The 72,089-nt window shown below is 36.7% G+C and overlaps 3 protein-coding genes, 2 long non-coding RNA genes and 1 pseudogene across 5 annotated transcripts; 2 read left to right on the forward strand and 4 right to left on the reverse strand.

The window, feature by feature from the left end:
- Window positions 1-1,477: 1,477 nt before the first annotated feature.
- LOC113327709 lies at window positions 1,478-4,112 on the reverse strand. The gene is made up of 3 exons (XR_003349154.1): window positions 4,039-4,112; window positions 3,862-3,942; window positions 1,478-2,775 (listed from the first exon to the last, which is right to left on the reverse strand). It is a non-coding gene; the product is annotated as an uncharacterized LOC113327709 (long non-coding RNA).
- A 25,492-nt stretch (window positions 4,113-29,604) lies between these two features.
- On the forward strand, window positions 29,605-30,571 carry LOC113327972 (annotated as a pseudogene).
- A 6,266-nt stretch (window positions 30,572-36,837) lies between these two features.
- LOC113328414 (MDIS1-interacting receptor like kinase 2-like) lies at window positions 36,838-39,860 on the reverse strand. The gene is made up of 2 exons (XM_026575527.1): window positions 37,444-39,860; window positions 36,838-37,358 (listed from the first exon to the last, which is right to left on the reverse strand). Exons 1-2 carry the CDS (start codon window positions 39,725-39,727, stop codon window positions 36,973-36,975), a joined length of 2,670 nt encoding a protein of 889 aa, XP_026431312.1. The 5' UTR covers window positions 39,728-39,860; the 3' UTR covers window positions 36,838-36,972.
- A 1,019-nt stretch (window positions 39,861-40,879) lies between these two features.
- On the forward strand, window positions 40,880-43,254 carry LOC113328415. Its single transcript, XR_003349390.1, has 2 exons — window positions 40,880-41,232; window positions 42,467-43,254. It is a non-coding gene; the product is annotated as an uncharacterized LOC113328415 (long non-coding RNA).
- A 2,778-nt stretch (window positions 43,255-46,032) lies between these two features.
- On the reverse strand, window positions 46,033-48,342 carry LOC113327973 (MDIS1-interacting receptor like kinase 2-like). The gene has a single exon (XM_026575077.1). The coding sequence runs from the start codon at window positions 48,340-48,342 to the stop codon at window positions 46,033-46,035; it is 2,310 nt and encodes a 769-aa protein (XP_026430862.1).
- Window positions 48,343-49,755: 1,413 nt separating this feature from the next.
- On the reverse strand, window positions 49,756-55,818 carry LOC113327974 (probable leucine-rich repeat receptor-like protein kinase At1g35710). Its single transcript, XM_026575078.1, has 3 exons — window positions 54,469-55,818; window positions 53,618-54,355; window positions 49,756-49,899 (listed from the first exon to the last, which is right to left on the reverse strand). Exons 1-3 carry the CDS (start codon window positions 55,816-55,818, stop codon window positions 49,756-49,758), a joined length of 2,232 nt encoding a protein of 743 aa, XP_026430863.1.
- Window positions 55,819-72,089: the final 16,271 nt, after the last annotated feature.

Genomic DNA, 72,089 nt, shown 5'->3' on the forward strand with positions numbered 1-72,089 from the left:
TCTCGCCATAAGAAACTGCTTCAACGCTCTCCCCGGGACCTGCTTCAATGCTCCAGAAGCTTCTTCAACTCTTCATAGGAAGAAGCCTCTTCAACACTCGCCAGAAGAAGCCTCTTCAATGCTCTCTTCAGAGGAAGACGCTTCAACGCTTGACGCCTGTTGAACGTGACGTGTTCCAACACTAGTGGAAAACAGAAGTTACGCGACCGTCGGGACAAGTCATATATATGAGTTATACGACCATTATTAACCGTCTCTGTTGGGGTCTCTGATAAAGCGTAGCTGTTTTGCACGACCCTTAGCCGTGTGTCTCAAAACAACTACTGATTTTAAGGGTCACGAGGTGCAGACCCTTAGTCGTGGGTCTCAGATTTAATTTATAATATATATATATATATATATATTCAGATTTGCTGAAATGCCTAAATAATTAAATCTGAAATAATCCGACTGAACATCAAATGAAACTCAAATTTAATTCAAATTAAAGTCGAGTTCAATCCAAACTGAATTCAAATGAAACAATAACTTTAACTCAAACTCAAAATTCAACATTCATTCATTGTGTCCATTAGGTTTAAGATTACACAACAAAAGGATTGAATCCCGAGTTCAAAACAACATTTAAGTTCTAGCTAACTAGTAATATCTAAGATTGAACAACAAGATGATAAACTAATAGACATTTGATTAAACAACAAATTGGAGATCTCAAGCTTCTGTACAAAAAATTAGCCAGGTCACTTGTATACAGAGAAACACACTTGTAAAATAAGTTAATAACATCTAGCTATTCTTCATTATCATCAACAAACCATCTAGTGTAATTCTTGAAACCATCTCAAGTAGTTTCGCTTGTATGTAGTTTTAATGTGTACAATTGGTATTATTATTCCCATGTAATTGAGTAAGGTAATACGAAAATATGACCACCTTACCTCCCAACACATTAGTTCTTAGCTCTCTAAATTTTCCAATGATTGGGCATCCTGAAAGGAAAAATAAAATCATCCAACAGATTAGAAATGTGTTTTGATAGATACACACAGATATAGCCGAAAAGAATTAGAAGGTTGTATCAGCCATGAGTGAGATCCAAGACTGCAATTGGTATCCAAGAAAAACTTACATGATGCAGAATAAGCTAAAATATGTTGTTATCACTGTAATTTGTATTTTGAACTCTAAAGTAAAGAAAATTGTGCTGAAAGGTATGCTCCTTATTTTCCTTCCAAAATTAAAGGCTTAATGCAAAGTTCAAGTCTATGATCAAATCTGATGTTCTCCATAGCAAATTAAGTCAATATATATATATATATATATATATATATATATATATATATCAATTGTATCATGGCATTTTCTCCTGGACACCAAGCATCACCAAAGCAACTAAGCAGAAAAATATTCAGAAATTCATGTAGAAGAGCACTAAGTTTAAACTCATAAGGATATTAGGACTCTAAATTACCTGCTTCCCAAGAAACAGAAGACCATGTCTGAGTGGTAAAATCTATGTGAGAGGCTCCCCAAGCTCAGCTTCATTACGGTCCATCAAGGAAAGTATTATGGACAATGCAACATCCACGTGGCACGAACCCACGAAGACCAAGCCCTGACTGATTGCAGTAAATGCAATCTGTTCGAGTGGAACATTTGAATCTTCTACAATTGGAGATAATTGCTAATAAATCTGCAACACCATCTAACAATCAAATTCCATGTATATCTAAGATAAACTAGTTAGAAAGGGTTCACTATACTACGATAACTTGCTAGGTGATTGTGTTTCTTCTGTTTCTTTTGTATTGAGAGTATTGAGAAGTTGATTGTATTGCTTTCCATGTTCACACGTATCTAAGATAAACTTACCCTGGTGTCACTCTCTAGAGCGGCTTTAGCTGAACTCATGCCCCCACCGTACCAGTATCGAGAATCAGTAGAGACAAAGAGTCACTATACATAAACATTGGAAGATATTTTCATTTATGTGTGTCAAACTATGAATACACTCGTATAGAAAGCGGTATGTTAAACAGAAATACACGGTCCAACATAGTATGACCTGCTAAATTTCCTGCTACCAAATAATGTGAAAAGTTACTCAAAATTTGAAAGTTAGGTTGAAAGTATCTTAGATTTCCCTGTATGTTCTAGCTAAATCATCTTAAATCATGGGAAAAGGAGTGTTCTGTAAATTCTTCTATACTTGAATAACATCAAATGTCAGAAAGCTAATGCTTAGTTGGTGAAGAAAAGAAGAGTCTCATCTTGAAACAAACTGATACATGATGGACTCATTATTAATGAAGAGAAAATGAATACCATGAACTAAATAAACAATCATGGTTGAGTAACAAAAGAGTAAAGAATCCATAATCACCCATGTTATATTCAAAATACTGTTAACGTATTAGACTTACATTATTGACTAATAGAATTCATAAAAGAGTAATTAACACATACCTAAATCATATATGGAATTACATATCAGTGACAAACAAGACAAGGTGCATGCACAACTCAGGCATTGCATATCAGTGACAAACAACACAATATGCATGAACAAAATTTATCTTATTCAGATAAATATAGCCATAAACAGTTCATTTATAACTAAGGGACTAGATTTAAACCTGAAATTGTGGCTACTCTGTTGGAGCACCACCCCTATCTCCCCATCTTGGACCACCATGATACCCATCTCAGTGACCACCATGATACCCATCTCAGTGACCACTATATCTTGGTCAGTCACTACCTTCGTAATTGTGCCTGATTACACCACAAGAACAACAACAAAATCAACGTCACGATACTCTAAAAACAAAATTTCATCGTTTGTCAAAAAGGAATAATAGAAAGTTAAGAAAGTGATACTAACGCATTTTCATATATAACTATCATTAAGAAAGTGATACTAACACAATTTCATATCTAACTATCATCTGTCAAAATGAGATAAATATTTTCATTACCGGCCTTTATGGAAAGAGGGCAGTGTATGTGCAAGTGCGGTTCTACCAGAACGGATATATTTCAGTTTGTCCGAAGACAAAGAATTCAACTAAACTAAAACATGTAAAATGAGAACTTTTAACCAAGGTTAAAAAGTTACATGGAAAAAGCTGGAGCTAGTTATGATCCTAAGTAGTAGTTGTAAAGCTTTTCATGAATTCTATTACCAACTGTAAGTTTTTGGTACAAATCCCACACTTTCTCTTTATCTGATCAAAATGGGTAAAAGTTAAACTGACAAGGTCCATTATTTACTATTGATGCACTAAAGAGACAAATAATATAACATGATAAAATGAATTATGGCACCAACCAACCATAACACTCAATTCCTATCTGTAGGGACATGGGGAGGTATAATACTCCATTTCTGTTACTTTTTTTGCAGAGTTGCACATGTTTAACTGATGTGAAGTTCAGTTCATGGTCTAATCACCTACTACTTTGTATATGCACTAAAATATCTTTGCCAATACGTGTTGCATCTCTCTCTCTATCCTGTAGCAGCACACAAAATGGTCAGTCAGTATCTGACAAGCAACTTCCAGTACGTTAAAGTACATGAAAATGCTTATCCTACATACAGTTGTATTTGGTTCAGTTACAGATGTGCAGGGTAAGTCTATATCCTTGCTTCACAATTTAGGAAGCAAGAAACAAGAAATAACTATGTGTAACTCAAGTACTTATCATTGCTCAATCAACTCAACATCCACTAAACAATGAACTCATAGGAGAAAAAGCAAAGTTCAAAGAAAATCACATAGTTCAACTGCCACCAAGAGGCCAAAACATCATTAATGAAAAATAAACGATTTCCACCAAAAAAAACTCAAACGATACCTGTATTTGACCATTTCAGGAAAAACAAAGACATCCTCGTCAAAATACTCAGTTCCACCATAAGGTACTTCATAAATAGTCCTTCAAAATCAAAATAAAAACAAAAAATAGATCTAAGCATCACAAATAACAAAGTTTTGCATGCAGCCAAACCCAGAATTCTTGATAATCAGTTACCACTTTCAGTTTATTTCCCTGTTAAAGCTCATGTCATGGAACCTAAGAATGACCCAGCTGGAATCAACCAAAAGAGAAACTGAAACATCATCAACTCATGATGTCAAAATACCCCTAAAACCAAAATTGAATAATCAAAAAAAATTAACTCACCACACAAAACAGATAAGCAATGTAATGAGCAATCTTTATTAGAAAACTGAGTCATCATCTACTTCATCACCATCACAAGGAATCACAGTAGGAACCGTTCGAAGTAAATCGCATCCCTAATCAATAAAAAGAACACTTAATTGAAACTATTACCAGTAAAATCGAGAGGTTTGGAAAATACCCTAACCTTAATATCAGAAATTAAATCTCTGTAATTAAAGACGATGAAGAAAAGTGAGTCATAGATAATTACTCAATTAATTGCGAGAGGATTTTATAATTGAAAGCACAGAGTACCATTGGAATCTACTCCCTCCGTTCTTTTTTAATAGGCCAGTTTTGTTTTTAGCGAAATTTAAGGAAATTAAGAGAACTAATCATTGAAAGTGGTCCTCATGACACTTGTCAATAAAAGAAGTGAAGTGAAATGGTCCCCATGACACTTGTTAGCAAAAGAAGTAAAGTGAAGTGGTTCACATGACACTTGTCATCAAAAGAAGTTAAGAGAAAAGTGGTCCCAAAAAATTAAAATAACATTTGACTTTCCCAATTAGGAAACTGGCCTATTTTTTAAAAACTTTTATTTATAGAAACTGGCCTATTAAAAAAGAACGGAGGGAGTATTATTTCAGCATAAACTCAATTGCCACCTAAACTGAAATAACACAAACTCATGATATCAGAAAATCCCTTATACCCCAAATTGAAGAAAAAAAATTTAGAACTGATAAGAAGTGTAATTGACCAACTTATGCTTGATCACCACCATCACACCATCCATCAACATCAGGAATCATTATAGGAACCGGTTGAAGTAAACCGCAACCCTACTCAAGAAAAATAACATTTCAATCGAAATTATTACCAGGAAAATCAAGAGATTGAAAATTCACCCCAACCCTAATATTAAAAATTAAATTTCTGAAATTGAAGATGATGAAGAATTCATAGATAATTACCACAATGAATCGCAAAAAGTATTTCATCATCGACAACACAGACTATCGATGAAATCGATTATTAGCTTGAGGGTATTGACTTTTGTTTCACCTTCCGGATCTGGATTCTTTGAAGAAGGAGAAGGTGATGGAGGTCGATCGAGAGCAAATGTTTGAAGTTACAGAGGAACAAAAACAAAACAAGAGAAAGATGGATATAGAGATGAGTTCGCTGTGAGGCTGTGAGCTAGAGAGAGAATAAAGATACTGGAAGATATAAGATAAAGACGAGTACAGATATACATCGATAAAAACGAAGAGGGCTATCATCCAGCCGTTCATTTTACTAAGAAAATCGTGACCACATAGAGTCTGGGGCCCAGAATCGATTATCAAATCCACATCGCAGGTTGGGGGTCGTTGAACTAGTAGTTTTATAAGCGCAAAATGGTAACTAAATTTTGCAATTCAGAGACGGCTATATATCCTCTCAGAAGTTTTCCGGTTTTTTATTATATCAAAGACAGCTTTGAAGGGTCCACGGTCAAATAACTTTTATTGGGGGTCTCTATGTAGGTAGCTAAACACCCATTTTCCACTAGTGCAACGACAGGACGACCCATCTCTCTTGGTAACATCTAACTTTGTCTCATAAGTTTTATCTTTATTTGTCACCATCTAATGCCTACCCCACAATAATGCAACTATTACGCGCTAGGAAGGGGACTTAATGTTGATGGTGGATTTTAGTTCAGGGCTAAAATTGTAAAACCAAATTTAATGTGATGACATCCTTCAAAGGGTAAAGGCATTTAATGTGTTGACATCCTGCAAAGGGTACAGCCGTTTGATAAGCGATGAGTGCAGAAAACCTCCTCGCTTTATTTATTCGAAGCAATTCAATGAATACACAAAATTCTCCCAGAATGGTGCATGAAACAACAATCCCAAATATTCTGTGAATTTTAGTATATTATTAATTAAAGCATGATTTGCCTAGTATTTCCTGTGTTGTTCTCAGAACAAATCTCATTATTGGCATAGCATGACGACTGAGTGTTTACTCTCAGCAGAGTAACATGAATCTCCAAGTCTCAATATCGAGATGTGCAAGAAATATCCGTACATGCTACACCATTGTATAACAAAGAGAATCTCGTATCAGCGCTTTTGATTAGCCAGATCGAGCATATTTAATTTCCTTAAGGGAAATCTAGACTGTCCATGTCAGTCTCAGAAACGATCACGGCCATGCAAGTTGGACGCATGACCACAGGCGGGCCCACTTATGCCCCATCCGGTCGAACACAACGCCCCACTTCCCAGCGCGCCAAAACGCCTTCCCTAAAATAAGGTGGCCGCACTGCTTTGGAAGAAGCTCGAACGAGCAAGAATGTTTAAGGCAGTCTTAAACCATCACAACCGTCCAACTTCGCCAGCCTGGTTGGACGAATTAGATCATCCCGTGAATGATCAGGGAAGCGCTAATGCACACGTTGGCGGGCCCACTTCTCCATCACCCGATCGGTTTTCTCACGGCAAGGCCCTGGAGAAATGAAACGATTGCTCAAACCATGGCAGGTATAACAGGGATGCAAGTGGCACATAATGATTACGCGTTACAGAGTTGCAGGACAAGTCAGTGTGCAGCCAGGATGGCGCGACACTGTGTAGGCTGTCAAGTGCTTAGAATGGCACAACCCCGCAGGGCCAATGAATTGCAAGGGTAGCACTACATTGTAAATGCATTTAGATAAGTAATGAAGCTATTGGCTAACACAATGAAACTTCATTAAGTAGAAGGCAAGACAAATCCAAAGTTGCAAGATGCAACATGCAACATGCGAGTTGGCATGTTGGCATGTCCGTGGAATTGAGTTGGCCCAAACTCAAGGACGATGCAAGCATGTAGAATAGACTAAGGATTAGTCTATGCATTAGTTCAAGGCTGGTCAAATCTTGAACAATGCAAACAAGTTGGTAATGCAAGAGTTGCATTGCTGTTGTCAAGCTAATTAGCGGAGTGAAACATATATGACGCATGAGTAACTAGAGTGAGCTTAAGGAGATGGCCTCGATGTTGGAAGCATAAAAATTGTCCGTACATTAGCTTAGAGTGATAAGCATGCAGAGCCAAGAGGGCTGAGCGCTGGAGAGAGGCAGAATTCAGTAAAGCACAACAGTGGTGCAATACAGCTCAAGTGACGGTTACAAGTTGGTTACGGGATTTGCAAGCATTCCAAAGGTGTGAGAAAAAGGTGAACGGTTATAAAGTGAGTTTATTACCATATGAGAGTGTCCAAGACCGTTTGGGACAAGTGTGGCATGAGGTGGCATAAATTAGAAGATGCTAGTTAGTTATGTACACTTTATGCGGTTATGGAAGCTACTTGGACACTTGGCTGTCCAAGGATTGTGCAAGAGGTTGCACAGAAGTTTGGCCTGATCTTTACTTGCATAAATAGCTTAAAGATTAATAATGTTAGTGATGTTAATTTGAGAGAAGATCCACTAATGTAGAGAGTGTTTTCGGCATTCACCAAGAGGGTCAATGGCCTGTTTAGGTCCATGAGTTAGACGAGTTAGAGAGAAAGAAGAAAATACTTCCGTTGTGCAATGCCTTATGAGTGAAGGAAGATGCATACTTTGATGCAAGTGTGCAATGCTGGGTGATTGTGTGTGAAGATGATTCACTGAACCACAATCATTTCCGGTCATGTCCCATGAAAATTTTAGGCGATTAAATGGGCATGTGACAGCCGGTATCAGAGCTGTGTTAGGGGACACAATTTGCTCATTTTTCTCTCTTTTACTCAAGTTAATGTCATTTGTTTGTCAAATTCAGTGAATAATTGTTTGGGTTTCACTAGTATGGAGACTAGAAGAAGCTGGTCTTGTGTGGAAAGATCAATTGGAATGAACTTGAAGCTTGAAGTAGCAACATGCAATGAAAGTTTATGACAAAGGTGTAAAAATTCCATCCCAAAGTGTTAGAAGAACGTGCAAGAATCATTGGAAACCGAGGTTTCAAGTGATGGAATGATAAAACTATGGAGTATGCTGACTTCTATGGTGCAAGTCAGGCGTTTAAAGTCCATGTTTCTCACAAGTATGCAAAGATTACACATTTGGAATGCATATCTTTGTGGTGTTATCAGTAGCGAGTACATTACAAGAAGTAATGGGAATTTTAGGGGAAATTCCTGAACTCAAAGAAGTTGATTGCCTTTGCAGTGGCAAAGTAGATGAAGAACATGTCTATCGATAGATTGAAGGTGTTTTCATCGTAGCAAGTTGATGGAAGATTATAGTTATCTCTCTCGAATGCATGTACCTTGGTGGTAATGCAAAGTCTGGTTGCGAACCAGCATTTTTGTGGAAATGTGATGCTATAAAAGAATAATTGGATGGCCAATTCTTATCTAGCAGGAAGCTTATTGAAAGGCCGAAGAAATAAGCGCAAGTTAGAAGAAAACCGATACACCACAGTCTTGCGTTTGCAAAGAGTTATTCGTTAATGCTAGATGCGCACAAGGAGTGTGCTTGCACCTGGTTTTGAGTGGGATCAATGATAGACACATTTTTGTTTCTATTTTGTTCTCAATGTTCTGTACTGTTAGTGCTCGATTATGTATTAATTATGGTATTTTATGTCCTTGTAGGTATTTTTGGCCAATAAACACTTATGTGGAAAAAGTTGCTCGAAAAGTGGTTTTTGCACCCCGGAGGACACGTGTTATTCGAACCCTCATTTTGGATAAGGGCACCCCCGGGCTCACCAACTGTTAAAGGCGCCCATATTTTGGATAAGGGCTAACCATCTTCTACCTTTCAAAACTGATTTTTGGCGGGAAAAATGGCATCAACAAAGGCAGATTTTTGATCGGATTTTTGGGCGTGAAAGAGTGAGACTCGATGGCTCAGATTAATTGGGTTTGTTCCTATGAGTGAAATAGGCAAGGTATGGGTTTTGGATACAAATGAAATTGGCTGGATAATCCATTCGAAGCAAGACAGGGAGTGTGATATTCACGGGATATTTGGTCAGATTTTCAGCATTAAATTTCAATAAGCTTTGGCCGGATTCAATGGGATATGTGGATTGGATATACCCTATTTCGACTAAACAGAGCTGGTATATGAGTTGGAATCGAGAAAACTGGGATAGTTACGTGGATTGGAGAAAACAGAGCATGAGAGTTTCATGGGGTTCTGTTAAAAATATTACGTGAATATTCCATGCGTGCACGAGTTTTACTCCGTCTTGGAGTTGGATTTAGCGTGTAAGGAGTGTGCTGAGATAAAACAGACACATGAGAAGAAAAATCAAGGAAAAAAATATTCCCGAGAATATTTTTCTTCACTGCCGTATAATGGGAGATTTCGTGGAGTAATGATGAGTTATTCTTAGACCTGTTGAGTATAAATAAGGCTCTGGGGTAGCATAGAGGGGGATGGAGAGTTTGGGAGGAGTTTAGAGCATCACAGAGGCGTGAAATCAGAGTTGCAGAGACGAGTTTTTTGCTGGTGCTGTGAAGGACACGAAGAACAACGACCCACCAAAAACTGTCGTTCATGCTACAGTAACAACGACACTTTGTAGGAAGACTTATTTGCTACAATAAAAACGACAGTTCATCTTTATCGTTCTCTGTGACAGTGTAATTGCAACACTTATAACTGTTGCGAATCTCTGTATTAGCTCTTTTCACCTCTTTTTATACACTTTTGAGCTATGAACCAATATTTTGAGCGAGTGAATAATATGAGGATCTAAACCAAACCTTCGGGGCGATGTAGGAAGCCATTCTTCCAATAATTATGTGGTAAAACTTATTTAAAATTATTTACGCAACTCTTTTATGATTATTTGCACCGAATGAAAATTGAGTAAATGATTTTTATTAATTAGTTGTGTTTTCTCTTGATGAAGTATGCTTAGTTCAGGACTTTTGATACTTCATGCTTGCGATTAACAATTAATGTTTTGAAAATCTAGTTAAGGCAATGATTAGAATCACAAGTTCTTTTAAATTGGAGTAATATTGTCTAGAATTGCATGATAAAAATTAACATTGAATCACATGAATATTGGTGAATGGTGAAATCCTGAACCCCGGTTTCTCTAATTTAATCTTTACATCAACTTTTACTTGCTTTATTTTCTTTATTCTTAAAATTTACATCTAAAATCACAACCTTCACAAGTCTTAACGAACCACTTTCTTACCACTTCTACAACCACTGTAAAAATGCCATCAATTTTTGGCGCCGCCGACGCGGACTTGTCTTTAGGCTAGAGTTTTTAGATTTATTTTTTAGGTTTTTATTTTTATTAATTTTATTTGTTCTATTTTACGTTTTTGGCTTTTTGTCTTTTCATTACATATTTTGGAATTCGGAGAGAAAGAAGAAGTTGCCAAAGTTGTTGGTGATTACTTGAAGATTTGGAGTCAAAAGTCAAACCGAAAAGAATGAAGAAAAAAAAAGAGAGAGAGAATTTTATTTTATTAGATTGTATTAGGAATTTTTTATTTTGTATTTTTTTTCTTTTCTTTTTGCACTTTATTTTTGGACTCTCTTTTGGACTTTGGACACTTGGACTTTCTTTTATTTTTAAACCCTACGGAAGGGTAGTATTAAATATTAAACTTTTTGCAGAGAAGGACGGCGATTACGATATCGCCTCGGCCCCTCGGGTTCGTACATGACATAGGAGTCGTGGACCGAGTCGACTTCAGTGGTTCATCCCCCGTCTGGAACGGGAGGTAAGTTTGTCGAAACACTCGCGAATCCCCTGCTAGCGAGTTATTGTATTCCTTCGTTTGCATATTTGCTGAGGAATTGAAAACGGCTGCTTTATTTTCCTAGTAAAGGGCAAGGACTGGCCATACAAGATAAGGGTTCGGATTTCATCACCGTTCTCTTCTTTCCCGCCTTAGGAAAACGAAACCAAACGCGAACCTAATCTTTAAAATTTGGAATAGAACGAGACCTATAGGGTAACGAGCTTAGTAGGAAAGTCGTTCGAAAAATATTGGTTACTATTTTAAGCGTACTTCGAAATTCATGATGGTTTCTGTGAGTTGAATGCGTGACTGCGCCGCCTTGTAATAGAGGTAAGGCCTTGGGTATCAAAGATCCATTGAGCTTCCCTCGCTTCAATTCAACTTACTTTGACTCGGATTGATTCCATAGGGATTTGATTAAATTGTAACGAATTCCCTTTCGAAGGATTAGAAGCTGGTCTAGAAACAATCTAAGTGGATCCATCATGCTTTTTGTTTGCTAGAATTCAGTAGGTTTGTTGTGGTGGAGTCAGCCTTGTTTGTGTTTGCATAGAACTTCCCTTCCTTTTAGGGCTTTTTTTTTTTTTTTTTTTTTTTTTTTTTTTTTAATTTTGTTTTTCTAGTGTATGCTCGAGGTCATTAAATAACGGGCTTGGAAAAGAAATACTCTAGGTCGTTTGATTAGTAACAAACCTAGTAGTTCTTCTTGTGAAGGCGGGGAGCTCGAAGATTCTTCTTTTGAGAGCCCTGTCTTTGGAAATTTCAGCTTTGGAAACTTGACATTTAGTGAAGAAAGTACTCCTAGTCCTTTGGTAGTGCCAGAAATGGCAACTTTGAAAGCTTTATTAAACCCAACTAGGACCTCTCGTCCGTCTTGTAACAAGTTAGCCGAAACCGAGGCAAATTATGAACTCAAACCTAGGACTTTACAGATGCTCCCAATCTTTTTAGGAAAAGAGAATGAGAACCCCTATTTTCATGTTAGGGAATTTGAGGAAGTTTGTAGTACTCTGAAAATTAAAAACCTTAGTGATGATGAGTTGAAACTTAGGTTGTTCCTTTTTTACTTAAAAGATAAAGCCAAATCTTGGCTGTATAGTTTGGATTATGAGTCAATTGAAACCTATGACCAACTTACATCTTCCTTTATACATAAGTTTTTCCCAAGGAACAAAACATCGTCTATTAGGACACAAATCTGTACTTTTGCTCAACAAGAGAGAGAATCTATATATAGGTATCTGGAAAGGTTCAATGACTTGTTATCTGAATGTCCTCATCATGGTTTAGAGAAAGTTAGGCTAGTTCAGATCCTCTACGAGGGTTTAGATTATTCAACAACAACCATGGTTGAGTCCTTATGCACTGGTGGGTTTGAGAATAAAACTGTTGATGAGGCGATGAAATTTTTGAATGAAATCGCCGATAAGACCCAACAATGGGAAAATAGTATGGAACCCAAGAAAATAGTTCTTCTAAGTAGAGGAAATGTCAATAGGATAGAATGATATTATGAGTCAGATGCTAAAATAGTTTCCATAGCCAAAAGTTTAGAAGCCTTAGAATTAGGTCATTCTAGTGGTAGTAGTGGTAAAATGAAGCCTTTTTGGGAGGGCCAGATGGTTGAAGAGCAAGCCAATGCTCTTTATAATAACACTAGATTTGAAAAACGGCAGAAGTTTGACCCATATTAAGAAACCTATAACCCTGGTTGGAGAAACCACCCAAACCTTTCTTGGTCCAAGGCCCACAATCAAGGTCAGTCTAGTAACTCTCAGGTTCCCCCAGGTTTTGGCTATCATAAGAATCCTTCAGAACTAGCACAAACTCAGAACCCTTCAGATAAAAAGATCTCGAGTTTAGAAGAAACTCTCGCCTCGTTTATTAAAAGCTCTGAAAAGATCAACCATCTGGTTGCGCAAGGGATAGAAGAAACTAAAAACATAGGTTATGCTAACTCCCAGGCCATTTCCGAGTTAAAAAATCAGGTTAGCCAGATAAATGAGACTTAGAGAGAAAAAGGAAAGTTTCCTAGTCCACCACAACCTAATCCTAGGGGGGTCCATCAAATATCTTTAGTTGGTGAGGAATCATCAAACCATGTGAAATCGATAAAAACCCTTAGGAGCGGTAAAACAGTAGACAATAAGGTAGGCATGACTAGTGAACATACTGTAGCTCCACCTTCTACTTCCCAAGAGGAGGAACATGTAGCTGAGGAAACTGAAACAGTCTCTAAGGATTCCCAAGAAATTCCTGATAGGTCTACCTATGTGCCTAGAGCCTCATATCCACATTTGTTAGCCCCAACAAAGAAGGAGTCGACTTTCAACGAGATAATGGAAACATTTAAGCAGGTGAACATCAACATTCCGTTATTAGAAGCAATTAGGCAGATGCCAGCTTATGCCAAGTTCCATAAAGATCTTTGTACACGAAAGCGTAAGCTGAATGTCCATAAGAAAGCCTTTTTAGCTGGTCAAGTAAGTTCAATTCTTCTGAACCAAACACCCCCTAAGTATAAGGACCCTAGGTTCCCCACCATATCTTGTGAAATTGGTAATCACATGGTAGATAAGGCATTACTTGACTTAGGATCTAGTGTTAACTTACTCCCGTATCATGTATACACCCAGCTAGGTCTTGGTAAGTTGAAACCGACTAAAATGACACTACAGTTAGCTGATAGGTCTGTCAAAGTCCCTCGTGGTGTGATAGAGGATGTTCTGATTGAGGTTGATAAGTTTATTTATCCAGTGAATTTTGTTGTTTTAGACACCCAGCCAGTTCAGGACCCAAGTGCTCAAATCCCAGTGATTTTAGGTCGCCCATTTTTAGCCACCGCTAACGTTGTCATCCACTATAAGACCGGGCTTATGAACATATTATTTGGTAATGTGACCACTGAACTAAATGTCTTTAATGTTACTAGACAACCTTCTTAGAATGATGAATTAGAAGAAGTGAATATGATCAACACTTTAGTTCAGGATTTAGTTCAGGATAATTGGCATGATACTCTATTGGGAGATTCTTTAGATGAATTTGAGGAAACCATTCTCTTAGACCAGATATGTGATCAATCTTTAGAAGAAGCCCTTGAGTATTTTAAAGACTTTACGGACCCAGAAATTCAAGTAATAGTTAGAGGTTTGTCTGTGAGTAGTGAAAACCATAAGTTTGGGGGTAGTGATGGTTCTTGTGATCGTCAAGTTTCGCTAATTGGAGTCCCTAACTTGGGAATCGATCTTTGTGTGTATGAGATATTACTTGAGTCTATTCAGACTCCGCAACCCGATCCTCCTGATAATGTCCAGGAGGTGGCCCGGTTATTAAATATCAGTATTTCAGATGAATCTCTTTATCGAGACACACATATGAAGCTCTCTTATGTCTCCCGAATAAACCCATTTGTCTTAACAGAAACCTTATATGAGGATGTGCTCCTTCTATTCATTTTTCTAAACCAGTGCAGTTGTCTCATTTTTGTGTTAGCCCTATTTGGTCTTATGGACCAACAATTATTTCGACTATTGGTATACGACTTTGGAAGGTGAAAATTCATTTTGAGGTATTTGATGTCTAGCTAAAGACTTTAAATTTAGCATTTTCTGGGAGGCACCTGCGCTCATGCTTACGGTAGTATCCTTCTTTATTTATTTTCCCTCAAGTGGTAACAGTTTCTCCTTGTTCATGTTTTTAATTTCATCTTTAGAAAATTGAGGACAATGTTAGATTTAAGTTTGGGGGTAAGGGAGAAACATCTAGCGTCACATGGTATCCGGTTAGCTAAGTTTACATTCAGGTTCTCACTGAAATGATAGAAATTAGAATGCTAGGGATAACAACCCATTGAGACATTAGAGAAAAAGACATTGAGATCCTTGAAATTCTGGAGAGAACTTGTTCCTTTTAGAGGGTAACCGTGATGGACCTAACCATACATGATGGAAAGGCAAGTAGGTCAGGAAATGCCAAAAAGACAAAGCAACCTCACAATGTAGTCTTAGTTACTGGATTGCGACTCTCTCTCAGTAGAAACTTATCATCATCAACAAGCGGAGCGACATCAAAATCTATGAAGAAAGTTGTAGACGTTTTAGGTTTAGAAGCAACAATAGAAAAGAATAATTCAAAAATCAAAGTTGAAGTTATAAGAGCAAATGATATAAGTTGTTAGAATCCATGATACCAAGACATCACAAGTTGCGAAGATCCAAGTTTTGAAAGTCCTTCTCTCATGGCCATGTAAATTGTTTTCTTGTAATTTTTGTTTCCGAAAAAAAGAAAATGAAAATGAAAAAAAAAATGAAAAAAATAAAAAAAATAAAAAAAATAAAAAATAAAAAAAATCATCGTTACGTTTTGTTCAATAAGGCCAAAGGGAAGTAGAAATTTATAAGTCAAGCAAGAAATCGAAGAGAAGAGTTAATTGTCAAGGTTATATGAGGTTCAATAGTTTATCATCAACAGTTGAAGACCGAAGAAGACGTTGTTTCTACTGAGCACTATGAGAGAGTCGAAGAAAGATACATTTGGTTGCTTTGTTAGTCCGCTTTCAATATGGCACAAGATCTTTCTAGCACTGGTTTAACTCATCACACGTAATTAGTCCAGCTGTGCAACAGATGTCCCTCTCATCTTTATATCTCTCCTAATCTTATCCAGCTGTAAAGCAGCGGACGCATCTTACAACGTTTATCTAGCTGTGTAGCGGATATCTCTTTATCTAGCAGTGTTGCGGATGTGTCTCCCCTTTTCTTCAGTCAGCTTTAGAGTTGACACCTTTAATTTCCCTGGCATTCTAGTTACTTGGAGATAGGTTGAGAATATGTATGTCCTCTTAGCTCTTTGCACACTTGTGACCAATTAGAAGTCATGGTTTTTGTGGGTACACCTCTGATAAACCCACCCGAGATTAACTCGGTTTTATTTTTTAGTTTTGCTCGAGGACTAACAAATAATAAGTTTGGGGGTATTTGATAGACGCATTTTTATGTCTATTTTGTTCTCAATGTTCTGTACTGTTAGTGCTCGATTATGTATTAATTATGGTATTTTATGTCCTTGTAGGTATTTTTGGCCAATAAACACTTATGTGGAAAAAGTTGCTCGAAAAGTGGTTTTTGCACTCAGGAGGACACGTGTTATTCGAACCATCATTTTGGATAAGGGAACCCTCGGGCTCCCCAACTGTTAAAGGCGCCCATATTTTGGATAAGGGCTAACCATCTTCTACCTTTCAAAACTGATTTTTGGCGGGAAAAATGGCAGCAACAAAGGAAGATTTTTGATCGGATTTTTGGGGGTGAAAGAGTGAGACTCAATGGCTCAGATTAATTGGGTTTGTTCCTATGAGTGAAACAGGCATGGTATGGGCTTTGGATACAAATAAAATTGGCTGGATAATCCATTCGAAGCAAGACAGGGAGTGTGATATTCACGGGATATTTGGTCAGATTTTCAGCATTAAATTTCAATAAGCTTTGGACGGATTCAATGGGATATGTGGATTGGATATACCCTGTTTCGACTAGACAAGGCAGGTATATGAGTTGGATTTATCGAGAAAAGTGGGATGGTTACGTGGATTGGAGAAAACAGAGCATGAGAGTTTCATGGGGTTCTGTTAAAAAGATTACGTGAATATTCCATGCGTGCACGAGTTTCTCTCCGTCTTGGAGTTGTATTTAGCGTGTAAGGAGTGTGTTGAGATAAAACAGATGCATGAGAAGAAAAATCAGGGAAGAAAATATTCCCGAGAATATTTTTCTTCACTGTCGTATAATGGGAGATTTCGTGGAGTAATGAGGAGTTGTTCTTAGACCTGTTGAGTATAAATAAGGCTCTGGGGTAGCATAGAGGGGGATGAAGAGTTTGGGCGGAGTTTAGAGCAGCACAGAGGCGTGAAATCAGAGTTGCAGAGACGAGTTTTTTGCTGGTGCTGTGAAGAACACGAAGAACAACGACCCACCAAAAACTGTCGTTCATGCTACAGTAACATCGACACTTTGTAGGCAGACTTATTTGCTACAGTATAAACAACAGTTCATCTTTATTGTTCTCTTTAACAGTGTAATTGCAACACTTATAACTGTTGCGAATCTCTGTATTAGCTATTTTCACCTCTTTTTATACACTTTTGAGCTATGAACCAATATTTTGAGCGAGTGAATAATATGAGGAGCTAAACCCAACCTTCGGGGCGATGGAGGAAGCCATTCTTCCAATAATTATGTGGTAAAATTTATTTAAAATTATTTACGCAATTCTTTTATGATTATTTGCACCGAATGAAAATTGAGTAAATGATTTTTATTAATTAGTTGTGTTTTCTCTTGATGAAGTATGCTTAGTTTAGGACTTTTGATACTTCATGCTTGCGATTAACAATTAATGTTTTGAAAATCTAGTTAAGGCAATGATTAGAATCAAAAGTTCTTTTAAATTGGAGTAATATTGTCTAGAATTGCATGATAAAAATTAACATTGAATCACATGAATATTGGTGAATGGTGAAATCCTGAACCCCGGTTTCTCTAATTTAATCTTTACATCAACTTTTACTTGCTTTATTTTATTTATTCTTAAAATTTACATCTAAGATCACAACCTTCACAAGTCTTAATGAACCACTTTCTTACCACTTCTACAACCACTGTAAAAATACCATCAATCAATATGCTTGGACAAGGGTGTCCAAAGACCTGCATTTGATCATAACCACAAGCAGATATTCTTGTCAACTGCAAATCAACAATTGTTGCTACCGAAGTTTATTTTGGAGAAGGGGAAAGACAAGAGTAACATGATGTGCATGGGTAGTAAAATGAGTTCCAAGTTTGAAGAAGAATGTGGCATTCTTGCTTCATGGAACGTAGGCAGTGGCACCTCTTTTGCAAGGATTATGGCCATGTTTGTAACTGTCCAAAGTGTTTTTCCGCATAAGTCATTGAGTGATATGACTTTGCTGAGCTCTATAGTAATGCTCAGAATCACCAAGTTAAGTCTGTTCAAGTTGTGCAAAGGTGCACAAGTTCGTGTCAAGATTTGGGGGCTAATTGGCATATCATATGCAACAGTATCATGTGCCAAATGATATTTGGGCATGGCCAAGATGCATGATGCGGTTGGAGATGCAAGTTAGGCCAAATTGTGCGGGAAAGAAGGACAAAATAGTAGTGATGCATAAAGATGGCATGTGGCCATTGTAAAAGAAATCTTCATGAAAGCTAAAGAAAAATGATAGCATCCGTCTGAAAGGATTATTCAACTAAGTGTTAATTATATTGTGCTTCGTTATGGGAGTTGCATAAGAACGTTGATAGTTGAGAGAGTGCATGTGGAAACATGAATTGCTACATTGGGGACAATAGGTGCTATCTCGCTTTATTTGTTGCTTAGAAGCGAAGATGAAGTCAGTATTGCAAGGCTTGTGAGGTCTTACAAGTTGCAATCAGTTGGCGCGAGTATTTGCTCAAGTTTGAGTATACTTTCAGTTTGGATCGAGTGGACCTTGGTGTTGGAATGAAGTTTGTCTATGTAAGGTAGTAGTGAATGAGGGTATTTGAAGTGAAATATCTTGCCTTTTTCGTTCAAAGTAAAGCTAGTTCACGTGGAAGATGCTACATAGCATATTAAGCCAAAATATGCAATATAAGACGCTAAAAGTGAAAGAAGCAAATAGAGTTGGTGCCACAATCGAGTTTGCTGTTGAGAGTTATGTGGAAGTGCAATGGCATATGGCAGCGATAGCATGGAGTAACGCAACAAGATTGAAGATGTAAGTCCATCAAGTAAATGAGTTAAGAGTAACGCATTTTTTGGAAGAACATGATGTTGTTTTTCCGCCACATTAAAGCGTAGAAGTTTGAAAGAGCAAGTGATGCTTAAAGTGCTGGTTTCAAAGGCGCGTGAAGAGGATGCCTGGTCTAAAAAGATGGTTTGATGTCAGGGGTATCCTAAGTCATGACTATACCAAAGTCATGCATTTCAATCGTGATGTTGCCACAATGCAAGCAAAGAACAGCAAGGTGCAAGTTCTTTGGAATACAAATGATGCAAGTCCAAGAAGGTGAATTTTGCAACATGATTTGGAGGCCAAATTTATTAAAAGTTCTAATGTTGGCAAAGTGAAGCAAAGGCTATAGATTGTGGCGCATACCAAGAGTGGTATGAAATCATAGAGTGCATACCATAAGGCATGGCATGATTCGGCGTAGGCGCATATGATTGAAGAATGAGGCCAGGTTTTGTATAAGTCATGTCAAGTTGCGGTGCAACTAAAGTCGAAAAGTGAAGGCATAAGACTATGGTAATGATCAGTGTGATCAGTTGGGAGGAATCATTGCTTGCATGTACTTAGGCGCAAATAATTCAAGTGAAATTCAAGCCTAATTCAGGGAATTGGCAAGAAGAATTTCCAAGTTGCACTTGGGTGTTGATATATGATTTGAGATGGAGTTGAAAGTGGTCGCGACGCAACAACAAAGTTCAAGATCAGTAGGATCAATGGAAAGGCATTAAAGCTAAGTGATGGCATTTAGTACTAGGTAGAGAAGTTTTGGAAAAGTTGAAGGCCAAGCAAAGTTTACTGATTTCTGAGAAGGTCTTAGAAGCATACAAGGCCGGAGAACAAGTATATTGAGTATACTTGGTTGCGTTGAATGAGGACGTTTAACATATTGGGTGGGGAAGGTCTATAATAGGGATGCAAGTGACGCATAATGATTACGCGTTACAGAGTTGCAGGCCAAGTCATTGTGCAGCCAGGATGGCGCGACACTGCGTAGACTGTCAAGTGCTTAGAATGGCACAACCCTGCAGGGCCAATGAAGTGCAAGGGTGGCACTAAATTGTAAATGGATTTGGCTAAGTAATGAAGCTATTGGCCGACACAATGATGCTTCATTAAGTAGAAGGAAAGACAAAGCCAAAGTTGCAAGATGCAACATGCGAGTTGGCATGTTGGCATGTCCGTGGAATTGAGTTCGCCCAAACTCAAGGACGATGCAAGCATCTATGATAGACTAAGTATTAGTCTATGCGTTAGTTCAAGGCTGGCCAAAGCTTGAACAATGCAAACAAGTTGGTAATGCAAGAGTTGCATTGCTGCTGTCAAGCTAATTGGCGGAGTGAAGCATATATGACGCATGAGTAACTAGAGTGAGATTAAGGAGATGGCCTCTTAGCTTAGAGTTATAAGCATGCAGGGTCAAGAGGGCTGAGCGCTGGAGCGAGGCAGAATTCAGTAAAGCACAACAGTGGTGCAATACGGCTCAAGTGACGGTTACAAGTTGGTTACGGGATTTGCAAGCATGCCAAAGGTGTGAGACAAAGGTGAACGGTTATAAAGTGAGTTTATAACCATATGAGAGTGTACAAAACCGTTTTGGACAGGTGTGGCATGAGGTGGCATAAATCAGAAGATGCTAGTTAGTTAAGTACACTTTATGCGGTTATGGAAACTACTGGGACACTTGGCTGTCCAAGGCTTGTGCAAGCGGTTGCACAGAAGTTTGTCCTGATCTTTAGCTTGTATAAATAGCTTAGAGATTAATAATGTTAGTGTTGTTCATTCGAGAGAATAACCACTAATGTAGAGAGTGTTTTAGGCATTCACCAAGAGGGTGAATGGCCTGTTTTGGTCCATGAGTTGGACGAGTTTTGTAATCTTCCTTTAGTGTAATAAAATAGGTTTGTTGCAGTAATCTTTGTGTTCATTATGTTACTGATGTTGTGTGAGAATTGGTTAAGTACATGGCAGAACCTCTTATGCTTATGGGGGCATGACGAGTTAGAGAGAAAGAAGAAAAGACTTCCGTTGTGCAATGCCTTATGAGTGAAGGCAGATGCATACTTTGATGCAAGTGTGCAAGGCTGAGTGATTGTGGGTGAAGATGATTCACTGAACCACAATCATTGCCGGTCATGTACCATGAAAATTTTAGGCGATTAAATGGGCATGTGACAGCATGCATGATACTTCTAAGGGTCGCGAAAATTCCACTAATGTCTTAAATTGATCGCAACCGCATCCAACTTAACCAGCTTATTTGGATGGCTTGGATCACATTTAGAACCATCAAGAAGGTGCACGTACGTTCACGACTTTCCAAAACGTTTGGCCAAAGTCACGTGTGCGTGACTGTTTCAAAACCCTAATTAGGGTTTGCGACAATGCACATCTATCGTAGTTCAATCACGGCCATCCATCTTCGCCGACCTAAACAGACAGTGTAGATATAGACCCAAGAGGTCCCAAGGATATCAACATGATCACTGTGGGCCCACCTTGACGTGTGACCGGTCGACCTATGCATAATGGGGCCCGGTGTCTCGAAACACACGCCCCAAAGGTGATAGGTCACACAGCCTCAAACCATAACTTGTGCTTTGCGGAAACATATTTGTGTCGCAAATCGATCACGACCACTCATCTTTTCCGGTCAAATTGAGTGGTCTAGATCGAACCTTTATGGGGCCAAGAGGTGTAGACATGCACGTCAGCAGGCCGTCTCCAGCATGCCCAGTCGGTCCCACCAAAATAAACAATCATGCTTGAATTCGATCAAGCTAAAGAGGGGATGTTGCGCACCTCTAAAAAACCCTAAAATCCATCAACACCAGCAAATATGCGCCATAAATCATCTCGTCCGTCCAACTTTTCCAGCTTGGTCAGATGACTTGAATTAAGAGTTAGGCGATCAATGAAGCGTCTCAATGATCACCGCCCGCCAGTCTGTCATAGGGAGTGATGGACCAAAGGGTGGCCCGCCATGCGGCCTCCAAACGATCATTCGAAGATGGTTGGACGTGATGCCATTTTAAGACGCTTAATCCGCGACTTATTCAATCAAGCATTAAAACAACGATGCTTTATGCATATCGATTTTTTTGAGCTGCTTGCTTTAAAACTATGCATTACATGCATCGAGCATGCACGATATTTCACGAATATCAAATCCTTAAATAACTTAGTTATTTAACCTAATAGCACCGTATGCTATTTCTTGTGGCGGGTCCCACGACTCAACCCACTCATTCGAGACATCAAACATGTCACAAACCGGGAGACACTTACTGGGGTACTGGTCTGGAGGTTTACAGCGTGCACCGCGCAAAGGTGGATGGATAACAGTGATGAGGGAAGTGGACAAAGGTGTGATCGTGTGATAATCACCACTCCTACACGACCCCACTACTCCATCATTTCATCTCCTCCACTTCCTACGAGATGAGGTTTGCGCTCAATGACTTGTATAAATAGGTCCTTCAACTATTTCCAAACAACACACAGACACAGAAAAACCAAATGTTGTCTTCAGTATCCAGAAAACACCTAGAACTGATAGCTTACATTGTGCAAGCCAGTTCATCACTCTGATACGAGTCATAAACAGCCAACACCTTCACAATCTCAACACCTTCTTCGCTTCCCTTCCTAAGATCAACCCCATCTCCTTCACTTTGTGACCGAAGCAAGTCTGAAACGACCATTTCTTGGTTTAGGCCAGAATTGTATAGATTGATCTCTCGAATCAAAAGCACTCCCGTGCAGTGCATTTGTTTAGGGTTTAGATTCGTTTCTCATCCACACACACCCAAATTTACCAAAACCAGTAGGAACAATTTTCACCCATAAACATGTTTATATGGGCACATGTGTACGCCAATTCCTCGTGTTCCTCGTTGATGCAGGACGACATAAATGTGCCATCAATTTTTTTTTCTTTAGATTTTGAACTTTCATTTGCAACAATTAAGTTGACAATTAAAACTACTAATTCACAACTAATATGATTAACTAACACTAATTAATCAGAGAATAAAAATAGATGAATACGGGGTTTTTGATTTTACTTCAAAATAACATGAATTTATCTTTGAGTGGCGGGCCTAAAAAGATGGGGTATCCTTCAAACTATCTAGACTTAACATCAATAAGAAATTGTATTGCAACACTAACTACATTTCAGAGTATCATTTTACTTTACTTTTCGAAAAAAAAAACAACCTAATTTATAAAAAATAACTATATAATGATGTCGATTTTTTTCTTTTTTCTTTTTATCAAAATATCTTTTTGATTTTGACCGTCACCAATGAACAAGAAAATAGAAAAAAAAAACGTCCAGGAAAAAGAAAAGAAAAACGAAGATAAGTTAAGAGCATATGGGCAATTCTAGAGAAGGGTTGTAGGAGATATCCAATGAAGTATTGAGATCGCTAGTTCTTAAATTGAGAATTATACTTGTATCATTTACGAATTTGCTCATGTCGTCCGAACCCGTCCATATTTGGAATTCAGATTTAGTTTTGCGAATTTCCAGCCTAAAATGGATTATGCATATATATTAATTGGCAAGCTATACGACCCGCGTGTAATACTTTGCCACGTCAAAACCGAATCACCATTTACTATCACATTGTACTTTTAAAATCTTATGCATACACTAACGCCGAGTGTAGTGACGAGATTTTGTACAATGATAATGACAGAATTTCGTGGCTGAAACCCCAAAAAGTTTAAATCCCCTTTCTCTCTGCTCGAAAACTGGTAAGGTGGGAGGGGACTTACAAATAGGCGAGGAAAAGATCTTTGCCAGAAAAAAAATGAAAATGAGGAAATAATCCTCGCTTGGTCTTTTGTTATAATAAAAAGCTAATAAAATATATGAATACTAGATTTTGGGCCACCTTTAGTGTTTTATATGAATAAAACACTCTTGGGCAAGGATTCACTACTAGACTAAGATTACACTCCTACATGACGTGGCGCGACTGTACAAGTCCGTTCTTACCTCCTCCACTAGACTCACCCTAAGTTAAGCCCTATACCATCGGTATACATGTTATTTGCTGATTATACTGTAGATAACATATGTGTAGTTCATTTAAATCATAAAATCCTAATATTAAGGAGATATTATGTTAAAAATGATTTTTTCACAGGCTAATAAATGTTGAATTTTGTGTACCAAATTCGTATCTCTAAAATGTTGAATTATACACGCGTACATATGCTATTCCCGAATCACGAATCACTGACCAAATAGTAGGTCGGATTTACACTATGCCAAAACAAATAATACTTGTACCTCTCTCGTCACGAACTTCCCCGTCCCCTGAATTGCTAATTAGGTGGGAGATATCTAAATTAATATCATTGTATATGGGCATTTTACTATCTTTGCATTAATTATTGTTTCTGTTGCATCAGTTGTGGGTTTTCTATGTATTCTTGTTATGGGTCTGACGTAAAGACTCACAACTCACAAGGGATATATTTAAGAGAAATTGGATCAATTGTCGAAATATTTTTAAAACATGGTTCTAATGGGCGAGTAAAAATTAGTATGGGTGAAATGGACACCAAAAAAATGGTAAAAATGAATCTGGATTCATCCTGGTTTAAACTTAAAAAATAGCAAGGGTGAAACTGGATGCATGCATCCTGATGTAAATTAAAAATACGAAAAAATAGTTGAAAATGGATAGGGATAAAATTATTCACATCCTGGCTATTTTTACATTCTCGTCCATTTAAACAATATCAAATTTTACATGTCTTTTTTATCCAGGAATTATCATTGTTGAGTTAATTGACTAATTTTGTGTATATTTAAGTAGGCATAGGATCTAAGTTATCTCAATACTCTCTCCCAGAAAAAACAAAAATACTTCAACAACAATGGGCGCCTCCTTTCTTGCTCGGATTTAGTCCTCGGACCGGATCCGAGCAAGGATTTCTCTTTTATGATTTTTGGGGCTCTTTTGGGTGTGGTCATGAAAGTCTGAAGTGGGTTTTTCGATTGGGTTTTTTAAACTCAAAATCAATCTTCTTAGATCCAGAACTTGGTGTTTTGTTTCTCTTCATCCTCACTCTTTCCCAACTTCTTCAGCATCATATTTTTGTCAAGTCTGTGTAAAATATCGTACTCTTTTTAGAGAGGTTTAAAGTGTGTCGATAGATTTGATGTTTGATGATGGGGCAGTTGACGGTGGAGGTGGGTATCTAGTAAGCTGTTTGCATTTCCAGGGTATTGTATGTGTCTCCATTGTGACTCCTCTATTTTAGTCCTGTATACCTACATCTCCTTCTCCCTCTTCTATATTCATTTACTCTTAAAATATTCACATAAATCAAGTTTCCAACAAATCTTTATCTAGGTGACGTCAATGGGTATTGATTTTGTTGGTGAAGGGTTTTCTTTTTTTAAGTTTTCATGAGGGTTCCAGTGATGGGGAAATTATAGGGTGTGGTCTCCATTAGTATGTGGACTTTTTTGGGTGATGATTGTCGTAGTAGAGGTGAAAGTGAAGATGGATCGGAGGCAGGTGGCGGTGATCGGAAAAAACGGCAGCGGCAACGGTGGGGGCAGTGGGATTGGCGGCAGTGAGATTGTTTATTCGGGTTGTTTGTTAGGGTTTTCTATTGTGGGCTTCTTAACTGGGTTTACTTGCAGACTTATGTCCACAGGATATTTGGGCTTTTCACATGTATTTGTTCGGCTAGGCATTCATCTGGAACTAAGGATGAGCAAAAAATCGGTAACCGCCGATTTCATTCGTATCCGTCCGCAAAATTACAGGTGAAACTCAATCCGCAAGATCTACGGGTCGGACAGGGGTGAGTTTCTCAAATCCGCACTTTTAGCGATTTGGTTGCAGTTGGATTTTGAAATCTGTGGATTCACCCGCACCGTAGGATAGTAAGGGAAATTAATAGAATATGTTTGTGAAAATGGTAACTTGGTTTAATAATTCAGGTTTCCATTTCAATTCGGACATGAATGAATGAGCACAGTGGGAATTCCATTTACCTACCGTTGGTAAGCACACGTACAGTGAGTAGTAAGTAAAGTTATGTTATTCTAATTGACTTATCATATTTCTAGCTAACTACGATCACCAGAAGGTTCAACAAATAGTGGGAAATATTGATTTTTATACCTTCAGATGGTTGTTGGATTCAAGATAATCAATTTACAATATCAACTTCAACTTGATTATCCAACTTTATATACAGTTTTCATTTCATACATTTAAGACCACTTGATGGTGTATACAGCATACGATCACTATCCTGAGGTTGCTTGTATAGCCGAAAGCTTTTGAAGGCATTATACAAAGTGTAATTTTTTTTTGGACTAAATCCGCGATTAATCCGCATCCGTTCCGTATCACCCGTTGAACCGCGGATGTCAAATCCGCGGGTGATTGGGCCGGACATGGTTGGATTTTCCAAATCCGCAACTTTGACGGTTTGGACGCGGGTGATCCCTAATCCACATCCGTCCGTCCGTTGCACACCCCTATCTGGAACCATGTTTTTGGGCATACAAGAAAATTTTAGGGCATACAAAATGATTACCCTAACTAGGATGTGGTGATAAGGGGTATTCAAGGCTAGGCATACTTAGTTACCCTCAATGAATTTAGGTATTTATTATTTATTTTGTCATTTAGTTTTTTTTTTGATTTTTTTAAAAAAGAAATTACTTTTACTTTTTTTTATTACTTTTTTTCTTTTTAATTAATTTTTTTTTACTTTTGTTTTCTGTTTTTTTTATTATTTTAAAATTTTCTATTTTTTTTAAAAGAAAAATATTTTGAATTTCTTAAAAATATTTTTTAGAGAAAGAAAGTCCAAATATTTATAAGTAAAAGAAATATTTTTTTTATTTTAAAATATTTTAATTTTTAAAAAGATTTATTTAAAAAAAAATTAAAAAAATTTTGAAAAATAAAAAATGTAAATAAGGGCAGTTTTGGTATTAAGCAAAATATATGGATAAGGGGCTCTTAAATTTTTTATCAAATAACCCGTTTTTGTCTTTACATGGTATGCCCTAAATTTTTTAGGTATGCCCTAAAGCATGGTTCTTCGTATGCCTTGGTCATCTGTAATGGGTTTTCCAATTTGGGTTCTTATAGGCATTTCAACTTTGCAATGCCATCAATGTGGGGTTGTAATTTGTATGTGGGTTGTAATTTGTATGAAATTGTTTCAAAATTCCGAAAAAAAATCTGTAAAAAACTTACTCAAATGCAAAGAAACTATTGGTGGGGGAAGGATGAAAAAGGAAACAATGAAAAGGGCAAGAAAGGCCTCTGTTTAAAAGCATGGGATTCAATATGTAAGTCCCTTGATGAAGGAGGTCTGGGAATCCAAAATATTGAGAACTTCAACTTGGCTATGATAGCCAAGATGGGATTGAAACTAAAAGAACAACCAGAATCACTCGGGGCTAAAATACTAAAATCAAAGTATTACCCTAATTGTGACGTTCTACACATTAAAAGCAAACCAAAGGAAGGAGACAATTGGGTCTGGAAAGGTATTCATAATGGTATCCAACTCATAAAGAAAAATTGTGTTTGGAAACTAGGAAATGGTAGACTTATTGATATATGGGAGGACCAATGGATCCCAAATACCACTACCCCCATACCAAAACCAATCAGTGGCACTGAAAATATGACCAAGGTAAGTCAACTGATAAATGAAAACAAGGAGTGGAATGAGCAGAAACTATCTGTCTGTTTTGATCATGAAACAATAAAAAAGATAAAGAGCATACGTATTCCTGAACATGATCTAGATGACACTGCTCATTGGAGTCTAAATAACACAGGTAATTTTTCTGTTAAATCTCTATATCAATGTTTAAATAGTAGTGATAACAACAATGTCGATTGGAGAAGAATATGGAATCTAGATGTTACCCCTTCCATAAAAATATTTATTTGAAAAGCGGCACATTCTATTCTTCCTACAGGCATGAGAATTGCTTCCATTCTTCCTAGTGTAGATACAAAATGCAGTCTCTGTAATGGAGAAAAAAATCACTATCTCATCTTTTTCTCAAGTGTAATTTCGTTAAACAGGTATGGATGCACTTAAATTTTGACATGGATTATGTGATAGATAGCTGTAATAATTTTCACGATTGATTGAATCAATTGTTTGATGATAAAAACAGAGGTGAAAGTATAATTCAGTGGCCTGAATTCTGTAGTAAATCATTTGGCACGTATGGAAAGCTAGATGTGAATCTACTTTTCAAAAAAAGAGTCAGAATAGTGCCAATACTGCAAAGACAAATGTTAGATAATAAACAACTTTATGGATGTCAACAAACAAATTACAATGAAATGCAAATGTTATATTATAATCCAATGAAAGATGAGGCTCTTAAAATTCTGGATAGGGAACCAGATTGGGAAATTAGCTACATGAGCTTGAGAATCTCTATTGCTCTATCTATGAATTTTACGTTAAGTACTTCTGGAATTGGGCTAACTTTGATTGATTATGCATGTAGAACTGTTGAAGCGAGGGGCTCTCACGGATATTGTACCACAAGAGAACAACTAGAATAAAAAGGTGCTCAAACATATTTTCAATGGGCAAATGAATGGAATGGTCACAATGTAATCTTTCAAAGTGATTCAAGTCCTACTCTCCAGCTGCTGATAGAAAGATATGCGAAAGCAAGGGAGAATAGATACAGTATTAGTGATGACTTTAAAAATGATCCTAACACTTGTATTAATTTTAAAGTTTATGCTTTTATTTTAATTTCTAGATTCAATATTAAGAAGGAAGCAAACATAGCTACCTTTTTTAATAGAAATGCAATCCAAAATACTTGGACAAATGAAGGATTAGAAGCTATTCTACATCACATATATATTAGGAACTGCATAAATCTTGTAACAACAAATGATCCTCAAAGTTCTGTGAGTCATTCAACTAAATATATTGCTGGAGGACTTCTCCTCTTTTCCGAAAAAAAATAAATTTGTATGTGGGTTTCGTACAACAAATTTTGTACGTTTCATTTCTAATATAATTTTATTTACCGAGCCAAAAAAAAACAAACACAAAATTGGTTAAAAAGACCAAACTCAACAATTTCTGGGTGAAAAGGACATTTAGATTTTGATACTGTTTAAATGGACAAAAATATAAAAATAGGCAGGATCTAAACAGTTTCATCCTACACATTTTCTAATACTTTTTTTATTTTTAATTTATGTCAGGATGCATTCAGTTTCATCCTTGCTATTTTTTAAGTTTAAGTCAGGATGAATCCAGTTTCATCTTTACTATTTTTTTGGTGTCCATTTCGTCCATACTAATTTTTACTCGTCCATTTGAACCATGTTTTAAAAATATTTGGACAAATGACCCATTTTCCGAAAAAGAAACACGCCTTTGCACACATTTTGCAGTCAAGGATTGTTATAAACCCTAACACTCCATTTTCCAATAGATTTGCATTTATCTTTTAACACAAGTGATTAGTATATCCACGCAGAAATAGGATATCCATGCAAAAGTGTATACGTGTGTGCACCAAAATGAGTGTACGCTACCACGGTTTTTGCCAAATAGTATCCATAACACGAATCATAACGCCTACAGGCTACAGCAGCGTTAAAAGTTGTCCAAATAGTACAGGGCAGAACTAAAGGGTGAATATGATACAACTAAAGCACAACAAAGGTAGAAGCCAAAGAAGCCCTATCCACCTTATCTTCCGAATGGTACGTGGCAACGCCCTCTTCCTCCTTGTGGCAACCCCCTCTTCCTCCTTGTATCTCTGGGTTGATTGAAACTGAGAGAAGATCTGTCTGTGTTCTTTTTTCTTTGCTTCTTTGCTATTTTCTCCAACATGGTTATGGTTTTGACGATCACATCTCTACTAGTTCTAGATATGCAGGTTTTCGATCCTATTTATAGATTTTCCTTCAATTTTATATTTGGGTAATATATGGTATCTAGCTAGCTGAATTGTCTATGACTATGTGATCTTTTGCAGAAAGATTTTGTTGGCCCAGGAAGTCCAGCTTTGGTGCTATTGTTCCTTCAGTAATAAAAGCAGTAAATATTGCACGACAGCGCGGTGTTCTTGTAGTTTGGGTATTCTTTTTATCAAATGTAACTAGCGGGAGTAGCTCGCTGCTGTGTTTGTTGTCCACTTTTGTGCAATCTTCTTATTTTTTATTAAAAAATAAATCAGGTTGTTCGGGAACATGACCGTCTGGGACGAGATATAGAATGCTTCCGCAGACACATGTATGGTGACAACAAAACTGGCCCAGTTGTTAAGGGAAGCAAGGGGGGAGAATTAGTGGACGGCCTTGTGATTACCGGAAATGATTACAAGTTAGTGAAGACACGGTTTAGTGCTTTCTTCGCAACAAACCTGGATTCATTTCTACGAAGTTCTTGCATTGAGAAATTAGTTGTTGTAGGTAAGTTATCGGAAAGCTCTAATGTTATCTGTTTTATCATGACATTTCGTTTCAGAGCTGAAATCATTATTTTGTCTGCTTAGGTGTTCAAACCCCAAATTGTATCAGGCAGACTGTTTTTGATGCGATATCATTAGATTATAAATCAGTTGTGGTCATTACCGACGCCACAGCTGCTTCTACACCTGAAGTACATGAGGGTATGTTTTCGTAATAAGATGAATTAAACCAGAAAGTCACACTTATAATTCCATAAACTGTTACTGATTAAACACTTTCTCACGGACTTGAATTTTTAATAATACACTAGCCAATTTGTTCGACATGAAGCAAATCGGTATAGACACACCAACACTGCAGGAATGGTGCCAATCTGATGCTTGATATGGAGTTGAAAGGCGCTTAATGCAAGCAAGATCTGTTATTACTTGGCAAAATTTATTATACAGCTAGCAAAGGAGCTTCAAGTTTTTTCTGGCATTATGGGATTCTTTATTTCTGTCTTCATGAGCTTGTTTTTTTTTGTTGTCTTGGGTTGTCAAATTCCCCTTCGCTTCCCTTTTCTTTTTTCTTCCCCTTGTATTCATTGGGTTGAGGTACCCCTCTTAAATACCTCTCATTTCAATGAATTTTTCTTTGACCAATAAAAAAAAAGTTAAAAAAAGTTTTTTCGGCAAGATGAATAGTAGTGTTGCTAATGCATGTACTCAACTGCGTCGATTAAATTAGCAAGATTAGCTGGTTCAGTTGTACTGTTTTAGATGAGTGATGGCCCTGAGATTCTGCTCTACTCCCCTGCCGGAAGCAATAATTTCGATGAGAATTCTATTCATCAGTTGGTTTAGTATTTCCGGTCTTGCACAATTGAACGGATGTAGTTTATCAATAACTACACTGAGGGAAATATCAGAGTGAATCAAACTACAATAGTCATTCCCAAAGGAAATCAGTGACGCCTCTTAAATAAAAACAAATATATATCCGAATATGAATTGTCTCTTTATCAAAACAATTTTAGTGGTTCACTGCCGACAGGAATCAACAATTTAACACAATTGACAATATTATTATTTGGTACCAACAATTTTGTTGGGCATTTACCACAAGATATATGTCAAATTGGAATTCTAGAACAGTTTATAGTTGATAGTAACCACTTCACGGGTCCTTCAGTAAAATGAATCTAATAATCCTACCAGCATGTCATTTCCAACTTTTGTAGAAAACTCAACCTTGAAATATGTTACACAAATTATTATAACATGATGTAGTACATCTTTCTCTGTATCAACAATGATTGTTGATCCCTTTCTTCTGTATCAACTGTAACAGTTGATCTCATGTTTTTGGATCAACTATGACTGTTGATCCAGTACGTCAGTTTAAGTTAGCTTGCTTCGCAAGTATTTCCTTTTCTAGTTTTCGTCAAACTCTTTCCTTTAATCAGTTCATGTAAGTCTATATAAAGGCTGGAACTCTTGTTTACAAGACACATCTTATTATCAATATTATTATCAAGTTTGTTTATCAATTTTTTGTGTTAGAATCTTGATCCTAGAATCAGTTTTCTATTAAGTTTCTGACGAAACTTAAACCTATTCCTGTTACCCCTGTTCTGTGCTACACTAGTTGGTATCAGATACAGAGTTTTTAGATACTTATCTAGAAACAGATCCTTTCCACAGCTTCCGCAACAACTCAAAACCCTAAATTTTCACCCACCTACCTTTCGTTACAATGGGAGACAAGTTAACACCAACTGAAATTGATGCCATTGTCACAACACTTGAAACCAAGCTCAGCGCAACACTTGAAACCAAGCTCAGCAACAAAATTTAAACGTCTTTTAGTTCCTTAGAAACCAAGTTTTCTATCAAGCTTGATTCAGCTACAAATTCTCTAAAATCTGCACTTGCTATGCATGGAGATTGTTTAGACAAATTATGGATACATGCTGGTTTTGGTGACTAGGTGATGCCTAAATTAACCGATGATACAGAAGGGGACCAAATCTCTGGCGAAAAAGAAGAAGATGAAACCAAAAAAGATAAACCTTCTTTTACTCATAATGATAATATTCCTGAGAATATTTCCCATACCCTTTACCACAAGGAACCCTTGGAAGGTTATGTTAACAAAAAAACGATTACCATACCCCTCAACTATGATGAAGATGACAAAGCTGAAGAACTCAAAGAGAAACAATGGGTTGATGAAAAACGATTAAAATCTGGTATGAATCCTTATGGAACTTTACCAGAATATAAGTTGAAGGATGATATACCTAGTTTTCATGGTAGTTTACATATTGAAGACTTGCTGGATTGGTTTTATGAAGTCGATTCCTTTTTCACTTTCATGGAAGTTCCTGAATCTTCTCAAGTTAAACTGGTAGCTTATAAATTAAAAGGTGGAGCTGTAGCTTGGTGGGAAAAACTCGGTGAAGATCGACGCAATGCTCATAAACCTCCTATACGTACATGGCAAAGAATGAGACAATTATTAAGAGATAAATTCTTACCTAGAGATTATATGCAACAACTTTTTATTAAGCTTCAAAACTGTCGACAAGGGGCCAGATTAGTTGAAGAATACGTTGCTGAGTTATATACTTTAGTTGCTCGTAACCAATTGAATGAAACTGAAGAGCAATTAGTTGCACATTTTATAGCTGGTTTGAATAATTTAATTCAATAGGGACTGATGCAGTCCGTGTTTACAATGGTTGAAGCCATCCAACAAGCTATTAGAGTTGAAAGGCGTGTACTCAGTACCTCTAGACAAGCAACTCCACGTCAAGCTCGTTATCAACACTTTTCTAAAACTGGCAGACCATATAATTATTCTTATGGTTACCAAGCTGAAAAGGGATCAACAGTCGTTGTTGATCCGTCCTCACAGGGATCAACTGTCTTTGTTGATCCACATGACAGAAGTGCAAACCAACCATATCAGTAACAACAACCTACTTCTGTTCCTTCGGAACCTGCTCCTACAATGCATATATCGTTTGCTAAGCCACCTCAGCCTCCTCCACAACGAAATTTTGTTCGCAATACTAAAGGTAATCAGTTTCAACAAGATTTTCCACCATTATCTAAACATCTAACCCTTATTCAAAATTTCGAGGAGATAAATGTAACAAGTGCAACCAAACTGGCCATACTTCTAGTGATTGTCGCAAATTCCATGCTTACATTAATGAAACTTCAGACGAAACACAAGAAGAAGAAGCATTAGGAAATGATGAATTATTTTTATCTTCAAGAACATGAGACTTATGATGCGGATTTCCTTGGGATGATTCGACCGTTTTTAATCACTGAACCATGTCCTATTCAGAGACATAATATTTTCAGATCTCATTGTTTTATTGAAGAGAAGCTTTGCACTATGATCATTGACAGTGGAAGTACATAAAACTATGTTTCTGCAAAGTTAGTTGAGAAACTTGGTTTACCTGTTACTCTTCATCCAAAACCGTATTCAGTTGGATGGATAAACAACTCTTCCACTCAACAAATTAATCATCAATGTTTGGTGAAGTTTTCTTTCCCTGGGTATTCAGATTATGTTTTGTGTGATGTTATTAACATGACTGCAACAAGTTTATTATTGGGAAGACCATGGCAGTATGATATTCGTGTTGTTCATAACTGCTATGAGAATACTTATACCTTTGTTCATGAAGGGTTTACTAAGTTCTATGGCCTTTAGAATCTTCTAATTCAGTCAAGGAACCATCAGATAACAAGAAAAATGCACTAGTTGCTACCATTGTTCATTCTTGACAACCAAATCATTCTTTGAGTTCTCATGAAGATGATAAAACAATGGTGGAAATTCCAGACAAGGTACAACCTTTATTATCTTCCTTCAATGGCTTATTTCCTACTGAATTACCCAATGTTTTGCCTCCATTAAGAGATCTACAACATCAGATAGACTTTATACCTGGAACTCCTATTCCCAATCAACCTCATTATAGGTTAAGTCCTAAATAACATGAGATTTTACAAGGTCAAGTTGATGATTTGTTACAAAAAGGTTTGGTAGGCTTAGCAAAAGTCCTTGTGCTAGTCCATCCTTTTTAGTAGACAAAAATGATGGTGGACATCGTATGTGTATAGACTGTAGAGCATTAAACAGAGTTACTATACCATATAGGTTTCCCATACCTAGAATTGATGACATGATAGATATGCTTTCGGGTGCTAAAGTGTTTACAAAGCTTGATTTACGTAGTGGGTTTCATCAAATACGTATTCGAGAAGGTGATGAATGGAAAACAACTTTCAAAACAAAAGAAGGGTTATATGAGTGGTTAGTCATGCCTTTTGGATTTTCTAATGCTCCTAGTACTTTTATGCGCCTCATGAATCAAGTTTTGCAACCTTTTCTTGGAAAATTTGTCATTGTATATTTTGATGACGTACTGATTTTTAGCAACAATGAAGAAGAGCATATTTCACATTTATCTCAAGTCTTTCAGGCACTGCAGGACAATGTTTTGTATGTGAATCTAAAGAAGTGCACTTTCTTTACAAACAAGGTCACTTTCTTGGGATATATTGTGTCGGATACTAGTATTTCTGTGGATGATTCTAAAGTTAAGGCAATTGTGGATTGGCCTACTCCAGCATCTATTCGTGAAGTAAGAAGTTTTCATGGGTTAGCTTCTTTCTATAGAAGATTTGTGAGAAACTTTAGTACCATTGCAGCTGGTTTGACAGATTGTTTAAAGTGTGATACTTTTGAGTGGACTGAAGAAGCAGGTAACAACTTTAATCTTCTTAAGGAAAAATTGTGCAGTGCACCTGTTCTTTCCATGACAAATTTTGATAAACCTTTTGAGATTCATTGTGATGCTTCTGTTGTTGGCATTGGGGCTGTGTTATCTCAGGAAGGACATCCATTTTCATACTATAGTGAAAAGAATTCAGATACAAGGAAGAAGTGGTCTACTTATGAGTTGGAATTAATTGCTCTTGTTCAAGCTCTTAAGAATTGGCATCCTTATCTTATTCACAGTGAATTTATTGTCAATACTGATAATCAAGCTCTCAAGTTTTTGAAAACTTCAACAAAGGTCAATAGGATGCATGATAGATGGTTATCTACTATTAACCAATATACTTTTTCCATTAAACATCAAAGTGGGAAACTTAATCAAGTTGTTGATGCTTTGAGTAGGAGAGCTCATCTTCTGGTTACTCTTAAACATGAGAGTTTAGCCTTTGATTTCTTAAAAGATTTATATAGTGAAGACAAAGAATTTAAGAAACTTTGGGACAAGTGTGGTTCTTCAACAAGAAGTGTTGATGATTTTCTCATTCCAGAAGGGTTTCTTTTTAAAGGAAACCGTTTATGTATTCCACAATATTCCCTACGTCTTCATCTCATCCAAGAATTACATGGCAGTGGCCTTGGTGGACATTTTGGACGTGATAAAACAATAGCTTTGGTTGAAGAACGTTATTTTTGGCCTTCTATTAAAAGAGATGTTAAAAAGTACGTATAAAAATGCATGGTTTTTCAACAGTATAAAGGTAATATTCAAAACACTGGCTTGTATACTCCTCTACCAATTCCTGAAGCTCCTTGGGTGGATATTAGCATGGATTTCGTGCTTGGTTTACCACGTACTGTGAGGGGGAATGATTATATTATGGTAGTTGTTGATCGTTACTCAAAGATGGCTCACTTCATATCATGCAAGAAAACAACTGATGCATCCAATGTTGCTTATTTATTTTTCAAAGAAGTAGTACGTTTGGATGGAATTCCCAAAACAATTACTTCTGATCGAGACACTAAATTTTTGAGCTACTTTTGGAAGTCTTTATGGATGCGTTTGGGTACTAAACTTCAATTTAGTACAACTGCTCACCCTTAAACAGATGGACAAACTGAAGTGGTCAATCGATCTTTAGGAAATCTGATTAGAGCCAAGATTATTGGAGGAAAAGAGAAGCAATGTGATAATCTCCTTTCACATATGGAATTTGCTTATAACACTTCAGTTAATAGATCCACAGGTAAGACACCTTTTCAGATTCTTAAGGCAGATAACTTTGTTGAGAAAGCTTCACTCATACATCAAGAGGTACAGTCAAAGCTTGCAGATTCTAACAACAAGTACAAGGACGATGCCAATCAGCATAGAAGACTTAAAACTTTTGGTGAAGGAGAATTGGTTATGATTCATCTCAGAAAAGAAAGATTTCCTACTGGAGAAATATAATAAGACCAAGATGAAGAAATATGGACCATTCAAGATTTTGAAGAAAATCAGTGACAATGGTTATTGATCTTCCATCGACTTGGAATATCTCTAATATCTTCAATGTGCAAGAAATATTCAAATTCCATGGAGAGAATGAAGTTCTTTCTATACATTAACTCGAGGGCGAGTTTGTTTCAAGAAGTGGGGACTGATGTAGTACATCTTTCTCTGTATCAACAATGATTGTTGATCCCTTTCTTCTGTATCAACTGTAACAGTTGACCTCATGCTTTTGGATCAACTATGACTGTTGATCCATTACGTCAGTTTAAGTTAGTTTGCTTCGCAAGTATTTCGTTTTCTAGTTTTCGTCAAACTCTTTCCTTTAATTAGTTCATGTAAGTCAATATAAAGGCTGGAACTCTTGTTTACAAGACACATCTTATTATCAAGTTTGTTTATCAATCTTTTGTCTTAGAATCTTGATCCTAGATACAGTTTTCTATTAAGTTTCTGACGAAACTTAAATCTATCCATGTTACCCTTGTTCTGTGCAACACTATGACAGCATTATGTCTCTTAGTGTAATAGTTTCAAAAGGCTTTGCTAAATTTGCCATGCTCTGAGCAAACAACGATAGTTGTACTGATACTTCTTGCATGGTTGGCCGAGTATGTGGATCACCCTGTAAGCATGAAACTCCGACCTTCATGATGTACGTTATTTCGTTCTTCACAATATCTGTTGGTGCTCCAATGCGTTGGTCCAAGATGTCTCCCAACCTTACATTTTGCCCCACCTTACTGGCAGAGGAAGATGAAAGGACATCATGCGAGAGTAGTGTGATGATTTCAGATGGATGCCTTCCCATTAGTACTTCTAATATGATCACCCCCAAGCTATAAACATCACACTTCTCGGTCACCTTCATTGTATATGCAAGCTCTGTAACAAAGTTATTAACAACGAAGATATTTGAACAATGGTAACAATTACAAATATATTTAAAAGTCTTAGTTGGATTGTGTACCTGGAGCAACATATCCATAGGTTCCTGCAAGGGAAGTCCAATTGGAAGAATCTGGTTTCAAAATCCTCGCCGTACCAAAATCAGAAACACGGGAATTATATCCAGAGTCCAACAAAATATTATTGCTAGATATGTCTCTGTGAACTATTGCTGGGATACAATCATGGTGCATGTAGGCAAGTGCATTAGCTGTTCCCCTGATGAATCTTAGCCTCTTTATCCAATTAAACCCCATCGCCTGTTCTCCATCTAACAAAACATTTTTCAAGCTTCCTCTTTCCACAAACTCATAGACCAGAAATGAGATCCGCCTTGCAGGATTAGAACAAAAACCAAAAAGCTTAACAATGTTCCGGTGTCGTATTTTTGTGAGTGCATGAACTTCACTTTCAAATGACTTGAGCTCAAATGCCTCAGAATCTTCATCTGATGGGTGAAGTTTCTTCACAGCAACAACTTGACCTGTTGACAGCTCTGCTTTGTAAACGCTCCCATATCCTCCCTTTCCGATGCAATATTTAGTGTCAAAATCTTCGGTTGCTTCAATTATGTCCTCGAAAACTATTTTTCCATCATAATTCCAAATTGAAAATAAATTTCTTTCGGAATTGGTAGCTCTAGCTTGATCTGTAAGGGAAGCATTTTCTACCCATCTTTTCCGAAGGCGAAACAAAAGGGCGAAAAGTATAAATAGAAAAAATGTTGAACCAATCGAAGGAAGTAAGATCATGAGCAAAACTTTATTATGCTTGGCTTTTTTTCTTGCAGTCACATCCAAGGACTTGCATGGTCTAACTCCTGTAGAGTTATTACCGCACAAATCTTTGTTGTTCTTCAATGCATCAACGTGAGCATCCTTAAAGGCTTTAATATTTGGAAGAGGACCACTCAATTTATTATACGAAACATCAACGCTGGCCAAGCTAACCATTTGATCAAATGAAGATGGAATTGAGCCATAAAACTTGTTGTGCGATAAATTTAGTGTTTCTAGTTTGCTTAGTTTTCCAAGATCTGGTGGTATCTCTCCACTCAACTCATTGTAACTAAGATCTAACAAAATCTGTAACGAATCTAAGTTTCCTATCTGGGGTGTGATGGTTCCATTAAAACTGTTTGTGCTCAAATTCAAAGATAATAAATTTGAGCACTCCCCAAGTTGTTTGGGTATTGACCCGCTGAGTTTATTTGTTGAAATATCAAGATATTGCAGGTTGGATAACATTCCAATTGTCGAAGGCAACCTACCAGAAAGTTGGTTATTGCTCAGATGTAACTCGATCAATGAGGACATTTTGAATAACTCCTTAGGAATTTCACCTACTAAGTTATTTGAACCAAGATAAAGTGCACTTAAAATCTTCAATTTTCCCATCTCAGCTGGTATTCTACCTGTGATATTATTCCCTCTGAAAGATAAGGCTGTCAAATTTCGACAATCACCCCAGTCTTTTGAGAGTTCACCATACAACATATTGTTACGCACAGTAAATCTATATAGATGCGGATACACATGGAACGCCTCTGTCAGATTATCTACCAGTTTATTATATTCAAGTCCGAGAGTCCTAAGGCTGGTGCAATTTCTAAGGCTTCTTGGTATAGAACCCTTAAAATGGTTAAAACCTGCAGCAAAATTTTCAAGTATTCCGCTTTGACATACGTTTTGAGGTAAATAACCAGAAAACTTGTTTCCATTCAAATACAATTGTTTCAACTGAGTTAGATTGTTGATTCCTATTGGCAAGGAACCAGATAATTCATTTTGAAAAAAAGATAAATAAGTCAAATTTCTCAAGTTACCGACAGAAGCAGGGATTGAACCAGTGAGTTTATTCAAAGACATATCTAAGGTAACTAAAGACCTTAGATTACCGATCTGGGATGGAATGGTTCCGAAGAGATTGTTTTGGCTCAACTGAAGAATAACCAAGTTGGAAAAAGATGAGAAGTTTAAATTATGAAGTGTACCTTGTAAACCCAAATTTACTAAGCTCAATTCCACGACGCTTCCTTGGTTGTTACAAGTGATTCCATACCACTTGCATGGGTTCGTTGTACTCGCAGTAGAATGTATTTTCCAAGAAGGGAGGAGCAAATGAGTTTGGTTAACGAGGGTTGATTTCCATTTCAAAAGGGCATCTACTTCTTCTTCAACTGTTAAATCTCTATTCCGAGTTAAAGAAAGAGATGAACCAGAAGCAAAGACAATAACATTTGAAGATGTGAAAAACAGCAGTACTATAAAAACTAACAAAGTAGAAGAGGCAACTTGTAGAAACATTTTAAAGAACAGATTTTGTTTTTTCAAGTGAAAATCAATCAAGTCTCATAAGAATACTGAATACTACTCAAGTATATAGATTGCTTTTAGTTTTTTGTTATAGAAAAAATGTCTCATCATTGTTAAAATGGATGTGAATGCCACCACCGACCCACTAATTTTTAAGCGTTCACTGGTTTCAAATATTATTGTTTCTAATATCTCTTCTTTTTCTTTTTCTATCATGATGAGTGCCAGTGCCACCATCAACCCACTCGTTTAATATAAAATTTACATAATTAATTCCCACTAGCATAAATGGGACACGTTTCTTTTTGGATGTAACATGCGACTAAGGCCAATCTACCCAGCAGGTTACAGCTTTAATACACTCAAGCCAAGAGTAAAATTAACCCGATTATGGGAGGAATGCATTTACTATTTTATATGACGGAGTCACTCGTTAACCGCAGAGTACGAAAAATGAATTTCTATGGATATTGACAAATCTGCTTTAGTGTCATAATCCTCGGCTTGCTTCAATTATGTCAAGCGACCAAGCATAATGGAAAACTGAATACCTACAGAAGCTGGATTTCTACGGAAAGTTAGTTTTCAATTTCCACTTTTTGTCAAGCATCACTTAACTATAACCTGTTCCATTCACTATCCAAACCAGGCATATTCACCACATTTGAGCTACGGGTTGCCGTTATGGTTGGATTTTAATAAATTATGTGTACGTGTATGGCTGGATTTAGGGCTGCACAGGAACCGTCCCGTCCCGTGGAACCGTACCGGAACCGCAGGAACCATACTGGTACCATCCCGAAACCGCGGTCAGATGAGACAGGTACAAGTACCAAAAACTGGTACCCTGCGTAGGGTAGGTACAAGTAACGGTTCTAGACTATTCCCGTCCCGTCCCGTAGTACCGAGCAACAAGTAATAACGTCTAATAATAGTTAGCCTTTTGAAAACTAATTAGTTTTTGTTCATTTCTATTTAGTTTTTGTTGATTTTTTTAGATTTAAAACTGATTGTAATTTTTTGGTTTTTGATTTTAGGATTCTGGAATTTTTGGTGTGGTTCATTACTTCATTTGAACTTAGAATTTAGAAGAGTTTTTGCTTTATTTTCCTTTTTATAATTTTACATACATTAGGGTAAAGAACCGGTACCATCCGGTACCGTATCGAGTTAAACAAGTACAGGTACGGTCCCATTCCGTACTGCACATGTATAGGTACAAATACAAAGTACAGGTATAGGTACTGAGCTAGGCAAAGACCCGTACCGTCCGTCCCATTTGTATTCTAGATGCTTTTTTTTTTCGTCTCAACAGAAAATCGAGAACCAAACTTGTTTCCCTAATTGGCTAATTCGAATTATACAAATCAAAATATTTCTAAGAAATCCCTATTTGCAGCAGGGTTTTAACAAATCTCTTATCAAACTCGGCTCTTTGATGATTTCCTCTCGAACAAGGTGACTCTTAGTTCACCTGATTGCAGCAGGATTTTAAGGTATCATTTCAATTTCGGTATACATTAATTACTTCCCCTGATTTCTTTCACGAATTGGGGTCTTGCTTCACATTTCGTTATACACAACTTACTTCACTTCATTCAGCTGATTTGGAATCACAACTTTTGGATTTTTCTTTTTTCTTGAGAGATGGATCACTGATTGATGCTTCTGCAATAAATAAATTTGAGTATTGATTCATGTTAAAATCCACCTGAGTTTTTTTATTCAAGTTTGCTTCAATTTGAACCTCAACTGTTTGACAAAATACCAGAATGAAAATAATCAGGTTGTTGTGGGTGTTTATGATTTCTTACCATGTGATGTATCATTTGAATATTAAGTTCAATGTTCAGGTTGTTGTAGAGTCTACTTGATAGATCGATGCACCACCACATGAAATTTGTGAGCCTACTTGATAGCTCAACATGGAAACTTGGTCATCCCCAGTGGCATTCTAGGTTTCTAAACTTCATCATCACAGACACTTCATAGCTCCATTTCTGCCTAAAATTAATAGCTGAGTAGGCCGTCTTTGGCGAAGCCTTTTGAAACTATCACATTAGCAGATCTACTGATATTGTCTGATGAGTTTGTTTAACCAAACCAGCTTCTTATTTGCATTTTATTTGTCAGTTATTAATATATTAAAACCAGGTTTGTAAACTTTATAGTAAACCCCAGTAACAAAGTTGAATACTTGTAAAAATTGGTAATATTAAAGCCTTTAAATGCTGATTGAAGATGCTTCCAGCTGGCTAGGGATGGTGGAAATCTTCATAATGCTGATTGCTGTGCGTTGATAGTTACGGGGCACCAATATTATTTGTGCCCAACAATATCATTCAATATATTTACTGAACTGGGTTAGTTGGGAACTTAGGGTTCTTAGTATATCCACGTTGAGTTGTTCGATTCTCAATAGATTTCGACATCCAACTGCATACCCTTGTGATAAATGACATCTGAACCTCCTCGTACAATCAAGGGACCATCCCATTTCATGTCATTTTCCTAGACTTCTGGTTGAGGTTTCAAAATTTTGAAAAATGCTATTACATAACCCCCTTTTAGGACTTGGTAAATTATCACTCTGAATACTAAACCTGTTCTTGATAAGCATAAAATAAGTTGTTACAAATGAAGATTGCTACTGCGACGTTATTAGTGTTTGCAATATTATTTGTTTCATCTATTGCATTTGCTTCACTTACTCATAGAAAACAATTACAGGTAGTAGTAAAAGAAGAAATTGATGCACTCTTGAAATGGAAATCAACCCTTGTGAACCATACCCATTCTCTCCTCCCTTCTTGGAAGACAAATACTACTGGGAGGACTAGGAGCCCATGCAAGTGGTACGGAATTGTTTGTAACAGCGAGGGAAGCGTTGAGGAATTGAATATACCGGGTTTAGGCATACAAGGTACGCTCCATAGTTTCGATTTCTCATCCTTTTCCAACATTGTTAGTGTTGACTTGAGCCAAAACAACCTCTTTGGGCATATTCCGTCTCAAATTGGTAATCTTTCAAAACTAATGCACCTTGATCTTTCCTTCAATACGCTTTCCGGATATGACATTATTGCGATTTCCTCTTGCTTCTTCTTCAACTCTCCATGTCGTGTGAGGAGAAGAACAAAGTACGGTATTCAAGTAAGTTTGTGAAACACTAGCTAAGAAGAACAAGGAATAGGCGATTTCCTCTTGCTTGTTCTTCAACTCTCCATGTCGTGTGAGACTATGAGGAGAAGAACAAAGTACGGTCTTCAAGTAAGTTTGTGAAACCCTAGCTAAGAAGGAATAGCCTAGTTGGCCAGAGGATCGAGTCATAGAGTTTAATAATGGGCTGGAGTCTTTGGACACGGGTTATTACCTATTTTTCTTATGTTCGGTTCGGACAAAAAACCGTTTTATGAAGTCTGGCAAAACATGTTATAGAGGCTGTACATAGATGCAACTATTCAATCAAGACTTATATTAGCATATGCGCAAACGTTTCATGTTAGTTTGCGGTACCACCTCTCTTGTCAAAATCTTAAAAATTTCTCTTGTCATCCTTTTGGTCAATGTGTATATGTCCTATAGGACTATAGGCGTGTCCGGCCTTGGCAAGGCGTCTGCCCATTAAAAAAAAATGTATAAATTGTGATACGACAACAATTGGGAAAGTAACCGCAATTCAAAGAACCTCCGGGTTCTTTAACGGTTTAACCTTCTTCGGTTCAGGTAATACTTTGATGATTAATGTTTTACAAGCTCTTTGATTAGCTATCTACTTCATTATCGATGAATTAATTAGTAAGTACCATGAATTTTTGGTGGGTTTATTATTATGCTTGTTAAATGATTCATATCTATGTTGTGTTTATAAGGTGTTTGCGAAAATGCAGCATCTAAAAGCCATTACATTACTGTCCCATTTTAATAAGGGTTCGAAAAATTCTGGGCTTGTAATGGGTCTGAAATTTAATAACGGTTATATGATAAGGTCAAAATCCTAAAACTCTTTTTCAACTACAAATCCTAGTAACAGATTTACATGTTCATGCTCGCCATTTGTTTGATTAGAAGATGATCAACTTATAATATATAGAGAAGAATAAAAGTACTGTCAGATTGCAATGGAAACGTTTATCTTTATTGCTTTGTTTTAAAGGGTATTACAATGTTTTCCTTCAAGGAAATTTCTGCCCTCGGAGTTGTACCCTTACTGTAATTTTCTACTCCCCCGCCCCCTCCCCCCCCCATGCCTATGGGATACTCATATGCACCTTACTTGTAGGTTAAGGTTACTTCTAAATATTTGTCTTTCTAGACCAGGAAACTGCCCTATATATGTTTTTAATCTTCTAAAAATAGGTCTCATTCTAGGATTAGGAAACTACTTCTTGAATTACTTAAGGTATTTTGATGGGCCTATATATACCGAAAAACGGATTTTAATTCAGCAAAAGATTTGTGGTCATTTAATCACCTTCTCAGGAAATATTGTTTCCAATCATGGTGTTGAAAAACAAGAAGAAACGCAAAATTTTGCGCATCAGCAATGTGGGTGTGGGAGAGGATAAGATAAGTAATTTACCTGATGCACTTATTCATCATATTCTTTCTTTCCTTCCAACCAAATGTATTATGTCTACCTGCATTTTATCCAAAAGATGGAAGTATTTATCCAGCTCCATCCCCATATTTGATTTTCGTCGGTGGCGAGGTCTCAATTGTACCACGGAAGAAGAAAAACACTTGAGAAGCCAACAGTTCATGAATTTTTTGGACACAGTATTATATCATCATGAGAGGCCTAAAATTCAGAAATTCTGTCTCAATTGGAACTTCGATGACCCTTTTGATGAATATCGAGTAACTGGATGGATTAATATTGTTATAAAGCGTAAAGTTGAAGAACTTTCTCTTTTAGCAGGATCATCCTTTTTCTTTCCTTTATCATTTTTTACCTGTGATTCACTGACAGTATTAGACTTTGAGTGTTTTGTAAGACTCGATGTTCCAAACACGGTATGTTTTCCAAAGCTCAAGTTCCTTCGTCTAATATATATGGGTGTGAATGGGATAAATATCGAAAAACTTGTTTCTAACAGTCCCATCCTCGAAGACTTGAGTCTGATATACTGTCATGATTTGGAGCCTTCAGTTTTACGCCTTGGGGTATTTCACTGAAGAAGTTGCAAATTCAAGACTGTTCATATTTTATAAAATCAATACTGAAGATTTTTGACAAAGGTTTTGAGGTAAATAACCAGAAAAATGGTTCTCGTTCAAATACATTACTTTCAACTGTGTCAGATTGTTGATGAATTCTAATGAACCAGCTAATTCATTTTGAAATAGAGATAAATGAGTTAAATTTCTCAAATTGTCTATTGATGCGGGGACATAAGAGAGTTTGGCCTTCCTATATCTTGAGGGATTGTGCCAGAAAGTTGGTTTTCAAATAGTAAAAGAGTCTCTAGGCTAGACAAATTGGTTAAAGAAGCAGGGATTGAACCATTGAGTCGGTTTTTGTACAAATAAAAACTTGTAAGAGATCTTAGCCTACCAATTTCTCGAGGTATGATGTCAGAAAGGTTATTTTCAAAAACTGATAAATAGTCCAAGTTGGTTAAATTGCACATTGAAGTAGGGAGTGAACCATAGATATTGTTTGAGGCCAAATCTTTAGGAATTGTTCCAGAAAGTTGGTTATCATGTAAGTTAAGAGTGTTCAAGCTCGTCAAATTGGTTAAAGAAACAGGGATGGAACCAATGAGATTGTTTTTGTACAAATAAAAGTCAGTAAGAGATCTTAGCCGACCAATTTGCGGAGGTATACGAGCATAATGGTGGTGCTCGTGCTCGTATAGAGCTCCCAGAACTCTATTGGTGAAGCAAGACCTAGTTTGTGAAATTTCTCTTCTATTGATTGAATTGATTCTTGCTTGCTTACAAATGATACATGAGATGCCTATTTATAGGCTTGGTACAACCGACAATATTTTTGCTAGAGATTTGTACGCAAATCTACACAATCCTAGAACTTTCTTGTCAGTTGTCATTACAAATTACATGTTCCAACATTCTCAGTGTCTAAAGCCCAATTTCTACATGTTTTATTGGTGTGGTTATAACCCACTCAAGAAGGGGTTTTACTAAGGGCACACCGAATAATATTAATTCTAGATTCATGCTTAGAATCTCTTTGATTATTTCCTCCAGGAACAAGACGCATTTTTTTAGAAGTACATTTATCAATTCAAACACAATACAAAAAAATAAAAAAATAAAAAAAAATATTACAATCAATTTTCGTGAATACAACAACGGATTATTCTAATCACAATGGAATCGATAATTCTCCAATACCCAAACCACCATTTCTCTTTGTTAAGAAGCAGAACCAAGAACAAACCCCAAAACCCAACTCCGAACCCCAACGCAATAACACCATAAAACAATATTCTCTCAATTGCATCCTCTTTAACACCATCTTCTCCGACTTCAATTGTAGGATTTGTATTACATGGTTTTAAGCCTCTTGAGTTATCACCACACAAACCTTTGTTGTTCTTCAACGCATCAACAGGAGCATCCTTAAAGGCCTTGGTGTTTGGAAGAGGACCACTCAATTGATTGTACGAAACATCAATGATAGTCAAGCTAACCATTTGAACAAATGAAGATGGAATTGAGCCGGAAAAATTGTTGTGGGATAAATTTAGTGTCTCTAGTTTACTTAGTTTTCCGAAAGATGATGGTATCTCTCCACTCAACTCATTGTTACTAAGATCTAAGAAAATCTGCAACGAATCCAAGTTTCCAATCTGGGTTGGGATGCTTCCGTTAAAATTGTTGTTTCTCAAATTCAGAGATAGTAACTTTGAGCACTCCCCTAGTTGTTTTGGTATCGACCCGATTAGTTTGTTTGATGATAAATCGAGATGTGTCAGGTTGGATAACATTCCAACTGCGGAAGACAACCTACCAGAAAGTTGGTTATTACTCAAATGTAATTCGATTAATGAAGACAATCTCAACAACCCCTCAGGAATTTTTCCTACTAAGTTGTTGAAACCAAGATTAAGTGCACTTAAAATCTTCAATTTCCCTATTTCAGATGGTATTCTTCCAGTGATATTGTTCCCTCCGCAAGATAGGATTACCAAATTTTGACAATTCCCCCATTCCTTTGAGAGCTCACCATACAACATATTGTTTCTCACATTTAACCGTTCTAGATGTGGATACACGTGAAACGCCTCTGTAACATTATCAACCAGTTCATTAACTGAAAGACCGAGTTTTCTCAGGCTGGTGCAATTTCTAAGGCTTCTTGGTATAGGACCCTTGAAAAAATTTTGATCTACCTGAAATTTTTCAAGTGTTCTGCTTTGACATATATTTTGAGGTAAATAACCGGAAAACTTATTCTCACTCAAAATCAATATTTTCAATTGTGTTAGATTGTTGAATCCCATTGGCAATGAACCGGTTAATTCATTTTGGAAAAGACTTAAAAGAATCAAATTTCTCAGATTACCTACAGATGCAGGGACTGAACCAATGAGATTATTCATACCGGATGCGAAGATGGTAAGAGACCTTAAATTTCCTATATTTTGAGGTATGGTGCCGGAAAGCATATTATCGTGCATGTATAAATTGCTTAAGTTGGTTAAATTGCATATCGAAGTAGGGATGGAACCTGTGAGATTGTTTCCGAAGAAATCTAAGGATGAAAGAGAGTGTAACCTTCCTATATCTTGAGGAATGATGCCAGAAAGGTGGTTATCCCCTAGGTAAAGAGTGTTTAGGCCAGTTAAATTGGTTAAAGAAGTAGGGATTGAACCAGTGAAATTGTTTAAATCGAGGGACAAGTAGGTAAGAGACCTTAGTTTACCAATATCTTGAGGTATGATGCCAGAAAGGCTGTTCCAAAAAAATGATAAATAGGCCAAGTTGGTCAGATTGAATATAGAAATAGGGATTGAGCCAGTCAGACTGTTCATGTACAACCATAAATCAGTTAGAAGATATAAATTGCCGATTTCTTGAGGGATAAATCCACTAATTTGATTGTTGGAAAGATTTAATAACTTCAGATTTCTTAGAAAACCAATTTCTAGTGGAATATGTCCAGAAAATTTATTGTTGGAAAGATCGAGATAGGTGAGTTTTAAAAGATTACTAATTTGGGAGGGAATAGTTCCATAAAGATCATTCTGGCTCAAGTCAAGACTAACTAAGCTGTAGAAGGATGAGAAATTGAAACTATGGAGCGTACCTTGTAAACCCCAACCAATAATGCTCAATTTCGTGACACTCCCATCATTGTTACAAGTGATTCCATACCACTCGCATGGACTCGTTGCATTTGTAGTAGAATTCATCTTCCAAGAAGAGAAGGGAGAAGTAGTTTGATTCACAAGGCTTGATTTCCATTTCAAAAGAGCATCTACTTCTAGTTCTACTGCTTGAAAATGTTGTCTATCACGAGTTGAAGATATTGAAGAACCATATGCAAAATGAACAACAGCATTGTAAGATGAAATTATTAGTAACACCAACAACACTAGTGAAGTATCAGTGGAAACCCTTATTCGTTGAAACATATTGAAAGAAGAAGAGTTTTGTGTTTTTGGCTGATGATTGACTAATCAAGTAGAACGGGTTCTTATAATAAAATATTGTTTTGTTTGATTTGGAAGACTTGGTTAATTTTCAGTCAACTGATAATCTTTGAAAGATCTGCTACTTTGGAAATGTGTGGTTCAATGTCACAACTCTGACTTTTCCTTTTCCTCTTTTGTTTTTACTTTGTCCCGGAAAAACGCGTTAATAGAACATCAAGATCTATCGCCACCAATCAACGGAACTGAAAATGGATGCAAATGGTATCAACATCCCACTAATTCTAGACATTAATATCACTACGAGAAAATATACCTATTGCTACACCATATATTGTCACACCTTCAATATAGGTGTTGTAAAAGTAAATTTCTAATCGCAGTACTTTTCAGCCGCAGCTAAAAGCTATAATTTACTGTTGTAAAATGAAACTTTTGTCGCACAACTGTAGCAATAATATGAAAAATGTGTGGCAAAAAAGTATAATCTCTTGCTTCAACAATAAGATTGATGTTGCAAAAAAGACTTCTTGCTACATAGGTTATCGCGACACTAGTAGAGATTTATGCCATAACTATAGAGTGTTGCGATATATTGAGTTTCTTGTAGGGAATGAATAGAATAATAAACACCAATGATAACGGTTAGCTTAATTCAAATGCAATAGATGAAACAAATGCATTCCTTCTTTAAGAGTGCATCAATTTCTTCTTCTACTACTACCTGTAATTGTTTTTTATGAGTAAGTGAAGCAAATGCAATAGATGAAACAAATAATATTGCAAACACTAATAACGTCGCAGTAGCAATCTTCATTTGTAACAACTTATTTTATGCTTATCAAGAACAGGTTTAGTTTTCAGAGTGATAATTTACCAAGTCCTAAAAGGGGGTTATGTAATAGCATTTTTCAAAATTTTGAAACCTCAACCAGAAGTCTTGGAAATGGAGACGGTCCCTCAATTGTACGAGGAGGTTCAGATGACATTTATCACAAGGGTATGCAGTTGGATGTCGAAATCTATTGAGAATCGAACAACTCAACGTGGATATACTAAGAACCCTAAGTTCCCAACTAACCCAGTTCAGTAAATATATTGAATGATATTGTTGGGCACAAATAATATTGGTGCCCCATAACTATCAACGCACAGCAATCAGCATTATGAAGATTTCCACCATCCCTAGCCAGCTGGAAGTATCTTCGATTAGCATTTAAAGGCTTTAATATTACCAATTTTTACAAGTATTCAACTTCTTTATAGAAAATGGGCTATATAGCCAAAAAGGTAACTTTTCTGGGTCAAATGGACGAGTAAACATTCCACCTGGGTCAAATGAACAGAGTATATTTTTAATGGGAACAGACTAAATTACCCTTTCTATCACGCTACTTAATATCGTTTCTCAACATTTCTTCTCGTCTTCTCCATCGCCTCCACAGAAACCAGATCTAAAAAAGCTATTACAAGCGCTCTTTGTCCATCAGCTTCTGTCATCGTCTGCATCACCAAACAGCAAGTACCATCGTCTTCTTGCTACACCGTCTCCAATATCAAACCAGTAACATCATATTCCTCTACCATCTCTATCTCCTCCACAATCACAAACACCAACACCATCATCGACATCATCAACTTTATCCAACAACACCATCATAGGTACCAACAACACCACCATCAAAACGGGTTTTTTGTGTGCGTAATTTAATTAAATTTCTCAAATTAGGGTTTCATGTTAATTCGATTTCAGAAGATAAGAAATGAAGACTATGCTCAAATTAGTAAATTTCTTAACCTTAATTATGCTTTGATTGCAATTGATTTCAAAGTTGTTCATTTTAAATAGATGAAACTGGTTTTATCCTGTGCTAGATTGAGTTGAACAGACATGGCGAAACTGGGTTTCATCCTATACTAAATTGGGTTGAATTTGGTTTCACCCATTTTAAACTAGGATGCAACTGGTTTCATCATATACTAAATTGGGTTGAATTTGCTTTCACCCATTTTAAACTAGGATGAAACCGGTTTCATCTATAGGTAGGATGCATCTATGATTTTTGAATTAGGTATCACTCATTGTAAACAAAATTGGGTTGAATTTGGTTTCACCCGTTTTAAGCTAGGATGAAACCGGTTTCATCTTATGTTAAATTGGTTTATATTTCATATTTATGTTTGAGGTTACTGATGGTCGTTGGAGGAGAAGATGCTCATGGTTTATTGGGTTTGGTTTGAATTGGTGTTTGGTTGAGAAAATTTGAGCTGGGGGGAGGGGGTCTGATGTTGCTAAGAAGATGGGAAATTAAGGGTTTTACAGGCATGCAATGGTGGTGATTTGAGTTGAGACTGCAATGGTGGATTTGAGCTGAAAATTCACGTACATGTTGAAGGAGATTACTCTGTTTTTTGCTGGGATTGCAGATTTTTCTGTTTCTTTTTCCAATTATTGTATGGAATATCCACGTTCTCTGTTCTCTGTTTTATGTTATTTTGTTTTTTGTTCATGTAATTTTTAGTGGACTTGAGCTGAAATTTACGTACTCTGTAATTTTTTTGTTCTTGTACTCTGTTTTATATTGAGATTGCGGATTATTCTGTTTTTTTCTAGCAATTACTACCCAGTAAACATTTGAAGAAGATAGTGACATATTGGTATGTTTGGATTAATTAATAAAAAATATTCTGGATGAAATAACCAAACTGGATACTTACAAAGTATACTTCTGATTCCTGTCCATATAAACAGTATCAAAAGCTAGAAATCTGCTATTTCACCCAGGAATTATTTGTTTTGGTCTTTTTGACCAATTTTGTGACTTTGTTACTGGGGTTTACTATAAAGTTTACAAACCTGGTTTTAATATATTAATAACTGACAAATAAAATGCAAATAAGAAGCTGGTTTGGTTAAACAAACTCATCAGACAATATCAGTAGATCTGCTAATGTGATAGTTTCAAAAGGCTTCGCCAAAGATGGCCTACTCAGCTATTAATTTTAGGCATAAATGGAGCTATCAAGTGTCTGTGATGATGAAGATGATAATAGATCAGCCTTGAATTTCAGTTGAAATCCGGTATCAATTGGAGACTATTCAGTTACCTTATATTCTGTAGTGAACATCACTACAATTGGATATACTGATACAGATCGGATTGATAGGGTTAGAGATTAAGTGTCTATGTGCAAATGGAATATATCTTATATTCTGTAGTGAGCTATCAAGTGTCTGTGACTGTGCCATCAGAGAGCCCTTTGATGCGGATAAGCAGAAGCAAAGGTCATCTATGTGCAAATGGAATATATCTTTACCCCGTCGAGTAAGATTAGCCTCATCATATATCCATTTTCGATCTGATTATTGTTAGCTTTAGTTTTTAATCTTGTTGTGTTCCCAAGTTAAAGGTTTTCACTATCTCAACTCTTGCATGGCATAAAGGTACAGACCACGTGCCTTATGATGGATGGAAACCAGACTTACTGAAGGATGCCCATTCAGTAGAAAAGGGAGATTACAAGTAGTGATAATCGAATGACGTGGTAATGGTAGAATGAATTTTGTTTTTCTTTCTACTCTTATTTTATTTTTTTCTTGGAGAATGGAAGCCTGGGAATTTGAATTATAGGCTTAGAATATTAGTAGTAGAATTCATCTTCCAAGAAGAGAAGGGAGAAGTAGTTTGATTCACAAGGCTTGATTTCCATTTCAAAAGAGCATCTACTTCTGGTTCTACTGCTTGAAAATGTTGTCTATCACGAGTTGAAGATATTGAAGAACCATATGAAAAATGAACAACAACATTGTAAGATGAAATTATTAGTAACACCAAGAACACTAATGAAGTATCAGTGGAAACCCTTATTCGTTGAAACATTTTGAAAGAAGAAGAGTTTTGTGTTTTTGGTTGATGATTAACTAATCAAGTAGAAGGGGTTCTTATAATAAAATCTTGTTTTGTTTGATTTGGAAGACTTAGTTAATTTCCAGTCATCTGAATATTGTTATTTTTGGAAAAAAATATTCAACCTCAACTAGCAAGAGGTTTTTGATGGGGGGATATATGCTTCATTTTTGTCCATAGACACAGACGATAAGGTTTTTTTGTCGAAGGGAGTTTCCTTCTTATTGAAGGGATTACGAGAATTCCACCTAATAACATTTTTCCTAGTGGGAATCAAATTCTTCACCCTCTGTAAGGACAACAAGAGGGACAATGACCTCCGTTAGTACTACACACTAAATTCTTGCAAGATCACGACAGATTGTATTATTACTTAATTATCAGTAAGAAAAGATCGGGGATTGTGTTCCAGATTGTCAGGAACATAAGAATTACACGGCAAATTGTACATCTACTAATGTATCATTCCAATAGAATACAAAAGTCACTAATACCAGAACAAATTATAACAAAATAAAAAAAACAAGGGTTTACATTATTGCTATCAGTTTTTCTGGATACAACTGCATATTGTTATCACAATGGAATCAATAATTCTTCAATATCCAAACCACCATTTCTCTTTTTTGAGAAGCAGGAGCAAAAACAAACCCCAAAATCCTGGTAGGATCTTCACGGACCGCCGGACCCTATTCCTGGACCAGACCACATAGCACCGATACTGTCCCCATTTGACCACTTGTTGCAGCAGGTGTGGGGTTTTAATTTAAAAGGCCTCGGTACTATGTAAGAAGATGCCCAAGCTTATTAAGCGCCACATGTACTCCTCTTATTCTATGTGGGACTATCCTAGCTATACATATGTGGTGTTTATCGAGCCACATACTCCAACAATCTCCACCTTGACGAAATTAAACCACCTCACCAATCCAATCATACTCCACCATATGATCACCGTCCGTATAACTATCCATCAAACATGATTATTGTCACTACCCGCCCTGGAACCCTACTCCACCTTGAGTTAATGGGAAGGCTAGCACTAACTCCACCTTGAGCGTTAACTCTACTTTGGGCCTTGCCTGCTCCACCTTGAGTTTGACTCCACTTGCGCCCTAAACCGGGTGACATACACAACCACTTCTCCGTTCGGACAATAGCCTCAACCGTACGCTCTCATATTAGTTGTTAGGATCTTCACGGACCGTCGGACCCTACTTCTGGGCCCGACCTCATAGCACCGATATTGTCCCCACTTGACCACATGTTGTAGCAGGTATGGGGTTTTAATCTAAAAGGCCTCGGTGCTATGTAACGAGATGCCCAAGCTTATTAAGCGCCACATGTACTCCTCTTATTCCGTGTGGGACTATACTAGTTATACATATGTGATGTCCACATGCTCCAACAAATCCGACCCCGAACCCTAAAGCAATAACACCGTAAAACAATATTCTCTCATTTGTATCCTCTTGAACATCTTCTTCGACTTCAGTTGTAGGATTAGTATTACACGGTTTGATACCTCTGGAGATATTACCACATAATCCGTTGTTGTTCTTCAGTGCATCAACGGGAGCATCCTTAAATGCCTTAATATTTGGAACAGGACCACTCAATTCGTTGTAAGAAATGTCGACAGTGGTCAAGCTAAGCCTTTGATCAAATGATGAAGGAATCGAGCCGGAAAATTGGTTGTGGCATAAATTCAAATGTTCTAGTTTGCTTAATTTACCAAAATCTGATGGTATTTCTCCACTAAACTCATTGTAAGTAAGATCTAACAACATCTGTAACGAATCCAAGTTACCAATCTGAGGTGGGATGCTTTCATTAAAATTGTTTGTTCTTAAATTAAAATATAATAAATTTGAACACTCTCCTAGTTGTTTGGGTATTGATTTGATGAGATTATTAGTTGAGAAATCTAGATATTTTAGGTTGGACAACATTCCAATTGCCGAAGACAACGGACCAAAAAGCTGGTTATTACTCAAATCTAATTCGATCAATGACGGCAGTTTCAGCAACTCATCTGGAATTTCCCCAACTAAATTATTTGAACTAAGATAAAGTTCACCTAAATTCTTCAACATTCCCGTTTCAGATGGTATTGTACCAGTAATATTGTTCCATGCGAGAGATACAACATGTTGCCCCCAACAAAAAATCCACGTAGATGCGGATACACGTGGAATGCCTCTATAATATTATCGACCAGTTCATTATTTTCGAGTCCCAGATTTCTAAGGCTAGTGCAGTTTCTAAGGCTTCTTGGTATAGGACCCCTGAAATGGTTATCATGTGCCACAAATACTTCAAGTGTTCCACTTGGACAAAGGTTTTGAGGTAAATAACCAGAAAAATGGTTCTCGTTCAAATACATTACTTTCAACTGTGTCAGATTGTTGATGAATTCTAATGAACCAGTTAATTCATTTTGAAATAGAGATAAATGAGTTAAATTTCTCAAATTGTCTATTGATGCGGGGATTGAACCAGAGAGTTTGTTGGTGGAGAAATCAAGGGTCATAAGAGAGTTTGGCCTTCCTATATCTTGAGGGATTGTGCCAGAAAGTTGGTTTTCAAATAGTAAAAGAGTCTCTAGGCTAGACAAATTGATTAAAGAAGCAGGGATTGAACCATTGAGTCGGTTTTTGTACAAATAAAAACTTGTAAGAGATCTTAGCCTACCAATTTCTCGAGGTATGATGTCAGAAAGGTTATTTTCAAAAACTGATAAATAGTCCAAGTTGGTTAAATTGCACATTGAAGTAGGGAGTGAACCATAGATATTGTTTGAGGCCAAATCTAAGTTTGTAAGAGAACTTAGCTTTCCGATATCTCTAGGAATTGTACTAGAAGGTTGGTTGTCATGTAGATTAAGAGTGTTCAACCTCGTCAAATTGGTTAAAGAAGCAGGGAATGAACCAATGCGATTGTTTTTGTGCAGATAAAAGTTAATAAGAGATCTTAGCCCACTAATTTCTAGAGGTATGATGTCAGAAAGGTTATTTTCAAAAATTGATAAATGTTCCAAGTTGGTCAAACTAGATATTGAAGTAGGGATTGAACCAGTGATATTGTTTACGGCCAAATCCAATATTGTAAGAGACCGTAGCCTTCCTATATCTCGAGGAATGATACCAGAGAGTTGATTTTCATGAATCGATAAAATGGTCAAGCTGGTCAGATTGCATATAGAAGTAGGTATGGAACCAGTCAGATTATTCATGTACAACATTAGATCAGTAAGAAGATATAAATTGCCAGTTTCTTGAGGGATGGATCCACTGATTTGATTTTCAGAAAGGTCTAAATATAGCAGACTTGTGAGAAAACCTATTTCTGGTGGAATATCTCCAGAAAGTTTATTGAAGGAAAGATCAAGGTGGGTGAGTTTTGTAAGAACACTAATTTGGGAGGTAACGGTTCCAAAGAGTTTGTTCTCGCTCAAGTCAAGACTAACGATGTTTGAGAAAGATGAAAAGTTGAAATTGTGGAGCTCACCTTCTAAACCGAAACCGGTTACTATTAAGACACGTAACATTGAGACTGATATAGAAGGTACGTGTATAATCACCAACGAAGTTGGTAGGAAATCTGAGACCGATATGAAAGGTACCATATATAGGAAAGTCTTACTTGGTCTATATTCTTGAGTCCCGTGTGGTAGGTCTCAGAGTTGTATTAGGAAATAAGATATTTGAGTCTTGAGTCCCAAGTATTTGAGTATTGTATAAATACTTAATTAATCAATGAGAAATCCACCGAAAGATTGAGCAATTCTTGACATAGCATCAAGAGCCAGTTACGATACCTAAACCCTAAAAAAAAAAAACGAAACTGTTCAAACCCTAAAGATGGTTGAAGAAGTAGAATCATCAAAAGGAAAGATGATTGAATATGATACGCAGAAGAAGAACCCAGTATATCATCTGGGATCTGGTGATGGACCGGGAATAATCATCACACCGATTGTTCTAAAAGGAACTAACTATGATAAATGGGCTAGAGCCATGAGAAGGTCATAGATAGCCAAAATAAAATTCGGTTTTGTTGATGGAACAATCAAACAACCTGTAGAACCAGATCAGTTGGAAGAATGGATTGCAGTTCACTCAATGTTAGTTTCATGGATCAGTAATACGTTGGAAGCTTCAGTTAGATCAACTCTTGGAGACTATGATGATGAAAGTATGTTGTGGACACACTTGAAGAGAAGATTTTGTGTTGTGAGTGAAACCAGACTATGTCAGCTAAAGGCATCCTTGAGTGATCGCAAACAAAAGAAAACGGAGGGAGTTGCTGTATATTATGGAAGATTGAAAAAAATATGGGATGAGATGGTGACTTATATGAAGATACCTCAGTGCAAGTGTGGACTGTGCAAGTGTAATATTGCGATTCAGGTAAGTGTGTTAAGAGAAGAAGATTTCTTGCATTATTTTCTTATTGGCCTGGATTCTGTCTACAGTTCTTTGCGTGAACAACTGCTAGCTAGGGATCCACTGCCATCAATAGATGTTGCATACCAAGAGATTGTCAACTCAGAACGTCTGAGAATCGGAGATGGAGGTGTTACTTCAGACGTACAAGAGAATGTCATGGCTTTCAAGGTGCAAGATGATCAACGTCTTCTCAACACCTATGATCCAGCCAAATACTGTAAACATTGCAGCAGACAATGACACTCTGATGATGGCTGTTTTAAAATAATTGGATACCCTGAATGGTGGGGAGACAGACCAAAGAATGGAAGCGGAGGTAGAAAAGGAGGAAGAGGACGTGGACATACTGGTGCTGGGAATGCAAACGGAAGAGGTGGCAGAGGACAAGGTGGTAACACCGTTCATGCACATAACTTACATATATCAGCTGCAAATCAAACAAGTGGTGCGTCAACATATGATGGATCAGGATTGGTAGGATTTACAGCTGCACAGGTTCAGAAGGTGATGGAGTATTTAAACTCACGAAAGACCAGTTCTCATCGACAAGGTAAAAAGAAAGAAACATCCTGGATTATTGACACAGGAGCAACAAATCATGTCACGTGTGAACTACTTGACATGGTTAACGTAAGAAATATTAAGGCATGTTCAGTTTGATTGCCTGATGGAAAATATGCGCACTCTGAGAAAATAGGATCTGTGATTCTTACTGGTGGAATGAGACTTGATAATGTTCTTTACGTACCTCAGATAACCTGTAACTTAATTTCAGTTACACAACTCATTGATGAAATGAGATGTATTATCCAATGTACTAACAGTTTATGTCTTATACAGGACCGGTTGACGAGGAGGATGATTGGAGTGGCTGAGAGACAAGGTGGACTATATATTTTCTGTGGTGTGCCTCAAGTGGAAGTTATGGCTGTAAGTGAAGACACATATGAGCTGTGGCATCGACGTATGGGACATCCTTCGGAGAAAGTATTACAAAAGTTACAAGGAGTGAGTAGGTTAATAAAGAAGAATAATGATGCTTGTGATATTTGTCCACGAGCAAAGCATCGTCGAAGTAGTTTGAGTAAATCCAATTGTATTTTTGAGTTAGTTCATATTGATTTATGGGGTCCTCATAAGATACATTCATCAAGTGGAGCTCAATATTTTCTGACAATAGTAGATGATTTTTCAAGAGGTGTGTGGATTTATTTACTTCAATACAAAACTGAGTTTTAATCAATATTTCGTGATTTTGTTGCTTTAGTAAAACGGCAGTTTAACAAAGAAGTAAAAATTGTTAGAAGTGATAATGGAACTGAATTTAACGCATTGCGGGGTTATTTTAAGACTAATGGGATAGTCTTTGATACTTCGTGTGTAGGTACTCCTCAACAGAATGGAAGAGTTGAAAGAAAACACCATCATATAATGAATGTGACAAGGGCTTTGAGATTTCAAGCAAGTTTACCAATACGATTTTGGGGAGAATGTGCACTGACCGCGGCATACTTAATTAATCGTACACCTACACCTATTCTAAATAATAAAACTCCTTATGAAATTTTGTTTGGAAAGCAACCACCATATAATCAGTTGAAGGTGTTTGGATGCTTGTGCTATGTGCATGATCAAAGCAGTAAATGAGATAAATTTGCGAGTAGAGGAAGGAGATGTGTATTTCTTGGTTATCCTTTTGGTAAGAAGGCGTGGCAAGTTTACGATTTAGACACAAGACAATTTCTGGTGTCGAGAGATGTGAAGTTTCATGAAAATCAGTTTCCATATGAGCCGAACTTGAAACATGGGTTGAATAAGGATGTTACGACTGTGATGAATCAGTCTAATTTTAATAATTCCACTGAGACCGATACGTCTGGTGGTTTGATTAAAAACTCTGCTGAAAACGATACTTCTAGTCAGTCCAGTCCAGTGGAGGTTGTTGTTGAAGTGTACAGCGACGATGAGGGAAGCACAGTCGTAGAAGAAGGTGTAACTGTGGAAGTACACAGCGACATGCAGAAACAACCAGCTGAGGATGTTGTTGTAGAAGTGGATGTTGGTACTCACGATAATGTCATGGTTGAAGAAGAGATGGGTAAGGGCAAGCGTCAGAAGATCCCTTCTAGTAGGCTAAAAGGATTTGTGACGCACACCATTCGAGAACATAGTCCATCTCAGCTCGATTTCACACAATCATCATCCTCAGGTACACCTTATCCTTTGACATATTATGTTAGTTGTGATAGGTTTTCTGTAGTACATAAAACGTATCTTGCAGCACTAACTGCAAAGTCTGAGCCTAAAAGTTTCAGAGAAGCAATGAAGAATCCAGGATGGAGGAAATCTATGGTGGAAGAAATAAGAGCCTTGGAAGAACAAGGAACGTGGGATCTAACAGAATTACCACCCGGTAAGAAGGCACTGGGAAGCAAATGGATATATACAGAGAAGTATGATGAAAACAGGAAGTTGGTGCGATTAAAAGGGAGACTTGTAATCTTTGGAAATCATCAAGTTGAAGGATTAGATTACAATGAGACGTTTGCACCAGTGGCAAAGATGACAACTGTTCGCATGTTTTTAGCTGTTGCAGCGGCTAAGGAGTGGGAAGTGCATCAGATGGATGTACATAATGCATTTCTTCATGGAGATTTGGAAGAGGAAGTGTATATGAAGATACCACCAGGATTTTCAAGGGTAATCCTAATATGGTTTTAATATGAAGAAATCATTGTATGGCCTAAAACAAGCTCCACGGTGTTGGTTTGCAAAGTTGTCAACAGCGTTGAAAAATTATGGATTCCGTCAATCCTATTCAGATTATTCTCTTTTTACTATGATCAAGGTAAAGATGCAACTTAATGTGCTGGTGTATGTTGATGATTTGATTATTGCAGGTAATGATCTAATTGCACTTACAAAGTTTAAGTCATACCTGGGTCAATGTTTTAAGATGAAAGATTTGGGAAAATTAAAATACTTCCTAGGATTGGAAGTGGCTCGTAGTAAAAAGGGTTTCTACATATGCCAGAGAAAATATGCGTTGGATATTATCATGGAGACAGGTTTATTGGGTGCAAAACCTGCAGAATTTCCAATAGAGACAAATCATCGTCTTGCTTTGGCAAAAGGAGATTTGCTCAAAGATGTGGAGAGATATATAAGACTGGATGGACGTCTAATTTATTTGTCAGTCACACGACCAGATCTTGCTTATTCAGTGCATACTTTGTCCCAATTTATGCAATAACCAAGATTGGAGCATTGGGAAGCCGCACTAAGTGTGGTTAGATATTTGAGGTAGAATCCTGGACAAGGAATTCTGTTGCGTACTGATAGTAATCTTAACTTGAAAGGTTGGTGTGATTCAGATTGGGAAAGTTGTCCTTTAACTAGGTGTTCACTAACAGGATGGTTTGTACTTCTTGGGGATTCGCCAGTGTCGTGGAAGACTAAGAAACAACATACTGTGTCACGAAGTTCAGCTGAAGCAGAATACCGTTCAATGGCGGCTACTACGTGTGAGTTAAAGTGGTTAAAACAGTTACTTCGGTATTTGGGAGTTCGGCATGCACAAGGAATGAGTCTTCTTTGTGATAGTCAATCAGCATTATATATTGCTAAGAATCCAGTTTTCCATGAGCGTACCAAGCATATAGAGGTGGATTGTCATCTGATCAGAGATGCAATAGTACAGGAAATTGTATCGCCATCTTACACTTCTACCACAGTGCAATTGGCGGATATTTTCACAAAATCATTAGGAAAAGCTCAGTTTCATGGTCTTGTATCCAAGATGGGCATTTGTGACCTGCATGCTCCGTCTTGAGGGAGGGTATTAAGACACGTAACATTGAGACTGATATGGAAGGTACGTGTATAATCACCAACGAAGTTGGTAGGAAATCTGAGATCGATATGCAAGGTACCATATATAAGAAAGTCTTACGTGGTCTCTATTCTTGAGTCCCGTGTGGTAGGTCTCAGAGTTGTATTAGGAAATAAGATATTTGAATCTTGAGTCCCAAGTATTTGAGTCTTGTATAAATACTTAATTAATCAATGAGAAAGCCACCGAAAGATTGAGCAATTCTTGACAGTTACACTAAGTTCAACAATGCTTCCCTTGTTGTTGCAAGTGATTCCTTGCCACCTGCACGGACTCGTTGTACTCGCGCTGGAGTTTGTCTTCCATGTTGAGAGGAGAGAAGAAGTGCGGTTCACAAAGCTTGATTTCCATTTCAATAGAGCATGGACTTCTTGTTCTACCACTTGTAAGTGTTTTTTTGTATGGCCATACGCAGAAAGAACGTTGATGTATGATGAAACCAACAGTAATGCTAGCACTAGTAAATTAACAGGTGAAAATTTTACTCTTTGCGACATTTTAAAAGAAGAGGGGATTTTTTTAAAAAAAAGATAAGAGTTTTGGTTTTCGGCTTATGATGAATAACTAATCAAGTAGAAAGGGTGTTTTATAATAATATCTTGCTTTGTTTGTTTCGGAAAGACTTAGTTAGTTTCCAGTCGACTGGATATTTTATAATTCTAACTTAGAAAATTTTGCAGCCTCATCTAGCTATATCTGGGAAGGTGCCTTGGATAGGTATATGCATGGTCCTTACTCTGCCCTCTTCTCAGGTGTCTCGCTTCATTTTGGTCTATAGACACACGATAAGGTTATATGTGGCTAAGTATTATTAGGGTTTTTTTTTTCTAATTTTTTTTTTTGTCACAACTGATCAGTGTGTTGACCAAAATAAACATAGCTGCACAATATGCTTTCAAGAAATGCCGGTTTACAGAAGATACCAGGAATAATATTCTCCGATGGGGATTGTCTTAGACCTTCCTTTCCAGTCAAATTGTCTTGATTCAGTTTTGTCAATTACACATGACGCGACTTCAGTGGTTGAGTGTAATTTGGTTCAGTTTTGTCTTAGACTTTTAAAATTTTCGACTACCGCCCCCTATATATGAACATCTTTAGTCTTCACTCGCACACATTTTTTGTATTGCACTTACTTAGCGAGAACGTCTTTAGTCTTGATATGAGCATTGAGAATAGATGATGCAAGGCCCTGGAGGGGATCACAATGTTGCGTTTTCTTGATAATGACTCATAAAAGGTCCGATTCGCATAGGCGTCCCATGCTATGTTGTAAAAGGCGTAGGCAAGGCGAGGCGCGCCTAGGCGTCGCGGAAAAAATGGAAAACTGCAGAAATGGGCATTTCTTGGCGCCTTGGGCGCCTTTATGAGAGAGTTTACACTAGATCGAACTCCGTTATGAGTACGTATTTTATCCATCTTTTATTGCTCATTCTATCATGAATATTTTATGCTATCAGTGATATCCATCTAAGTTAATCTTCATATCTCTTCGAACCAATGTAGTTAATATCGGATACCGGTTTGTCTCGGCCAAGGACCGGTACACTGATACAACATTATATCGAGGAGATCTTGGTTCCAAATATCTGTGCAATATCGGTTCTAAATTCATATCTATAATTTTTATGATTCATATTTGTTTCACTTAAGATAAAAATACCATCAATTTTAGAGAAATAAAACAGGTTCATTCAAAACATAAGAGTCGCCATACGTATTTCATATTTATGTAGAGTTTGTGGTATTTGAATTTGATGCATTAGAAGAATCCATAATCACCACATGTAACATAAATAAAACAAACTAAATGACTGCTGCAGCAGTGGGAGTCGACGAAGACTCAATATCTGACCAACGATCAATCAAACGAAATTTGCAATACAAATAAGGGGATATCGGCAAAGAAATGGAACCCGGATAATACTTTCATCATCCTATTTTCCTCGTTCATAATATCTCCTCAACTATCAACGCATATTTCAGTTACAAATATCAAACTTCAGCATGATCCCCAAATTTCATAAAAAGAAAATAGTTAATGCGCAAGATGTGAAATAACTTTGTTTTAGTATAAATGGCTTTTGCACGCTTCATGAGACTAATTTTGTTGCCCACCTTTCAGCATGGTAATAAAAAACCTTAAGCCTAAACTTCCAATGCTGCTAATGGGGTGCCAATTTGCTTGGGGATGCACCAACCCAGAAAAAAATGGGGTTGGCTTGTCTTATATGTAAAGTGGTACACCCCCAAATAATTTGGTATCCCCTATTAGCAATCTTGTAAACTTCAGATAATCAGAAAAAATAAAATCAAGGCATAAGCCTGAAGATATCTCACGAACACCTACCATACCACGTGGTGGTAATAATCAAAAATCTAAAAGAACAACCAATTTTTTATGTTCTTTACTTGTTTCTTTACTTCCCTGACTCCTCTCTCTTTACCGGCTTCCCAATTCCCATCTCTCCACTGCAAATGGAGATGACCATAGTCAACGTCTCTTATGTTCTGAATATTAGAAGAATTTAGTGATCGACCTTATGTTCTTCTATGATTTTAAAAAATCAATCCTAGATTTTAGAAATTATCTCCCGCTCACAGAAACCTAATCAGTCAATCTCTTTTATACCTAAAATTATTTCCTTAATATCTCTCAATTTTTTGAAAATCTTGATTCTTCCTTGAGCAAACTTGAGCTTCAAGTTTTACTTGTTTTAGAAGTTGTTTGCGTGAGGAAAATAATACTCAACGAGCCGAACCTACTATTTTAGTTACATATATTGTTAGTATTAAATAAAACATCAATGATTCAAGCGATATTTAGCCTTTTCTATTAACCCGTTTCTGTATTGTTTTCTGCCGCATTTCTTCTCTAATGGTTTATAAATGCTTTTTAGATGTTTGTAAAGCAGTTTCTCATAGCCTTGAAGGTTCTTAAATCGATTGATACAATCGTTTCATATATATCAATATGGGAGATTCATCTTGGCAGAAAGTTATTCTCCATTTTTGTGAAGATCAATCGCTACCGGAAGCAATCGTAATGATGTTGTGTGAGTATTACTCCCTTTTGGGACAATTCTATCTTAGTGAAGAAAATAGTGAAGAAGACGGTTTCTTCAAATCCTCCAAATGGCCGAACCTTAATTCAATGGCCATCCCTCAAAAATAATCATATTTCTCTTTGAAATTCATGTTCTTAGTGTATATGTTGGTGCATTACAATGTACTTGTTACTGTGATACAAGACATTTGTATTTTATCTTGTATTTCACTTTTGATGTATCTGGGATTTTTGTATTCAATTTTATCTTATCAATGAAATCAAGGGTTACCTTTTTCCTTCAAAATTTAAAAAAAAAAAGAATTAAATAAAAAATCTAGTTATCCGTAATTTAACAGTTTAGTGCAACTTTGCATTGATTCTTATTCATTTTTAAATTAAATGATCGAATGAAAGTAATCAAATTTTTCATGTGTTAAGGAATAAACTTTGTATAAACCAAAAAGTTCTTCAATTTATTGACAAAGAGTAGTGGTCGTCCAAATTATCTCGACCATAAAATTTGAACTGTATGTAAAATTTTAACATTAATCGTTTTTTTCCCGACAATAACGACCATAAAATAAATAAATCATGAATGTGTTATGTTGCAGAGGGGGAGAGGGGGTGATTACTGATTAGGGAAGAAGAACTTGGCGTTGGTGAGAAAAAAAACAGTAGTAGGTTTTGTGTTGGGGTGGATGGATTGTATGATCTGGCTTACATTACACACTGAATTTTTCCTTTCTTATATTCACAAGTAAATCTGGTGTGATATGATCGATTGTTATTTTTATTGATGTAAAAAGTAATGGCCGGTGGTGGAGATCGGAGATGGAAAATTTATCAGGTTGTAGGGTGGTTTTATTATTTGGTATAAATAAAAAGTCAATGATTGGTATCTAGGAAATATGAAAGTTTATATAGGTGGTAGTTACGATAATTAGGGATGGGAATTAGAAAGGATGGGAAATAGGAAAACTAGGGACAGAAAATCGGAAAACCATTACCAAATAGTTGCTCAAAAAAAAGAAGAAAAAATATCAAATAGTTAGTTAGAAATTCATATGGGATTTTTCACTAAAGAGAGACGAGTAATGAAGAAACTAAAAGCCCTACCAAATTCCAATTTAATCATATAAATGGCATGTAACTAAATAGAAATAACCTTATAAAAACATAAAAAATTACTTATCTCAAATAAGCTCAAAAAGCCGATAAAGAAAAAAGATGACTATGGATTTTTCTCTTAAGAAACAAAAACAATCTGTCGAATTTAAATTTAATCATAGAAATCAAAAATTACCGATTAAAAAGGAAATAAATGATAATAAGTAGAACTATCTACCATAAAAATCCAATAAAATGACGAGATAACTTTTAAAATATTATAATAGAAAAGGATAAATAGTTGTTAGTTAGTTTCCGAATAATAAGAATTCATACATTATGTTCAAATATATCAACGAAGATAAACATGAAAAAAGGTACTAATACTTTATAGTACAATAAAAAAAATAAGAAAAACAACCACATTACATCATAAGTGCCGAACACATGAATTTCAGAGAGGAATCTGATGAAGTTTGAAGGATGGCATGACATTTAGTCACCCGCCTTTTTAAATTGTTTTCTTCTTCATTAAGATTTATATCTCCCAAAAGGGAGTAATATTCGCAAAACATCATTATCACAATCAATTTAGGTAGCCATTGATTTTTCATATAGAAGTAAAATCACGTCATGTCGAAGTAAATTCCGTCGACGATAGATATGAGATTATTGATGATATCAATTAAAGTTCTTAGAAAGCATACAAGAAGAGATAAATGGTGTCAAGATTTGTATCTTTCTTTGTCACCAAGGTATCATACCTAATTTTTTCTTTCGCAGGTATAGAGAAGGAATGGAGTCAAGATCATAAATCCAACAACTTCAAGAACATATGCTCTTGTGATTGTACAATAACTAGTCATCTTTCAGAGAGTAATCAAGAGAATATTTTTCAATCTTCAAAGTACTTGAATCCAAAATAAGGAATCACGAAGAAAACTTCAATCATTAAAATCTAGATCTAAAAAAATAACTACAGTCATCAAAACCTAACTATAAATAAGAAAACTAAATCCTTGCATAAATCTAACCCCGAATAAATAAGTTATGAGCACAAAGTTGAAGGAGGCTATGGCTTTTTTTCTTTCCGAATAAGGTTATAAAGAAACTTTATCCTTCGTAAAACTCATTTTCGACACAAGAGGGGAATTATAATGATGATGTTGTAATTGTAGAGGTACTACTACTTTCTGAGTCCCATTAACAAGTGTTTTGACTCTCAAAGTAACGATTTTTTGGGCACCATGACAATTTTGAAGGGGACCGTTCCTCCATTTTTGCTAGGTCGTTAAAAAGTAAAATTCTACACCCCTTATCCATATATTTTAGTTAATGGCCCAAATGCCATTATATTTTTTTAAATTATATGTTATTTATTTTTAAGTTTTCAAATTTTTCAAATTTTTCTTTAAAGTCTTTTATATATTTGTATAAAATTGTAGTAAACTAGAATTTGTTATTGAAACTGAGTTCATGAATTATTTCTTCTTCTAATTTTCAATAAAACTTAATGTTCATCAATTAAAATATTAGAAGACAAGATGGGAGTCGAGCTACAAGCTGTGCTCCAACACTTTTTGAATGACCACCCCTAACCTATGAAAAGAAAATCTCCCACGTTAACATTCGCATCATGACTAGCCAAGTAATTTCACAATCTTTTCAGGAAGTCAATAGTATATCCAACAAGTTCCCCTAGAGTAGTGAAGGCAAGAACACCACAACCAAACCCTTGGGCAATATACTTCTCCAGGTATTTGTTACGCTTCTGATTTACAACACAGTTGACTGCCTGACCAAGTACAAATATACGTACTTGTTGATGGTGGTTTTTTGGCCTAGGGTTAAAATCGTAAAACCGCAATCTGACATCACGTCATGATTAATGATTTTTCGTGGGTTGTAGTAATGAGGTTCAAACTCTCGGACTTGTGAAGATTAAATTTAAAGGTTTAATAAAATTATATACAAAATTATTAACAATGGGTGCGAGAGGTAACCAAGACACTAGATTCCACTATTATGCAAAATTGAATGATAAATATTTCAAAACTCTATTCAATTCTTAAGTCCTCTTTTATCTTTAATTCACTATCAATCATACAGATTCTCAAACGTTATTTGTAAACCTTAAGCATAGATTATCAAGAGATTAAACCAAGCATAACCTATGAAACTGAATAACAAATAATTAAGACAATCATTCAAACAATTTAAAACTCTGCAAAAGCAGCGATTAGGTGAATTATATAATAAAATGAAATAGTTACCCATTTATGTTGCGTGAATTGCTTCCTCCATTTCCTTGGTTACGAGGGAATTAACTCATCATAGTAAAAATGATCTCAAAATAATTTATTATGGCTCAAAAATGGTTCACAATGATGAAACGGAGAGAAAATGGTGAAAATCAGGTGTTTGTAACGTTTATAATCGTTGCATAACCCGTTACAAAGAACGATATCTCTTAAGTGTTGTAGTCGTTGGAAAACTACGACCCACGTTCCGCTGTCGCTGTTATAGTTGAAGAACGACTGCTCTGGCAGGTCCATTCTTCGTGTTCTTCACGTTCTTCATCATCATCAACAGCAGCAGAGTTCTGAAAACTCGTGATTTCTGCTTCTCTGGCCCTCCTATCGACTCCCAAAACTCTCGACCCCCCGGCTCACTTCAATTGTACGTGTATTTATAGTGAATTGAGGCCAAAAATCCGACCATTGATTGCGTATATACTCTCTTTAATTCGATTATTCCTCGCTGCCAAAAATAGAGAATAATTGCCATTTAAAGAATTTTCTCACGTCAACTTGCTTCCTGCACGCTCCCATTCGACTTATTCACGCCTCAACACTCTTCCAACGCCAGCAGAACTCCCCCATGCACACAAGAACTTCAGTTTTACTCGTGTTACAGTACACGTGCTCTGTTTTGGGTGTGTGAATCATACCGAAAATTCCAGCCAAATTTGATCGATCATGTCACCCATACTATGTTCCTTAACCTATATCACATCTCTACACCAAATTTCAGCCATTGAATCGACCCATAACCCCTTCATTTTAACGATCGAAATTCTGCCAGAACTGTTTAGAAATTTCCCGCCAAAATCGTTTCAAATGGCGCAGAAACTGGTAGTCCCCTATCCAGAGTAGGGGTGCGAATAGCAGCTGCCTTGGGGTGACCCTTAGTAATTAGGTTACCCCTTCTCCAAAAGCGAGAGTCCGAAGAACACTTGTCCTTCGGGTGCCAAAATCAACTTTTCGAGCCGAATTTTCCAAAAATGTTTATTTCTTAAAAATACATAAAAACACAATATTAGTACAAAAATAGAGTTCCAATAATACGGACATTGAGGACAAATTAGACAGAAAAATGTGTCTATCAAATACCCCCAAACTTATTATTTGCTAGTCCTCGAGCAAAACTAATAAAAAATAAATAAAACCGAGTTAATCTCGGGAGGGTCTACCAGAGGTGTGCCCACAAAACCATTACTCCAGACCCTAGCTTATCTATGCAGAACCTTGGAAGGCACTAAAGAACCTCCTTGGTTGGCATACTTATTAATTACAGGAGGAAGTTCCCTGACGCGAAATTCCAATTGTTGTATACGAGTTTTCACTCAAGCATACTAAAATTCATAAAAGTGACAGAGCTCTACTAAGATAGTTTCACGATGGACATCATACTCAGAGTCAGACTAATCATATGTTAACTAGGTGAACGATGTTTCTCATATCTGTCTGAAGGCCACTGCCAAAATAAACCTATCCTAAATGACTGAGATAGTCTGACTAATATCAAATCACTGGCATATACAAGGGAACCAATGTTCGATAATCCTAACTCTAGGTCAACACAACTGGCATATACAAGGGTTCCAGTGGCCGACTTTATTGAATTTTATTCCGTTTGGTCAAATGGTCTGGTCTAAAACTTTTTTTTTTTTAATTTTTTTTTAATTTTTTCATTTTTTTTTCTTCATTTTCTTCATTTTTTTTTTTTAATTTTTTTTTTATACTCAGTCACTCTATTTTACCGTAGAAGTGGTAACAACTTGAATCGTGAGCCCCACCTAATCACCTAGAGAAACATAGTTTAAAAATAAAAATAAAAACAGAAATGAAAAAGGACTCAACGAGATATGGCGAAACTATCATGTTATTTCTAACACCTGAGCTCTGTGCTTTTATGAATAGACTCTTTAGATGTTTCCATCTAGTCAGATTGGTCCCTCAACTCCTAAAACCAAAATGCTTCCATCCACTTAGATTGGTTAGTGCCATCCTAAATAAGCATAAATTTCTAGTCTCTGGAGTTTATTTATTATGCAACTAAAAAGTTTCTCCCATACCCCCAAACTTAAAACCTAACATTGTCCTCAATGTTCTAAAGATAAAATTAAAAACATGAAAAAGGAGAAACTGTTACCAATGAAGCAAAAGAGATAAGGAAAGATATTACCGTGTCGCGTGAATATTGGGTTACCTCCCAAGAAGTGCTAAGTTTAAAGTCTTCAGCCAGACTAGGAAGGTATTAGTCACCACCTAGAATCATATAGTAACAGTCGAAATAACTGTGGGTCTTCAAAACTAAATAGAGCTGACCAAAGGAAACTGCAATGAACCAAGAAAGTGAACAAGACTAGCATGCCCTTACTTAGTTTCCTGATTAAGAAATTTATATCTAATTGTGGCTCAGGTTCAGGTTATATGAAAGGGTCTAAATAGAAAATTTTCATTGGCTGCGTTTCTTCATAGGTGGGATCCGAATCATTAGGTCCTAGAGTCTGGAAAAACTCAAATATGATCTTAGAAGCCGCACAATAATAACCTAAATAACTGAGGATCCTCTAAGTCAATAAGATTTGACTTACATAATTGACCACAATGAGAGTAGTGGTCATTCTTAAGCAAATGTGTTGATTCTAATTTCCTAAAGCATTTAGGTTTAGTCTCACAACTTAATATTCGACACATTTGGAATATAAACGTTCCCACAGTTGAAAGAAAACTATTTGGTGGGAAAACAAAGTCAATCTGGGGATCATAGCCTGGGCTAACCACATCAACCAGAGGATGGGTTTCTAACAACTGAGCTTCTTTCTGGACATCATTAGGTTCGGGAAAACGTGTATGAAGATAATCTTGTAAGATGGTTGAGACACAAATGTCAAGTCCTACAGGAGGGTACTTAAGAGTTAAAGCACACGGAGAATGATAATCATCCCCAAACTAAGAGTTTTCTATGTCTCTAGAAAGACTAGTCACAACTTCCCTAATTTATAGGTCATCAGATTCCTGGAAATGGTCAATAGATTCTTCTAAAGTGGGTTCATCCTCACTCATTTCTACGAGTTTGTCATCTTCTAAGACTAGTGTTTCTAAATCTCTAGATTCTAAAACAGTATTCTCAGGGTAGACTCTTTCCTCTAAACCATCATCGCAATCATATAAAGGATTATCAGAGAAAGTTTCATATAAAGGCTCATTAACTAAGGTGTTAATCAAAGTTACTTCCTCCGATCCATTAATAATTTCATCAAATAATAGATTGTCCAATACTCTATAGGCTAAAGGATCATGAACTACATCGTCTAAAATGGTGGTATCTCTAGTCAGATCCACATCCTTTTGAATAGGTGAATAATCATTAAAATTATTGGGATCTGAACCAGAAATAATATTATCATTATGAAGCTCAAATGGAGTAACTAGTTCCGGATCACTATGCCTACAAATGTATGATTCTTCATCAATATTATCTTCATCATAATCATCATGAACCTCATCTAAAGTAGTGTCTTTTATTCTAACCTCGTCCTCTAGATTGGGCAAATATTCACTATTGATATCAAGGGTAGAATTGGAAACACTATTTTGGAAATTTAGATTATTTCGAGCAGCATTAGCTAACTGTTCATTTTCTTCCTCTAAAGGTGCTTGAATTTCACTGAGCGTAACACTTATACGTTCACAAGTCTCATTGAATATCTTAGACCGTTGTGTACTCTCTTCTCTTGAACTAACTGCACGTTCATACTCCCTTCGAACTTGTTGGTAGGTTTCTTCTAGAGATTGAACAGGTTTAGAAATGTCATAATCAGGACTAGTTTTTAAGTAATTTTCCAAAAACGCATGACTAGTACTATAATATTCCTGATTTTCTTGCTCGTGATACCAATTCGTGTGTGGATAGTAATTGGGCTCACCATGGTATGAACCATAACCTTGAAAAGGTTGGCGTTCCCAACTACTATTCCCACCATGTCATAAAACTGATGATGTCCATATTCAAATTCAGGTTGATACTCATTGTATTGGCTTCTATCATACCAGTTCGACATTCTTAATTGCAAGGGAATTCTACACAACCACAAACAAGGCTGACTCGACTCCACCAAAACAAACCTAAAAATTTCTAACAAACAAAAAGCATGATGGCTTAACTTAGATTGTTTCTAGACTTGCTTCTATCTCTCGAAGGGGAATTCGTTACAATTTAAGCAAACCCTTCTGGAATCAATCCGAGTCAACGTAAGTTGAATTGAGGCGAGGGAAGCTCAGTGGAGCTTTGATACCCAAGGATTCACCGCTATCACAAGGTGGCGCAGTCACGCATTCAACTCACAGAAATCATCATGAACTTCGAGGTGTGCTTAAGAAAGTAACCAATATCCTTCGAAAATTTTTCCTGATAAGCGCGATACCCTATCGGTCTCGTTCTAGTCAAGTTTTAAGCTTGGGTTCGCGTTAGGTTTCGTTTTCCTACGGCGAGCAAGAAGGGAGCGGTGATGAAATCCGAACCCTTATCTTGTGTTGGCCAGGCCTTGCCCTTTACTAGGAATTTAAAAACAGTCCAAATTCGTCCTCAATCAATGAATCACCTTAAGGAATACAGTAAACCCGCTGACAGGAGATTCGCGAGTGTCTCGATGGACTTACCTCCCGTACCAGAAGGGGGATGAACCTTTGAAGTCGACTCGGGCCACGACTCCTATGTCATGTACGAACCCGAGGGGCCAAGACGATATAGTAATCGTCGTCCTTCCCTGCACACAGTTTATATAAATATATATTTTTTTTTTTAATAATAATACCCTTCCGTAGGGTTAAAAAAAAGAATAAAGTCCAATTGTCCAGAATAAAGTCCAAATAAAAAGTCCAAAAATTATGAAAAATAAAGCCTATTTACAAATCCTAAAAAAAAATTATGTCTTTTTTTTCTTCTCTTTTAGCTTTAAGCTTTTTGTTCCCAAGTCCTTAGTATTCCACTTCGAACCTGTAAATCAAAGACACAAAAAGAAACGTAAAAAGGAA

The sequence above is a fragment of the Papaver somniferum genome, unplaced genomic scaffold (assembly GCF_003573695.1).
Source record: "Papaver somniferum cultivar HN1 unplaced genomic scaffold, ASM357369v1 unplaced-scaffold_107, whole genome shotgun sequence".
Classification (NCBI taxonomy): domain Eukaryota; kingdom Viridiplantae; phylum Streptophyta; class Magnoliopsida; order Ranunculales; family Papaveraceae; genus Papaver; species Papaver somniferum.

Excerpts from the sequence above, each read along its gene's own strand:
- LOC113328414 (XM_026575527.1), bottom strand. The coding sequence starts at position 39,727 with ATGTTTCTACAAGTTGCCTCTTCTACTTTGTTAGTTTTTATAGTACTG. Across the intron at positions 37,359-37,443 it reads CTATGGATATGTTGCTCCAG|AGCTTGCATATACAATGAAG; the intron begins GTACACAATCCA and ends ACTTTGTTACAG.
- LOC113327973 (XM_026575077.1), bottom strand. The coding sequence starts at position 48,342 with ATGTTTCAACGAATAAGGGTTTCCACTGATACTTCACTAGTGTTGTTG.
- LOC113327974 (XM_026575078.1), bottom strand. The coding sequence starts at position 55,818 with ATGTTACGTGTCTTAATAGTAACCGGTTTCGGTTTAGAAGGTGAGCTC. Across the intron at positions 54,356-54,468 it reads TGGTCGATAATATTATAGAG|AATTTAGGTGAACTTTATCT; the intron begins GCATTCCACGTG and ends GGAATGTTGAAG. Across the intron at positions 49,900-53,617 it reads TCCCACACGGAATAAGAGGA|CAAGAAGACGATGGTACTTG; the intron begins GTACATGTGGCG and ends GAGACGGTGTAG.